At 46.1% G+C, this 60,948-nt stretch overlaps 1 protein-coding gene across 1 annotated transcript; it reads left to right on the forward strand.

The window, feature by feature from the left end:
• Nucleotides 1–22,044: 22,044 nt before the first annotated feature.
• LOC149359020 (cell adhesion molecule Dscam1-like) lies at nucleotides 22,045–60,627 on the forward strand. The gene is made up of 15 exons (XM_089571197.1): nucleotides 22,045–22,793; nucleotides 32,083–32,391; nucleotides 38,280–38,399; nucleotides 40,685–40,852; nucleotides 42,241–42,388; nucleotides 43,823–43,971; nucleotides 49,027–49,149; nucleotides 50,965–51,129; nucleotides 52,149–52,219; nucleotides 53,101–53,329; nucleotides 53,639–53,737; nucleotides 54,595–54,780; nucleotides 58,262–58,414; nucleotides 59,964–60,139; nucleotides 60,501–60,627. Exons 1-15 carry the CDS (start codon nucleotides 22,643–22,645, stop codon nucleotides 60,591–60,593), a joined length of 2,340 nt encoding a protein of 779 aa, XP_089427323.1. The 5' UTR covers nucleotides 22,045–22,642; the 3' UTR covers nucleotides 60,594–60,627.
• The last annotated feature ends 321 nt before the right edge of the window (nucleotides 60,628–60,948 follow it).

The raw sequence follows: 60,948 nt of genomic DNA on the forward strand, positions 1-60,948 counted from the left end.
CGTGATGGTCCTGAAAGGAATGAACAGCAAGCCGCGCGCTCCTCGTCTCTGCGATCGCTTGTTTACATAAAAAATAAAAACTACTCAAGATTGCCCATGAAGTCTGCATTATACAGTAAATCTGAACTTAAAACAGATGAAGGAAGTAAATCGCTAAAAGGAACTAGAGCCACCGCGGTGGCTCAGTGGTTATGGTGCTCGGCTGCTGACCCAAAAGACGCGGGTTCGATCCCGGCCGCGGCGGTTGAATTTCTTTGGAGGAGATATTCTAGAGGCCCGTGTGCTGTGCGATGTTAGTGCACGTTAAAGATCACCAGGTGGTCGAAATTTCCGGAGCCCTCCACTACGGCGTCTCTCATAGCCTTAGTCGCTTTGGGACGTTAAACCCCATAAATCAAACCATAAATCAAACCTAAAGGCAACTAGCGAGCATTTATTGTTTCCTGAGCACAGAGAAAAAAATATATACTGTAACAGTTGTGAAAACTTCAAATTTTGTGCCTTACATGCGCTATGACTCGACCAGAACACATACCTTTCCCGCGAATTACCCATACAGTTTATTCAGCGACAGTTTATTCACGCGCCGCCACAAATGTGAATTCCTGCGAAATCCCTTTCCCTCCCCCACTAATAAAAAAACAGAAAGAGTATACTTGGAGCCCACATCCTCATGAGTCGGCTGCATGCGAAAGAAGGCGAAACAAAATAGCCAACAAGCATTTTAGCTTGCGGTGTTTGGAAGCCCAAAGTAGAGCTACGGCTATGAAAATTGGAGCAAAAAAAACATTTCTACTACCCGCATCATTAAAATATAATTGATATCAAGGTTCTCTGAGAACAGGGAAGCGTAACACAAAAATTGGAGCAATATTCACTACTTCGACCGATCCTCTCGTCATTCATTTATAAGGGTTGTTCCCCACGCTGTCCGCTTTATTGTTCCCGTGGTCGTTGGGACAAAAAGCACCTAACGATAAAACCGAATAGCAACGCGATACATAAATCAGTTTGGTGCAAACCTACATAAAATGAAACATGTGTTATGTACAGTTAAGAAAGAACAAGTAATGGAACAAGTGGCGAGCTACCACAAATGGACAGTAGTAATTAGTAAGTCGCACTGCCGGTTGAGAAGCACTGCAGAAGTCATTCGCCATTACAAAGGCCTCATTACTTAACAAGGAAGTCATTACTGACTGTTCACGTCTAAAATCCTTGGAGCCAGATCTGAAGCTCCGGCTTCCATCAGGCCTACCACGACGTGAAGAAACTTTGCTGCGTCGCCTCTGGCTTGGTGTAGCTTTCACCAACCATTACTCTTTCTTAATTGGTATGACTGATAGCCCTGCATGTGCCATCTGCGGGTATGATGAAACTATAACCCACATTCTTTGTGACTGTCCTGCCTATAGCGCCGAAAGGCAATCCCTCAGCCGTGCACTGGACCGCCTAGATCCACGCCCACTGACTGAAATGAGGATTCTCGGCCACTGGCCGCTGCGATCGTCGGCGGTCAAAGCCTCCAAGGCACTGCTAAGCTTCTTGCGGACTTCTGGCCTGCACGATAGGTTGTGACTTCACCGAACGCTTACTTTTTAGAGTGACTTGAATTTTCTGTTACTCCCCTTTCTCTTTCATTTTTTTATCCCCTCACCCCCTTCCCCCCGTGTAGGGTAGCAAACCGATTATTATTCAGGTTAACCTTCCTGCCTTTCCTCTTCTACCTCCTCCTCCCATTACTGACTGACATCCAACCAAGCGCAATCCACAGCACTGCAAAGCAAACCTAGAGAGCTTCTGCAGAAACATCAGAATTTAAGAAAAAATTCGTCCAGGTCCGGGGATCAAACCCGGGACCATTGCCTCACCGGGGCAATCGCTTTACCAACTGAGCTAACCGGGACGGCTAGCGTATGCCAGGCGAGAGCGGATTTGTGAACAACTCGAAGTCGGAACGGTGTTGGTCCAATGTTTAGGGGAATCTTCCAAGGTGGAGCATATTTGTAATAATGGAGTGAATACTTTATAATCTACCCACGCGTAGCCATACAGCAAAAAGAAAGGAATGCAGCTTCCACAAAAACATCGTACTTGAAAAGTTCGTCATGGTACAGAGTTCAAACCTGAGACCACCGCCTTCAAATCACTTAAAGCAAATTGGTTGAGAGGGGCACAATAAGCGCTGGTATTATACGCAGCATTTGTTAGTGTGACATCTTTTCAGCACTGAAGTGGTCGCATAATTAAGGTCGGTCCGTCGGTCGGTCGGTCGGTCGGTCGGTCGGTCCGTCAGTCGGTCGGTCCGTCAGTCGGTCGGTCCGTCAGTCGGTCGGTCGGTCGGTCGGTCGGTCCGTAGGTCGGTCGGTCCGTCGGTCGGTCCGTAGGTCGGTCGGTCCATCGGTCCGTCGGTCCATTGGTCCGTCGGTCGGTCGGTCGGTCGGTCGGTCGGTCGGTCGGTCGGTCGGTCGGTCGGTCGGTCGGTCGGTCGGTCGGTCGGTCGGTCGGTCGGTCGGTCGGTCGGTCGGTCGGTCCGTCGGTCGGTCCGTCGGTCGGTCCGTCGGTCGGTTGGTCCGTCGGTCGGTTGGTCCGTCGGTCGGCCGGTTCGTCGGGCGGTCGGTCAACGGTCGGTCGGTCAACGGTCGGTCGGTCGGTCGGTCGGTTTATTTCTCTCGCCAAAAGCGTACATTCAGCGAAGCCATCTAAGCAATCTCATCTGAACTGCTGAGGTTATGATCCACAAGCCTGAATAGCATGGCTTGCTCTCACGAGATTCACATTGAGTGGCAGTAATTCACGAAGACATTGGAACGCGCTACAAAAACTGCATACAGAGAAAGGCTGTACTAAGGCTACCATCATGCTTGTAAGGAAATATGAAGAGGTTTTTTTAGCAATGCGGTGGCCGCTTTTGCTCTAACACGCAGAATTTAGCTTTCTCTTCATTTTTCCTTTTTTTGTTACAGCAGAGGCCGAAAGCAAGAAATAAATTAAATAAAGCATCATACTTAACTAACTATTCTATACTGTCCCAAGAGCATTAATGAAGGATAACTGGATAGAGTCGCGTCATGGAATAAGAACAAGTGAAACGCAAATGTTTAAATCCCCGCCTGTGCGTCGCTATAACAGCGCCTCCTATGTGCCGCTTCAAAGTCCCCTTAAGCGGCACCGATTACTCAGAACGTACGCAGAGCATCACCACCTCATTACCGGCTCTCCGCAACCAACAGCAATGCTCGCCTTGGCAAGAACACATGTAAAGTTTGCTTTTTTGCAGAATTACTCTTTTTGGGAGAAAGCACGCTTTACAGACACAAATGGTGGTTTATAGTCGGGCTGAGGAAAATTCGACTAGGTGAACACCGCGTTGAGTTTTTGCATTCACGTAAATACTACATACTGTGCCGCATGCACTTTGTTTTATTTTTTTCTTTACTATTATTTCGTTTTCTCATTCTTTCCTTGACAAAGCTGTTTGCTTTGTAACTGTAACGCCCCGACTTGCTTTGACGCTTGAATTTGTATAATTACTGTGCACTTTTTATGCAAACCTGCGTGATTTTTCGCGCTTTTTCTTTCCTTTTACTATGCTGCCTCATATATGAATTTCTTTATCTCCTTTTCAGTAAGAGATCCGCCTGACAGTGTAACGTCTGAACCTCCTTCTGTGCTCTATATTACCCATTTAAAAAGTATTTAATTGTAAATAAACCTTAAAGACAATACTTTCCGTGAAAACGCAGCTCCTTATAAGCGATCAAAGTAAAAATAAATAAATGCAAGGACCGCCATCACCAGCCGTTTTAACAAGAAAACTTCGCTGACGTCAGGACAGTTTTTCAGCGGTTCCCTGAGGCCAGCCCCTGTATCCACTTTCAAAGGCTGATCACGAAGCCTTCTCGGTCTTTCTGTGACGAGTTAGTCGATTGGCCGAAAAAAAAATGCTCGATTTTTAATTTCAATTTCCTCAGAAATAAAAGCGCTGTTTTCTGGCTAACGAACACGAGCATGTCGAGAAAGGATCACATAAATTACTTGTAGGAAAAAAAATGAACGACAATGACCTCAGTATCGCATTAAGCACAAGCTGATTCGGGCGTCTCTTATTTCGATGGCAACCAAACAATAAACAAAGGTGCCGATAGGATCCTAAGTAATGCTTTCAATCCCTTCATTATATTCCCAAACGCTATAATTTGAATATAATGTAAATGATTTTAGCCAGTCTGGTAGGACGTGAAAGATAGAAAACCTAGGCATGCATTGCTTTTTGGATTGGATTTGGGATTAGAAAACTTTTTATTATCGGCTTGACAGAGTGGATTAGTTGATCTTGCTAGGTGGCCGTCACTGGAGACGCGGCAACGTCTTGGGCTCTTGTCACGGCCTGTGCTTGTGTTTCCAAGTCGGAGTTGAGCAACAAGGTCTCCCACGGGCCCGGGTAATGGTGGAGGATTTGGCGATATTGGTGGAGGATCTGTCGAAAAGTTCCAGAAGATGTGGTCTACGCAGGCTGTGCTACCGCATTTGCTGCACTCCGGTTTAAGTCTATCCGTGTCCACATGACTTACGACTGAGGGATTAGGGAGAGCTTTCGTTTAAGTTGTCTCCACAGTACCTCCAGTTCTTTGATTAGGTTTTTATGTGGAGGTTGGAATATTATCCTTTTTTGAAGCCTGTAATGCTGCGTGATCTCGCGACCGGTATTAGGGTCGTCTCTTGTCATTCCGACGTCCGAGTTAGCATACACAGTTCGGCCGATAGATCCTCGAGCTTCATCGTGGGCTGCCTCATTCCCCGGGTTTGACGAGTGGGCCAGTACCAAGACCAATTCCCCGTCTTTCCTATTTTTTGGCTAATTCTCAAGAATTGCTTGTTGGAGAAAATTTCACTGCGACCGCATTGTAAAGCTCGCTAATTAATTTGAAAACACGTGGATTCGCCTATTACAAGGGCAGCTTTCACGATCTAACGAGCAGGAAAAAAAATTCCACCGGAAAAAAATTAGTTCGGATGGCCTGGTTTATGCATTTACACGGTGCAGTCATTCCTCATCTTCGTGTCGCCTTGAGCGCCTGCAAGGCGAGGAAGCCGCAGTGAAAGCGCAGTTCAGCCGACTTTGAGACCAATCAGGGTATGTACCAGCTGTTGTTAGGACAACAACAACAAATTTGAGACGTTTGCCTTAGCCCAACACCAATCTGTGGTCTTTGCTGTACGGACGGCCACTCCACATCTGACAATACGCTGAACAGATGAAAAATAAAAATGCATCTATAATACGCCATGCAGTAATTTCATATGCACTAAGAGCACATATAAAACCAAACTGCAATAATAATAATAATAATAATAATAATAATAATAATAATAATAATAATAATAATAATAATAATAATAATAATAATAATAATAATAATAATAATAATAATAATAATAATAATAATAATAATAATAATAATAATAATAATAATAATAATAATAATGTTTATTGCCACTTCGTAGATAATACAATATGGTTCAGGCCCGTCAAAGCCAACAAGAGGCTTGAGTGACTGGGCCCGGCAGTTAGGGCCAGGACTACAAAAAAGGCAATAGATGTAGCTACGCTTCTCGTTACACCCAAGCGAGAGCAAAAAAAAAAAAATGGAAAACACAGGTTAACAGCATAAGTATTCAGAAATTCAACTCTAAACCCAGAGTATACGTCAAAATAAAAAAAAATAATCACAAAATAAATGAAATAACGAATATTTTAAGCATAACTTCACTCTAACAGAAGAATACCAAGATTAACACAGGGCTTTCAGATGCATCTTCAGGTCACGCATAGAAGTTACAACAAAAATTTCATCCGGTAATTCATTAAAGATTTCAGGTACATAAGCACAGCGCCTTGCTTTCCCGTATCTAGTTACACTCCGCGGTACATAATAACGAAATTTTTTTCCTTAATTTCCGTTTAGGAGTATTAATAATTAAAAAGTCTGAATTCCAAAAATGCCGGTGAACAACTGTCTGCACAAAAAGAGAATGAAATAACGGAAGACCGAGGAACTGAAAGACGTCCGTGCCGGATGGCATGTGACAATTGTACACAATGCCCTTCAACATGTTTTTTAGTATACTATCAATACGGCAATGCCAGCGTGAAGGACATGGCGCAAATGCAGTTAAGCCGTATCTGAGAACACTACGCAAGTGCATGAATTATAGTTTTTTTCACTGACATCGGCGCCAAAGACTTCATATTGAAGAGTATATATGTAACCTTCCATAGCTTAGCACACAGATATGCCAAGTGGTCATGCCAAGATAAGCTGCTGTCAAAAACAACACCAAGATATTTGATCGAGTTTACATATTCTATTGGCTTGCAACAACAGGTAAGGGAATCATGATCATGCAAGAATACTTGTCTGTTTATAAGTAGCGTCTTTAAAGGATTTCTGAAACATATCATTTTGGTTTTGTTTATGTTCACCGAGATTCCATTCTCGGAAAACCATTTCATGACATAATTAATGTTTTCCTGCAACACATTCACTGCCGTCTCGTAGTTAATATGCTTCGTGAGCAGAACTGTGTCGTCCGCGTACTGAAAAATCAAGCACTTGGATGTTACTGAGCTGAGATCATTTGTGAATATATTAAAGAGCAATGGAGATAGAATAGATCCCTGTGGTACACCCGCTTTCACAGGGAGCTTTGCACTGTGCTCCATTTGGCTGTTAATTCTGACCACTTGTGAGCGTCCGCATAAGAAATTCTTTAGAATAGCATAGAAAGGACCTCGAAAACCCAGAAGGTACAGTTTTTCTAATAAAATAGCATGATTAACCGTATCGAACGCTTTCTTAACGTCTAGAAAAAGAGCACAGCTAAACGTGTTTTCATCGAAAGCAGCGTACAACTCATCAGCAAATTCCTCAAGCAATAAAGTAGTACCTCTTCTCTTAATGAACCCATATTGACGGTTTGAAATGACATCGAATTTATCTAAGAAGGAAGTCATACATTCAAATAGGAATTTCTCTAGAATCTGTGATAAAATTGGCAGGATAGAAATCGGTCTGTAGTTCTCGATAGCGTTCTTTTGTCTTCCCTTGAACAGCGGCTTTACGATAGCAGTCTTCAAATGATAACAATAATAATAATAATAATAATAATAATAATAATAATAATAATAATAATAATAATAATAATAATAATAATAATAATAATAATAATAATAATAATAATAATAATAATAATGTTTATTGCCACTTTGTAGATGATACAATATGGTTCAGGCCCGTCAAAGCCAACAAGAGGCTTGAGTGACTGGGCCCGGCAGTACAAAAAAGGCAATAGATATAGCAACGCTTCTCGTTACACCTAAGCGAGAGCAAAAAAAATATTGGAAAACACAAGTTAACAGCATAAGTATTCAGAAATTCAACTCTAAACCCAGAGTGTACGTCGATGATGATGATGATGATGATGATGATGATGATAATAATAATAATAATAATAATAATAATAATAATAATTTTATTGCCACAACACATGGTGATACATACAAACTCGGGCCTGTCAAAGCCAAGGGAGGCTTGCAGGACTAGGCCCGGCAAAATCGGCGAGCGAAATGTAAAGGCAATAAAATATCAGGGTTAGTTCACAAACACTGAAATACAAATACTAAGGAAGATACATTGTATAAAAGAGATGAAAAAAAAATCACATTGGAATTTGCATCAATTAAGAATTAAAACTTCACAGATTTAAGCATTTGCTTTACGGTGGCTTTGGATGTAGCCGTCAACACCTGATCAGGAAGCATATTGAAGATTGTAGGGACATATACACATCGTCTTGCTTTGCCATATCTGGTTGCGTATCTGGCGACCGTGTAGCGTTGACAATTCCGCAGTGCTCTAGCAGAAACTGCTCTCGTCTTGAAAGCAGGATTCCAAAAGTGCCGAAGAATAACAGTGATGATGATGATAATAATAATAATAATAATAATAATAATAATAATAATAATAATAATAATAATAATAATAATAATAATAATAATAATAATAATAATAATAATAATAATAATAATAATTGTTTTATTGCACATAATGATACATAGATCAAGGAGCGGGCCTGTCAAAGCCAGCAGTGGCTTGAGGGACTAGGCCCGGCTAAGTCAGCGGACGAGGGTGCAATAATTCAAATCAGCAAACAAAAAAAAAAGTGTTGAATGATGGTTAACAGTTGGGACGATTAATGTCAACATGTGGTGAACCGCACACACATATACAAAAAAAAAAACATCTAAACAGACAACGCGTACAGATTACAGAAATGAGAACATACACTTTACAAAGAACCAAGCATGCTTTTTAATGCATTTTTTGATGATACCGAAAATACATCATCTGGCAAATCATTCAAAATTTTCGGCACATAAGCACAACGCCTAGCTTCGCCGAATCTTGTTGAAGATCGCGGAACAACAAAGCGAACACTGTTACGAAGGTTTCGGGGGGCAGTGTAACTTATTTTAAATTCACTAAACCAGATATGCCGTAAAACCACAGTTTGGACGAACAGATTCCAGAAGCATGGAAGACGAAGTGCAGAAAAGATGTTAGGATTAGCGATTGCTGGAGTATTGTAGGCTATATTTCTTAATATGGCCTTTAACAAAGAATCAACACGGTTTTTCCATCGAGTGGAGCAAAAAGCAAAAACAGTGATCCCATATCTGAGAGTGCTGTAGACTAGAGCATGCGCAATAGTTTTTTTTATTTGAAACGGAACGATAGATTTAATGTGGAAAAATAACCAAGCAGCGCTCCTAAGCTTATTGCAGATATGCGATAGGTGATTGTGCCATGACATATCACTATCGAAGAATACTCCCAGGTATTTCACCGAGTTCGTGTAGGCGACCGGCGTGCATCGACAGGGATGACAGTTGTGGCTATGTAGAAAAACTGGTGCGTTTATTACTGTTAATTTTAGAGGGGATCTGAAGCAAACAAGTTGGGTTTTTGAGGCGTTAACCTTTAAACAGTTATCACTGAACCAGGTCATGGCTTTGTGGACACTATTCTGCAGATTAAGGATGGCCATGTCGTAGGAAAAATGTTTTGAGAGCAAGACAGTGTCATCGGCGTACTGAAATACTAGACATTTTGAGATTACGTGCGTAAAATCATTAATAAATATGTTGAAGAGTAAAGGTGATAGTATAGAGCCCTGAGGTACACCAGCCTTCACAGGAAGTTTACCACTTGCGTTTTTAATCTCGTCTAAAACAACCATTTGTGATCGCTCGGTGAGATAGTTCTTAAGGACATCGTAAAATGGACCCCTGAAACCATTAGAATAGAGTTTCTGTAGAAGAATTCCGTGATGAACTGTATCGAAGGCCTTAGATATGTCTAGAAACAAAGCAACGGAAAACAAATTTTGATCAAAAGCCGAATACAGTTCATCCGAGAATTCCTCCAGAAGGGCTACCGTACCACGACCAGTAACGAAACCGAACTGTCGAGTCGACAGAATCGAAAATTTTTCAACAAATGATGAAATGGTTTTCAAAAGAAATTTTTCGATAACATGGGAAAGTATGGGCAACATCGAAATGGGTCGATAGTTCTTCACGTCATCTTTTTGTCCCCCTTTGAAAAGCGGCCTAACTATCGCAGTTTTAAGCTCTTTCGGGATGCACGCGGTATCAAGAAAGCCGTTTAACATGAAGAGCAAAATATTGGATATCGCTGCAAAGTTCCTCTGTAGCAGACTAGCTGATAAACCGTCAATACCAGGAGGCTTATTGCGCTTAAAGCTGAAAATTATTTCATAAAGTTCATTTTCTGAAATTCTAGGAAGAAAAGCGGTTGCTGGGAGTGAATTTTCAAGCGTGGAATGGACGGCCTGGCACGAGGATGCGTTTTCGCAAGGAAGTGCAAACAAATGGTTGAATCTATTTGCGACCTCGACCGAATCGCCTGGAAAAAAGGAAAGCGGGGAAAGGTTTGCAGCGTTTTTTCCACGAAGGTGGTTTATTAGGGACCATGTTTTTGCGGCATTCCTCGACGACTGGCGAAACTTTTGAAAAAAGAATTGGCGCTTCTTGGACCTTATTAAGGCTACTACCCTATTTCTTGCAGCATTGTACTCTAGACGTAGGGTTTTATTTTTTGGGACATGTTTACATCGTTTCCAAAGCATGTCTCGGTATGAAATGGCATGCATTATGTCCGCAGTCAACCAGTTATAGTCCTTTCTACGTTTCTTAATTACGACACGCTTGGCACTGTCTTCGAACTTCTTTATTTGGTTACAGAAGATGGTATAGACTACTTGCGGGGAATTAGAATTAGTTAGGGTCATCCAATTAAAACTGCTAATTAGGTTATCCAAGACCTTCTGGTTGATTACAGTAAGGTAAATTAAGTTATTGGGTGTGGTGGTTCGCTGAGCATTTGGCAGAGGAAAAGATGGTGATGAACGGCAAACGGCAAGATAGTGGTCCGCAAAACGTTGCAAAATAACACAAGAAGCAAATGAGTAGTTGGGGGCTCGTAAGGCGATGTGGTCTAGACACGACGTTGTTAAATGGCCACCAGCTATTTCTTCACGGGTGGGAGCTGTTATCATATTTTCAACACCATACGATGACAGGAGGGACAAATAGTCGGATACGGAGCCCACTGCAGGACACAAGGTATTTATATTCAGGTCTCCTACTAAGCATAATTCTTCCACGGAATGCCATGACCGCAGCAATTCTTCGAGTTCCAACAGAAAACGGGTAACACTGTTGCAAGGTGGCCGATAAAAAGCTACGAAGCTCAGACATCGAGAGCCACAAGTTATCGTTAGCGCCAAGCATTCGGCATGAACAAAGTTCACGTCGATGGGTGCAATGTCAAACGTGTCTCTTACAAAGATAGCGATTCCGCCCCCTCGTCGACGAGGCCGCGTTACGAAACGGCACTGATAGCCTGGTACTGAAAACGTGTGCATGCAGGCATCTGTAGCATTAATTTCTGTCAGGACGAAAACGTCAACAAATCCGATTCCTGATGTGGCAGTTAGCTTAAATTCTTCCCAGTGTTTTCGGAGGCTTCTAACATTTGTGTTCACAATAGTAAATTCATTCTCAGAGCTGTGACCAAATTTATCCTTGAAAGACTGAAAGTTTGGGAGTTCGCAGCACGTACTGTCCATTGCAGTTAGACAATTCGATCCAAGTCGGCTGGTCTGATTATTCGGAGCAGAGACGAGTTTTCGGTCTTCTTCGCGAAGATCTTGCCACGTTTAACCCAGACAAATTTGTACTCATTTTGCTTAGCCCTGGTCCTTGCACGCCAGAACAGATCTCGGTTCAGTCTAGTCAAGTTCTCGTTAAAAAATATCGTTTGGGTCTTTCCAGGCTCGCAAAGATTTCCAAGCTTCCTGCGGGCTTCGAACAACGTTTCTCTCGAAGCAATAGAACTGAAGCGCACAAGAATCCTGGGGATAGAGTCACGCCTGCCCGGTAGACGATGAATTGCTTCAACCTCCGACAGAGAAAAATTTTGCACTCCTAATTTTTCAGCGATCTCCCCAAGCACTTCCTTCAGATTTTCGTCCGCTTCTTCTTTGAGGCCATGGATTTCCATGTTCATGTTGCGACTGTATTGTTCACTCTCATTTAGTTCCGCTTGTATTCGCTCCAGCTGTTCTGCTTGAGCCTGGACAGTTGTTCTCAGTGCGGATATTTCCTCATCTCGAGAAAGTGCTTGTTCCTTGGCTGCCTTCATTTCTGCGAGAACTGAATCGTACTGTTCCGACAGGAAGGTCACTGAGCTCTCCAATTCATGAACTGTTTTGGTTAATGTGACCACTTCGGTTCGCAAAAGCAATAATAATAATAATAATAATAATAATAATAATAATAATAATAATAATAATAATAATAATAATAATAATAATAATAATAATAATAATAATAATAATAATAATAATAAATAATGCTTGTTTCGGAAAAAAATTGGCATGATTTTACGATCGCGGTTGAAGCGAGAGAAACTTTCTCCGATTTCTCTGTTGCCTTTGCTAATGTGAAGCACAACACAATGAGTTTAAATGCTAAGCGGTCAAAAGGTGTAATAAAGCTTCTCTTACTCAACTATCATTGCTAAATTCATATTGCAGGTGGCGAATAACTGGTTGCAACGAACCAAACACATGCTGCCCACCACGCGAATGGGTCGTTTGCTATAACGTGGCGCTCTGCTTGCGGCATCAGAACTCGCTTAATTAAAACGGGAAGCTGTCGGTCGCCGGCGGCTCGCGCGATGGGGTCACTCAACCCTAACACCCGCGCCATCGCCTTTCGTCCGTGTTTCGAAATGATATGCGAGCAACCGAACCGACGTGCGAAGCCCGGAGCTGCCAAGGAAACAAACCGACAGAGCAGCTGCCGGGCACTTCCGCGATGCATTCAAATCATAACCGCGGCCGGCAACCGCGCATCCCGTTGGGAACGACGCAACACGGACTGCCGACCAGGCAGCGCCCCCTCCTTCCCTTCCGATGTGTTCCGCAAACATTTCAATAACGACAGCGCTGTCCCTAGTGTCCCTTCTATTCCCTTTTTTTTTGTTTCCCTGTTTCCTCTTCGTCCTTTCGCGCCATGTCCGGAGACCTCAGCCTCGTTTGCTTTGCTAATGATGCTATCGGAGGCGCCGAATTAAAGGGCGCCAATTAGGGCTCAGCTAGGGAGTTCGGAGTGGCGCAAAAGGGCGAGGCAGGGGAAGAGGAAGCAGTGTTTGCACGAGTTGGTAGCGGAAATCCCTAGCGCAAACGATGTGGCCTGGAAAGAAGGCAGATAAAAAGGAGTAACGCGGAAACATGAAAATGACTCCCGGATGGGGGTGGAGCGTGTATGTACACAGGAATAAAGGACCGCCTAGCGTTATGCATCGTATCAGGTGGCCCTAATTCTATTCTTTTTTTTTTTGTGTGGAACTGCATATCCCTTATTTGTTGAGCAAGGGATGGTGCTTTTTATTCCAAGGTGTCAAATTGCGCGAAGCAAATGTTTTGGAGGTGCATGCGTAATGATGAGCTGCCCGAGCTTTCGAAGTACGCGGTTTAATGAGGTAATAAAAAATTGGGCATGTTAGCTACAAATCAGTCGCACACGCTGCATTTCTGCTGTTCTGAATATAAAAATTCAAACAATAGAGACTCGACACTTTCGCTATACATAAAATTTTGTTTAATGTGCATGCATACCACTTTAAGCACTCCATTATATATCCCATAACGGCATGCGCAGTGGTGGCTCAGTGGTTATGAAGCTCGGCTGCTGACCCGAAAGGTATGGGTTCAATTCCTGCCACGGCGGTCCCATTTCGATGGATTGGTTTATAGTTTGTGGGGTTTTAACGTTCCAAAGCGACGCAGGCTATGAGGGAGCCATTCAGGCTCCGGAAATTTCAACCACCTCGGGTCCTTTAACGTACACTGACATCGCACAGTGCACGGATCTCTAGAATTTCTCCTTTATCGAAATTCGACCGCCGCGGCAGGGATCGAGACGAAATGCTAGAGGTCAGTGTACTGTTCGATGTCAGTGTACGTTAAAGAACCCCAGGAGGCTGAATTAATCCGAAACCCTCCCCTACAGCGTCCCTTGTAGCCCGAGTCGCTCTTTGTCATTAAACCCCATGAAACGAAAAGTATAATGTCGGAATAAAAAGAAGAAAAAAAAAGCAGGGTGAACAAGAGCGGTGCTGAATCCAATCGATCAGTAACGAATTAACTAATACATAATTAATTACCCTGTCGAAACGTTGCCTTCTGATCAAAGCTTCACAATAGAATTGACATACTGCACCTATTGTACGTAAAGTGAAATCTTATTAATTGAAATTTTCAAATATATTCAAACAATTATTCCTGTTATGAACAAATAAATATCCGCCAATTCATGTGCACCTTATAAGAATATGATATTGCTTCAACTTTCTGTAGAAAAAAAATTATTCCTAAAAAAGCGCTGAACAAAAACGCGAGTCGTTAAAGTATGACAAGAAAAATGCAGCGCGAAACTTTCAGTTCATGCTGACTTTTCCACCAAAACTTCCGAGGGCTGACACTCTATAACACAGCACACCGTAAGCATTTCGTCTCGCAAAATTTGTAAGTTCAAACACAGAAAATGAGCTTGTGTTCAAGAAGATTTAAGGGATAGTGAAGCGAAAAGGCAACTTTCCGTGAAATCGCTGATATTTTATTCAGGCAGCACTCTTACCTAAATTTGCAGCATTTATATCACGTATTTCCGGGTGGATGCCCTTATTTTCTAGGTTTTGAGTCCACGCGCACCCGTTAGCCTCCGAGCAGTCGGGAGTAGCACGTGACGTTAAGCGTCTAAGGGTGACCTGCTTCGCCTTCTCACATCCAACCACAGTGGCATTGGTTCAGCTGTCGCGCCCAGTAGTTCACAGTTGGCGGCATAAAAGAAATGCAAAAAAAAACACGCAAAAGTAGTAGGAGTGATGATTATCACGCAGATATCGAAACGACCAGAAACAAAAGATGATACGGCTACGACCTCACCGCCTCATCGAGTGACGTCGAAAACGAGCCGGGAGCACCTGACATTTCGCCCAGGCGTGCGCACCCTACAAAGTGATAGCTGTGCATACAATGGCCCAACTTGGTACGCCCCTGAAAAGTTTTCCTGGTCAGGCATTAACACATTTCCTTTGCCAAAGTAATTTCAAGACACCGCCTTCACTCGTCGCTCCACCCACCCCGGGAGCTCGTGGCATCGGGATAGGGAATGGCGACGGCGGTAGGAATGCGAGCTGGATTTGAAATAGGGCTCTACATAAAGTAATCAGCGCCAACAGTGGAGTTAGTGCTGGAAATCCAAAAGCAGAAAGCTCAATTGCATCGGTACTACGAAAAAAAATATGCTTACTGCACTGTCAGACTTGCGTGCACATCTCCCACGAATGAGATCTGGCATGCAATCTTCCTGGCATGGGCCTCGTTAGTACTGTTAATGTTTTTAAGCAGATAGTGCCGCCGATGTTACTTTCTGCACGTCTCGAGTGTTAGCGAAGAAGCTGTCGGCTCAGTTTTCTTTATATTTACTTATGCTGGCATGAAGACAAAAGTACCGCGATATAATTATTTTGCTGCCATTGCAAGTGTACATAGGTACCGCCTGCGAGCATTTTGTTTGCCGAATGCATCGCAGATTCGCAATACGGAAGACGAGTGTGTTTCCAATATCGTTCTGTTCCGCATCGCATCCGAAATGATTTTCTGTCGGAGGTTACGTGAACCAGAGTTTAGACAAAGATCGCTGAAATCACTGCGTGCCTGTTTAAGTGCTCACACGCTTTGCGTAGTTGGCCATAAAGCGTGCCTCCAGGCTTCCCACAACCCGGCGGGCAGGTTTCCACAGGCTCATTGGCAGGTGCTACACTTGCCAGAGGCTTCAGACAGTGAACGGCGAAGTCAGCGAAGGCGCACGTAAGTGCTAAGGCACTACACTAAAAAACGGACTGGAAGATTTCTCGAGAAGACTGCATCATTCGAATCTATATTCTTCGGAGCCTAGCACCCTTCGGGAAGGTCAATAATAAAGGTCAATAATTTAGGAGGGTAGATGTGTAGGCCAGTTTGTGAGACATCAGGAGGATATGCACCGCAGCAGACACGGGACAGAGGGAGGACCGCCTTGTGTGGTCACCTCCCTCTGTCCCGTGTCTGCTGCGGTGTATAGCCTCCTGATGCAAATAGTTTCAACTCTCCCGCCAACTCCCCCTGATTAGCGTTTTCTTAACCGTTATTTTGCAAGCATATAAACCATTTTTAGCCTCATTTAACAATTCAGCATATCAAGATTTAAACTTAATGACAAATTTAAAGCCCCTCTCCCCAGAAGATTCGGCTCATTAGGCATTTGTAATCCGTTCTATCACGAATGCCGCAACCATGTTCACCCTCATTACAGAATTCGGCAAATAACCATTTCTTTGTAGTCAGAAATTTAACGCCGCTTCTGAGTTGGCCTACAGCAGTCCTTTAAAATAAGAGTAAATGCTGATTAGCTCCCACCCATAGGTGCGTTATTTCAAGCGTAATCCTTGAACACATTACACTTTTACCAGACCTTTTTGAATCCATTATTTCACAAGCATCTAAACTCGAGTTACCTTGCTAGCAGAATTAAGCAGATGTATATTCATATTTAATGGCGAATTCAGAAGCTCTTCCATGAGCATCCCCTCATTAGCGGGAGACACTTCTTTCCGCCTCAGCCTCGGGTTGACCGTAGACGCACGGTCAACAGCACTCCTGCGGGGTCGAGGTGAGCGTACGTCCTTACGGGCTTAGCGTGGCGACCCAGCCGAGACGCCGAAAGTACACTTGATCTCGGAGGCTAACGAGGTCGCGCATCTGCGATACCGGTCTCGGGCTCAACGAGCCACCACGGCTCAGGCGAACGAGGTGGCAAGCGAGCAGTGCCCGCATCGCTGCCGTGTGCAGCTGCTGCGCTCAGATTGAGAGCGGCTTGGAAACGGAAAGCGCCTCCCCATTACGAACAGTGCGCCGTTCGTCTTGCGCGGAATGGTCGCCCCCCACGCCACTAGTTTTTCGCAACATTGCCGACCCGGGTCTCCGAAGCTGGCGGCGGCACCTTGTAGGAACATGTGCCCAAGATCAGTTGCCGCTTCGCAGCTGTTCTCGAAACGTGTGCACGCAAACTCGTGACCACCGCGCGAAGATTTCAGTGTATTGGTGTCATTTTTCTTTTTTTGCACTCTACGTCAACAACCGCTGTGTGGTTCTCAGCGGGTAGAGGGGTTTGTAACTTCTTGCTAAAGTTGGTTATGGGCGAGGCGAAGCAAAAGCATCATAAATGGGCACTTAATGTATTTTTAAAATCAATGTTCTCACAGATAGGTACGTTAATAAAGAGCCCCTTTAAGTGCGTACTGTATTATTGTTTCGTAATCCCAATATCATTCGAATATTTTCTGTGAATACATTGAAGAAAAGCCATTACAATTCCGACAGTTTTATATTCGCTGCTTTAATATTGCCTCTAAATTTTAACTCACTGCCAGAATAAATATCGCAGACGCACCTTCCGCTGACAGAAGCAGAGACGTCGTCTTCAGCTATTTACAAGCCAGTTAACAGATAGATGAATAATAATTATTTCTTTACATGCGGTGGTGACAGTAGTCACCAAGCTATAAATATATATTCTAACGTGGATTGGTTCAATTTATCATGCCAATTTCCTCCTTTGCCTTAATTAACGTAAATTGTCATTCACCTGGGCAAACAATGCATTTTCCTGTTACTTATTTTCATTTCCTGAATACTGACTACACGCCGTTTGTTTTGCAATTAAAAGGACGTTGTATGTTCTCAGCCCTCGTGCATTTAAGCTGCAGAGGTTTACGTACAATGCTTATATAATTAAGAACATGTTTTTCCCCTTAATTTGCATGCAACATGCAGCGTGTCGTAAAATTTATGTAGTTAGTATAACGCAATCAAACATCACTCCAATGTTTCGCTGAGTGGATTGAAGCGCTTCTTATAGAACTGCCTTCGTGTTCTTATAGAACACGATCTCCTAATTTTTAAACTTAGCATGCTTAACATTGATCCGAATGTACTAAACTGGATTAAAAGCTTTCTTTCTAATCGAACTCAGTACGTTTCTGCTAACGACTGTTCATCTTCTCACATTTCTGTAACATCGGGCGTACCCCAGGGATCGGTACTGGGACCTCTTCTCTTCCTTATCTACATTAACGACCTACCTAAATGCATTTCCCATTCATCTATCAGGCTTTTCGCAGATGATTGCGTCATTTATCGCACAATAACTGACCACACTGACTCTATTAAGCTTCAAGAAGACCTTACAAGCATATCTAACTGGTGCGATAAATGGCTCATGCAACTAAATGCTAGCAAATGTGAAACAATGCATGTATCGCATCGCACTAACATCACTGACAACACGCGCACTTACTTTCTTCGCGGCACTTCCCTTCAATCCGTCAAGTCATACAGATACCTAGGTATTCATATTTCACGTAACCTACAATGGCATATGCACGTTGAGCATGTCACTAATAACGCTAACCGGGTTCTTGGATATTTACGTCAAAATTTATCTGCTGCGCCTCTAGCAATAAAACTAACACTTTACAAAACATTAGTGCGGCCGAAGCTAGAATATGCTTGCGCAGTATGGGATCCCAGTCAAATCACATTAATCAACACACTTGAATCCATTCAAAATCGCGCAGCACGTTTCATCTTATCTAACTATTCCCGTCACGCCAGCATTACTTCCATGAAAAGCACCCTTACCCTGCCAGACCTTTCCTCACGCCGTAAATGTTTTCGACTCTGTCTTTTTCATAGAATGTATCATCACAACCCTGTATTAAAGGATCATCTTTTTGCTCGCCCATCATACATATCGTCCCGTTCTGACCGCATGTTTAAAGTTGCTGTTCCATTTTCCAGAACAAAAATGTGTCATAATTCACTCATTCCCAAAACGAGCGCAGACTGGAATGACCTTTCTCCCTCCATCGCTGCCATTTTTAACATCTGCAATTTCAAGACAACTGTATTTTCTGCCGTTTTGTAAATAATATTGTATAACATGCACTGTTCATTTTATGTATCTTACCACTCCTTTCTGTAATGCCTTCAGGCCTGGAAAGTATCCAAAATAAATAAATAAATAAAAGGTTTTCTGTTTATTTATTCAGCAGCAAGACGCTAGAGTCCCTTTTTTTCTGTTTCTCCGATGGATATTTTCTCAAAAGGGCATTTTCTGTTTCATGGTTACCCCACTACCATGTCACATCTCTTCACATTTGTGCTTGCTTGCGAGCGACCGAGTTCGAGCAAAGCTTCATACTAAACCCTAACCTTCATATGAGCGCCGATTGTACAGCTGACCCCTGTAGACTATGCCTCATTTCCTGTATGTTTGTCTAAGACAGAATTTAGACTTGCAGATTATATGCTGGGGATAGGTTATACAGCGTAAATTCCGGTATTTAAAACAATTCTTGGTTTTCTCTTCAATTGTTTCGTATGTCTTAATATTGGCTCACGCCGTCGAAGTGGAAGCCATTAAGTAATGGTGTGATTTTCTTTAATCAATCTGATTGTCGAGCAGATAATTCTTGCGCTTGGTGTCTTCATAGACAAAAACTGCGTGTTTATTTACAAAACACGGCTGAGATCAGTGTTTTCTTTACCTTTCACGTTTTGAAGATTCGATGAAGGCGCCCTATAAAAGAAAACACGTATTAAGTCAAAAATTGCGGCAGAACAAATGAAAGCTTTAAAATGTCATTTAAACTATAATAAAAAGATAAATACTGCGAAGTAGCAAAATCGGACCATGCGAAGTAGAGAGCACGGTCGCTCAGAGGTAGAAACCAGCCTCGCCTGTTTTCTTTATGATTGTAGTTTGAAAATGGAGGATCTGCCAAACACCGCACCCTCCGGCCCAACTCACTGATCGATGGATGAGCGCATTGCATCCTGATGCCCACAAATATGCAACATACCACGTCAGGCGAACTCAGAAAAAATTACAAAGCATAAGCAGGTATATAGTTCGAAACGAATTTATCCGCAGTCCTTTCCATGAGCTCCAGCAGATCCCTTTTCTTTCCCATATGTACAGAAAGCACTGCACCAACTCGGGCCTTCATTCCAAAAGGGAATAGACTCCGGTGACAGTGACGGTGACGCCCCTCGGTATATACCTTACGCGTCGCGAATCACTTCAATCACGCCCAGATCGATATGGACAGCCTTCGATGCGTGGAAAGGAGGCAGCATACAGCTCCGGTTCATCTACGCACAAAGCGAGAACTCCGAACGAACTGCGCGAGACAGATATCTCTTTGTCGTAGATCGAGAGAAAGGGAAAGTTTGCTCACTGTCACCGAGTGGCCTGCCCCGCTCTATCACTCACGCAAAGTAGATGGAGAGGAGGGAGGCGTTGAGAAAGAAGGAAATGGGAAGAGGAGAGGTGCCCCGATGCGCGACTGCGCTACGCCCAAGCGCACTTCCCGTCACGATATCGCCCTGACAGGTGCAGAGCGAAGAAATACGCTGTGTAGGAGGGTCGCGGCTTTGCGGATCTATACCGGAAGAGAGAGATGGCGAAGCGGAAGTTTCTTATCACCCCACGCCGCGGACCGTCATTCTTCCTAAATTCGAATCCTACGGGCGGAGAAAGGCTCACTCAGCAAGCCGAGCAAGTCTAGCGATAGCGGCAGGCTCTGGCCTCGTTACATTTTATGCGCATGCCTCTGTGGTGAGTTTCTTTCTTTACCGCTTCTGAAAATTTCTGAAAAGAGGCCGGAACTGCTCTCAAGCACGACGTCAGGAAACGTTAGGCGCGCGGAGACAACAAACAAAGTAACGTAAAAAAGCACTGCATCGTAAATTCATGGAGACCGTAAGTCGAGCGCCTGCACTTTGTCGGGATCTTTTCTATCTCGCTAAAAGCGCTCGGCTAGCGCGTGTTAACACAAACAGGCTTAATGGAGCAGAAAGATTTAATTTCCGAACCGGGGCTAAGAACAAGCACCGGAACTGAATTAAAAAAACCCAACAAAACATACTCACTGTACGCATTAGTCTACGCCCACGCTGTTTTCATTTCAAGGAGACGTGGAGCTATAAAGATAGAAAGAAGCACAAAGCGATACGAGAAACCAGAAACCTGAAAGTCACTCGGAAGAGCGGCGTGGAACATCTTGGCTGTCATATGCAGGCCCGACATGCAAGCGGCGCGCCCTAAAAAGATCGAGCGCACCGACTGTACTTGCAGGGTTTCTCCTCCTTCGAAATAAACAGGAAAACCGAAAGCAAGTGGGGCAGGGCTTCGGAAAAGCACGCTATGGACACGAACAAAAGGCTTCCGCGTTCGAATCCATTCGTCCGACAAAAGACGCTCGGCGCAGGGGCCTCGAGCGAAATCACAGGGCTCGAGCACGAGACCCGGCGAAAAACACTAAGCGCAATGATGATAAAGGAGAAAGGAAAGAAGCGGTGAAGGGGCCGGCAACCTTCTCCCATCCATATTTTTCGCGGCGCCCTGCAATTCGGGAAGCCTTTTTACTCCGCGGAGCCCGAAGGATCGGGCCGCCGGTGCTGCATCGCGTGTAGTGAGTGCGGCGAAGCGCGCGCTCCCATCGCCCCGAGACCTGCCGAGCAAAGCGCGCCCAGACACGCAGGAAGGCCTCAAACGGCTGAGGCCTTCCTGAGCAACACGCAAAAAGGGCGAAGGGGGGGGGGGGGGGTGCACTCACTAATGCAAGGTGGGGCTGGGAGGGGAACGCTGCTGAGTTCAGGCTTCTTTCGTGTTCTTCCGGGCAGTTTTCTTGGCGTCCGCATTCTCAAGTTTCTTTTTTAGTCTGCCCCCTGCCTTCACCCACTGTGCCCTCGTGATTTTCTTCCTCTTTCTTGATCCCGCTCTCTCACTATGCGAGGACAGCAACCAGCGCACGTTCCAAGGTGTATACGCCCCGCCAACATCGCGGCGAGCCGATGGAAATCTCTCCTGCGGCAGCAGCCAGCCGCCACCGTCGCCACACGCACGCGAACGCAGCCGCTGGACGACCAAGGCGCGCCGAACGCACGAACAGCCGCCGCCGCCGCCGCCGCCGCGCGATCCTCCCCATTAATATTCCTCCACCAAAAAAAAATAAATGAAACACCTCCTCTCCGCCGCCTTCACTCTCTTCCCGCTGTCTCCCCAACTTCCCAACGCGCACAAGCGCCCGCGCCTCAACTCCCTCCCTCTGCATCCCTTCGTCGTCGCTCCGCCGCATCTCCCCTCCCTCTCCGCCCGGCAGGCAGCTCTCCCACCCCCTCTCCTCCCGGCGGCGGCCAAGCGCGCAGCGCCGCCCCAGCCGTCCAGCGCCGTACAGCGCCGGATTCCCGCGCGTATACTTCCCCAGCCGCGAACCGTTCGCTCCGGTTCCGTCTCCCCACTACGGGACGACGACGGCGACGCCAGTTGCTCCTCCCGCGAGCGCGCAGTCGCCTGCTCTCCCAATCTAATTTCCGCCGTGTTTCTCCGACCCCGCGCTTGCCCCCGACCCTGTGAATTTCCACTCCTTTAACTTCATTTTTTTTTAGAAAGTATTAAGACCGAAGTGGAGGCACCTCGTCACTCCCTTTATTTTTTTTTACAACTTCCGCGTTCGTCGGTCCCAGGTAACTCTGGACGTTTCTTTTAATAGAGTTATCCCCATTTCTCTTCCACCTCTTTTAAGAGCATGGATAGGTTTTAAAGAAGCAAAGCAAAAACAGAATTCCCCTCAAGGAGAAAACGTAATAATAATCTGCGCGAGAAGATAAAACGGGACATAGGGAAGAGATGCAGGAATCGTCGCTAGCAGCGAGTGCCGTGTCGAGGGGCGAAGAGAACCGCGTGGCTGGCGGCAGTGACGGGATGTGAGGAGAGACTCCTGTCGCCGCTGGAGACATATCGCAGTGTCGACGACGACGTCCGCTAACATCACCACGAGCGTCCACAGACAGCTGAGGAGAAGAAGAGGCAGGAGTGATGCCCGACAACACGACGGCGGTGAGGAGAACCTTCCTCGCTCGCGCCGAAGCAACTGGTGGGGGAACGAGAACGGCAGGCAGCACCCCCACGCTACTCGGTGTCGGCTCCCTGCTGCTACTCGCTGTTGCTGCATTCGCCGCGGGATTGGGTAAGTGGCCCGCAGTGGCTTCTTTCCTCGCCGTCATCGGCTCCGTCATCCCCGTTATTATTCACTTATCCCCAACCGCCACCACTCAGCTCACTCGCGCACCAACCCGCCGTGCTCTGGATGCCCTGCGGCTTTGAGCTGGATTCATTATGTTAGCAGCTGCAGCGCAGTTTTCTCGCCAGACCTCCCCGCGGGTGCGTCGGTTGCTCGTTATCGGCCGTGCATAGACGGGCGCGTGTTTTGCATCACTCTATTGAATTTTAGTCGGTGGTGGCCAGCTACTGGATGTCTGGTCAGTGTTATGGTTGGCTTTTCAGCGCTGAAACGTATATCCTTCGCGTACTATGGGAACGATTTGTCTGCCACAGCCAAGCATACCAGAGAGGTCTGCATTGCCTGGATAAAAAGAGTACAGATTACCAAAAAAAGAAAGAGACTGTGGTGCTGAAACTTTCTCATGGAAAGCGTAGACTCGATAAGCGAACTAAATATTAATTTTGCACAGGACTTGCGTGGATATAGTTTCTTAAAAGAGCAAAGCCGCATTATAAGATTGAAGATTATAAGGCGGGTCTTACAGTGTAGGGTGGTAACCAAGGAGACAATTCTGGGCCATGTTTCGTTACTAACTTTCTGAAAATTTTCATCACTACATTACTTTTTTTAAATGCGTAAGAAAGAGAGATCCCATTTACTTTTATCTTAAGCTAAATTCTCCAGTTAGACCTATTTTTATGCTCTTCTATCACGCTTTCGTTTTGCCTTAAAGTGCGGCTGGCTGTGCGTACTGTTGAAGTAACGACAATTATTTATAAGACATTTACCGCACGCAAACCAGATGGCTAAAATAGTGTTAGCTAAAATATCATGCAGCTGTACATTTATGCAAGCGAAACTAGCACATTTTCTTAAAGCTGATGTCCCTGAGAAACTTTATTGAGTAATACGACAGATCAAGATCCTTCAAACACTGAGCCGACAGCCTACAACTGTCAGCAGTCATATTGAACTTTAGAAAGGGTGCACAAGCGGAAAAACATAGACGTGTACAAAATACAGACTTTCTCGATACCTCCGTCCTGTGTATACGTCTGTGTTTTCGCTCGTGCATCCTTTTCCAACTGGCCCAAGAGCTAATGTTTTCACAGTAGTCTCACGTTATCTAGGACACTTGGTAGTCACATATAGCAGCTAGCAATTGCATTAGCAGCCATCAAACGTTCCACAGATAAAAAAGAACATCGAATACACAACTAGCATGTATCCAAGCGTGCAAGACAAGAGCGCACCAACTTTAATAAACGAAGTACTATATTTTCTCGTTTTTTGCCGTTGTGTCTCCTCAAGGAAACAAGATAACAGAAAACAAGCTGGTGATTAGGAATTGACATCCTCGCTGCCCTCTTTAAAAAATGATAAAAATGCGGAGCTAAGTCGACAGTGCCCCGTGTGCAACTCCTGAAGTCAGACTAGTCGAGACATCTCTCTTTCGGTAAGAAGAAATAAGTTTGATGCTCGCCGACTTCAATAGATACTGCAGCATAGTAACATAGATGAATAGCTTCGTAGCGCAATGCTACAGACGTACTGTGCAAACATTCCGCGTTTAATACTTGCATGGAGATTATTTTGCATGCATGGGCTTCATTAAGAGCCGATTATGCACGAAAGGAATAAGATTACAATTCAAAGAAAAGGTTTGATTCACTAACAACAAAAAAAAATGTACACACATACTTTAAATGACAGCTAGTTACCCCACGCTCTCAGCGGTTTAATGAAATCGTTAACAAACAGATAAGCCATTAAGGGTTGGTTGGTTGGTTGGTTGGTTGGTTTGGTTGGTTGGTTTGTGGGGTTTAACGTCCCAAAGTGACTAAGGCTATGAGAGACGCCGTAGTGGAGGGCTCCGTAAATTTCGACCACCTGGGGTTCTTTAACTTGCACTGACATCGCACAGTACACGGGCCTCTAGAATTTCTCCTCCAAAGAAATTCAGCCGCCGCGGCCGGGATCGAACCGAGCCGCCAAGCAGCCGAGCACCATAACCACTGAGCCACCGCGGCGGCCATTAAGGGTGCATTTAGAAGAAGTTATAGCCTTGTTTGGATTTCGAAAAAATCTCGCTTGCATGTAAACTCAAAATTTCGAACCTATCGTATTTAAATTGGAAACAGGTTCCAGCCTTTTGCTGTAAATAATTCTATTCATTCTTTTTGTTACACGTTGCGACTGACTGGAAAGCTGATGTTACCATTACCAGTACTTTTCCCTTTCACACCAAATGGGGTCAAATATAAGCCATTTCATATAAGCCATTATTTTCAATTTCAATCAATATGCTTATCTAGGGAAGAAAAAATGGCTTAGTGGTTTCTGTGTTCAAAGCTGACCAATCAGCTTCAAACACAGAAACGAAATAAGTCTTAGCAATATGCAAAATCCCGCGAAGTGTTCTCTTCGTAAAACGTAGAATAGAAATTTGAAAACGCCAGAATACGTATATCTTCGGATGAATAAAAACACTACTTTCATTACAGAAAAAATTCAGGGGCCCATAGTTCTGGTGTTAATAACCACTACACATTTCACCGTTAGTGCAATACTAAAAATAATATTGAAAAAAATGAAGAGGGGGCAGGGAGGCTTCTAATCAGGATCATGCTTCCTCTTCCTGATTCCTCTCTAGCCAAACCTGTTGCCTATGACTGAATTTTTATCCCGCCCCTCGCGGCCGCGTTTGACGGCAAGTGTTAAAATTTCTTATCTACCCTATCTAAATAGTTCAGGCGTATTTTCAAGCTGTATAGGCTTCGTATAGACGCACTAACGCAGACCAATGGGAAGAAGTGTGCGTCGCTTATAGTTGAAGCTACTAGGTTCGCCCTTCTCCAAGAGCCTGGCCATCTTCGCCGCCGGTTGGAGGAGCTCCTTCCCGCGCGTCTTCCACTCTTCTTAAGCCTGCCCTATCACAGCCGCCAGGGCAAACTCTTGGGGCGCACACTCCGGCTCCTGACAGATTGACCTCTCACGCTGCGCAGACACGGCCGCAGCGGAGGCGGCTGGGGAAGAGAGCAGTGCTGAGGGGAGGGTACGGGAGGAGAGGCGAAAGCGCGGCTATACAAGAGGCGCGAACATCCTGCAGCCACCGGGACGCTGAAAGGACGTAATTATTTGGAACGACGACGTGCAAACACTTCCCTCATCACCGTGGCCGCGCCGCGCCGCGATGGCGTACGTGCCTCGGCGGAATTAAAGCCCCCTGGGAATTGGAAAGCGGGCTCCGGTGCACCGTGGCAGAGCGCGCGGCGAAGCCCAACACGTAGGAGTACACGTAGGAATACAAAGGCGCACCACTCGCTTCAGTAGTGTGGTTCACTCTGGCTGTAACTGGGTGACGCTGGAGAGCCTAGAGGGTGACATCGTTGGGCTACGAGTGAATAAAAAGAAACTGCGGCACGATCAGACATCTGATGCGAGAATTCTTCGGAAGCAGTTGGATTTACCTTGGATGATTACTTCGGTGCTACTGAATGTTTTTACTCTAAGCCGAGGCTTCACATACGTGAAAGAATTTTTGTGCAAGGTGAAGCTGGGCCGAAGGTGGCGGGGGAGGGGGGCGGGGGAGGGGGGGGAGGGGGGGCGCTGAGAGGAGGGGATAATGGTGGATGGTGTTTCTGGAGGGCAGATGGCTTTCTCTCTGTGTGCGCGCATTCGATTTTGCCATAATTTTTTCATTCCGATGCTATTTGGGCTTCTATAGGTGGAAGCATTGTGAATGGTCGAGGTAAGTAAATTGGTAATGGGTGGCGTTTCTAGTTTCTTAATAAAATAGAGATTTTTTCTCTTCTTCGTGAGGTAGTACATAGTAATAGAGCAATAATGAGCAATGGAACCCTGCTGTAGTAGAAAAGTGGAGACGTGTTCTCCTCTTTCAGCAGTAGACGGTCAGTTTCCTGAAACAGCCGACACTCCGATAGACTCATTACCGGCATGGCTTTTCAAAGCCACAACAGCGTGTCATGAAGAGCCTTCTTCTGTATTTTGCACTATAAAAGAAAAAAAAAGCATCATGTCTTCACGTGACCCATTTCCATAAACAATGGCTGCAGAAAGGCTACAAAACGTCTAAACAAGGCTTTAATTTGAGCTAGTTGGTGAATTTATTTATTTTTTTTATTTCATACTGCAGATCATCTTAGAGATCCAAGCAGAACAAATACATATTAGATAACACGGGCAACAAGGAAATAAAAAGAAAAACTTAAAACAAAAAGGCATACAGGATGACTATGCGCTTACATTTTATCGTGTCAGAGAATTCCACTCACTGATGGTACGCGGGAAAAAGGAAAATTTAAAAGTGTCAGTTCTAGCAAAGTACGGGGTAAGTGAACCGGGATAATGGTGACGTGTGATGCGTGTAGCTAAAAACGATACATCGTGAAAGGAATACAATGGCGCAATAAAGGAGGACCAGAGCTGATTCTCGTTTTCTTGCGCCATTGTATTTCTTTTACGATGTCTAAATAAGGAGGTGCTATTTTTTTTTATGTGAAAGCAAGTGCATTCAGTGCACGGTGTTTTTTCCTGGCGCACGCATCCAAGATTATACGTGACGTTCGTTCTGTAAAACTGAAAGCGACGATGATCAACGAACATGCAGTGAATTTTGCGAATTCTGTCGTCACAGCAAAAGCGTCTCCAATGAGCGTAGTCGAAAGCGTGGGTACCGTCCCTTGCCTTCTCAGGCCATCTTTTTGAGTGCACAACACTGCACGGTTTTCGCATACATAGCGTGTAAACAGGGGAGGGAAGTTTGGTGAGGGTGAAGAAGTGAGAGCGAGAAATGCGAAGGAGGGAATGGGCAATGTGCGTGTGCAAAAAGAGAGAGAGAGGGAAGACATTGTGCCATTGAAGCGTGCGTTATTGCCACCAGCTTATATGCGAACCAGTTCGTTCCTTTCCGCTTCATCCTTTCGCTTTCCGACCGCCTTTCGTCCAAAGGGTATGCGCGTGGTAGGTGTGCTCGACGCCCCGGCGCAGCTGGTCGCACAGTCCGTGATGCTGAAGAATTCGCGAAAGTGTTTGAAGTGGCCTCAACAATGGACGCATAGAAAACTGCCTCAACGATACCGCCTTCGCTTGCGTTGCCGGACGCCAATGCCAGAGTGTATGCATAGTTCTCCAAAATTGCCTGCTCCTCTCAAGGCCGGCAGTGGCGGCCACATTCGCCTCGCATCTTCCGGGCGCCGTCTAAGACGCTGGCGCCAGCTTGCGAGGAATTGTGATGGCCTCCGAAGGAGTCGGCCAACTTCGGTGCGTTTGAGAACACTACAAGCGGAATGCGTCGGGTCCGCCACATTCACTTGACAGCGAGTGCTGAGACAATAAGTGTTTGCCGTGGACATTTCGCACATCTGCGTCCCAAGCGATGACGTTTAGGCGTAATACTAGCACCACTTCTCTTATATAGGTCAGAATACGATAAAGTATCCTCGTGATCATATTTTCTGTGCACTATGTCGTATGTTGACACAAAATATCTCATTGCTCTTGATAATCTTCACTGGTTATTGTCATTATTACTTACCGGCACAGCCGTCATAGTCAATTGTATGTCAAGAAAAAGGGCGAAAAGTCGCATAGTTAATTTTTTTTCTCGAGTCACCGAAAGCGGCGGCTCATTAAATGCCTCCAGCGATGTACACCGACGGTGAGCAGCACAACGGAAAGCACCATGCTTTAAAAACACGCTGATTTTCTGTTTGCACCGCTAGCGATACAGATTTCTTTAATAAAGGCACCGATTGAAAAGGCTGACTTTTATCAAATGCCCTCATAACGTAACAGCTGGGTATAACGTATTCGAAAGAACTAGGTTCTCAGGAAATTTTCAAATTTTCAAAATGAGCTTTTCATATATTAGCTGCCATTTGCCCTTTGAGTCAATATCTGAACCAAATCAGGCATCAAATATTTATCTGAACTAGTATGCACTACATGTAAGAATGGGTGGTGTTGGTGCAAATGCAGAGGTGGCATTAGCCTTACAGTGGCCTGTCGGCAATCGCTACGCCTCGATCACTGATTTAGTGATTTTGTAGTTCCATAACGCCACTATCCACTAAAAACTTCAATATTGATCGCGACACTAATCGCCGCTCAGTTCGGGAGCCCTCAGGGTACACGATGCGTGAGGCGACATTCATGCGAACATTCAGTCTCCTCAGGTTCTCCGGGAGAGTCTCACGCTAGGTACAGATGTGCGGGCAGGATAAAACGATATCGTTCATATCACCCACAACATCACAGTGTGCACACATAGTGGAGGTGGCGTGGTGAATCTTGTGAACCATACCGGCGTATAGGCAGAGTTCGTACGCATTCGATACACGAGAGTGGCTCTGTCACGCGACAAGCCTCGCGTAACACAAGGAAGGTGCAAAGGTTGCCGTAGTGCAGAAAAGTGTTGCACCACTAGCTGCCTAGCTAGGTTCTCGTCCTTTGAGACATCCGCGGCAGATGGATAAGACCGGGCTTCTGAGGCAAGAAGGCCTGCTGCCGTGCTACCAGAGACTCAAACGTGAGATGATATCCATTGGAAGCAAACTGTAAATCCTTTGAACTGTAGCTTCCTCAAGCAGGTGAGGGACCAGAGGCAAAATTTATCAGCGAGTGTCCCTCATTGCAGGCGGTGTAGTGCAGACTTGGAGTCAGACAGAATGACGACTCTCAGTGGCCTGCAGAAAGAGAGTCAACGTGCCATGTGTATGTAATTAAAAGCTCCTATTTATTAAAGACTTGCCAGAAATTTTTAACATCTTATTCTAATAGTCGACAGCATGATCCCGGACTTTTGTCTTAACCGTTCGAAAGGATGCAAACGCGATGCAGACAAAAATGTATTCGTAAGTTTAGGTTAAGATCGTTAATGAAAACTTACCTGACAAAGAGAGACTCAAGGCTGTTAGGCAAGCTGCAGTGACTACGAATAACTACGAATGAATTTCGACCACATGAATTTCTTTAACTTGCATGTAAAACTCTATATACAAGGTTGATTTTTCATATATTTATAAAATTTAATTAATACTATCAGATATCGGCGTGTATTTCAGTTAAAAATATTATCACAAAATCTCGCTTCATTCTTTCGCCGAGTTGTAGCGAAACATCGCGCTCTATTTGCGCACAGTTTTTTTCGAGCCAAGACAACGCGATACAGTGACTACGACTACACAGTTACCCTACAAGCTACATCGTTCGCGAACCTCTTTCATCGTGTCACTGGAAACTGACTAATGACAAACAAATGTGAGCATCGCTGCGCACGAATATTAGCTGGTTCCCAGCGTAAAAGTTTCGGCGGTGATGCTGTGACAACAACTTTGTCAAGAAGACACGCTTGCGCTCGCGTTTCACGTCGACAACTTTTGAAGCGACGAGCGCGAGCGCTTGTCGGGTTCTCGCTTACACGCCTTTTCTGCGCCAAATGCATCTCTGTACCCTTACGCGGAGCGTATGCCTGCTCCGCAGCTCAGATACTTCTCAAAGCTGACGCCCAGCAGGCAGCTTTCTTTATTTTTATTTAGGGAACTCTGCTTTGAACGTGCTAAAACTTTCGACTTAAGCCGTTGTTCGTTGTTTTCTACAGGCAGCCGTGTTAGTTACCCCTAGTGCGCTCCTCCGCGTCGTTAGCTCGCAGCGCCAACGCGACGTGCAGCTCGGCTCAGATAGCGGAGGCGCAGATTAATTCTGGAACGCTAAATACAAAAGAAAGCTCTGCACGAACTATGTGTACTGCCATTAAAGTGCTTGATGCGGGGCGATGCGCTCGGCTATAATTAGGCTGTGAAGACAGCGGAACACGGCTTACACACCCTGAAAGCAAACAACAGCGTGAAGTCTGAGCTGAACAGACCATGCTTAACCATGCGACAGCAAATTCCAACAGCTCCCATCTTAAAACAAAAACAAAAACCTAGTGTTCACCTTCCGCGTCGTAAATATTTGGGATCCCTTGTGATTCACTATCAAGGTTGGGATCCCTCAGATGCAACCTCGGATGCAACGACCTTTGATGCAACGGATGCCTTTGAAATTACAATTGGGAAATGCGAAATGCCATTTCCTTTTCATATGCACATGTAGTTATAGTACAGCGTTGTGAATAATTTTGTTCTTATTTTTGTGTAGTTGTTGTTGCGGAGATGAACTGCTGACGCGATACTAATGCTGCACAGTAGGCACCCTCTGAGTTCTGATCAGGAAGACATGTTCCCTCCTTTTGTCATGCTTCAAGGGCAAGAACTGTGTATTACCTCAATAAACAAAACAATAGTGACAGGAAATGGCTCTTAAAGAAAATGGCTGACCAATCGCAGTCTCCTCCTTAGCCCCGGATAGAATAAATTTTCCTTACACGTTCTAATTGGGCAATATGCACGCAATCAGATTCTTCCGAGAAATTCAAGCTGACAAATTGAAAGAATATGTTAAAACGACCGAGGCCAAATCTTTTCATAAGCGAAAATTTTAAAAAAGGTGATGAATAAAGAATGCAAACCATGATCATGAAAATCTGTCCATTAAGAATGGAGACATATTTTTAGGCCTTATGCCTTTCGTCGCTTCTTCTTTATTTTTGTGTTTATGATGCTCTGCAAAAAGCATACAAAAGTACTATTATCTGTTCTTAAGCTCTTGCTTGTAAAGATTATTTTACTATTATTTTTCCTGATACTGTTATTCGGCAGGACATATTTTGAGGTATTGTTTTATACAGGATGATCTGTGATACGTTTTGGTTCTGTAGTGGTAAAATCTGATTATCGATTTGGTTTATTGAGGTTTAAGGTCCTAAAGCGACTCAGGCTATGAGGGACGCCGTAGTGAAGGGCTCCGGAGATTTCGACCACCTGGGGTTCTTTAACGTGCACTGACATCGCACAGTACACGGGCCTCTAGAATTTCCCCTCCATCAAAATTCGGCCTTCGCGGCCGGGATCGAACACGCGTCTTTCGAGTCAGCAGCCGAGCGCCGTAACCCCTGAGCCACCGCGGCGGGGCAAAATCTGACTATCGCTTTTGCTTTCCTCTAGACCCTTTCCTATTACTCAGATAATCGTTTGGAAATCTCAAACTAACCTTGCACCCACTGCTTCTTATGGTCTATTTCTTTTTTATTGGCAACAGTGAAGTGAACATTACGCAGAAATATTTCGCACTCCCATTCGCCTCGCAGCACTTTAGCAACGCTTTACTGCGTTGTTCTCACCGCCCCCAGAATCCCCCGAGGTGCATGTCCTGATACCGAGCAACCTGAGGCGAGGCGACACGGCAGAGATCTTCTGCTCGCTGCGGCGGGGTTCGCTGCCAGTCGCGTTCCAGTGGCTTCACAACGGCAGGCCCATCACGGCGGACCGGGCTCCGGGAGAGGCGGCGGGCGCCCAGGCGCTGTGGAAGGTGGACCACCGCGACCGGAGGTCCGAGCTGCTCATCGAGAACATCGGTGCGCGCCAGATTGGAAACTACACCTGCATAGCCAGCAACGCGGCAGGGAAGACCAGCTTCACGGCAAGCATGCTGGTCGAAGGTGAGGCAAGCGCTGACACAACTGTCCTATTCGTTCCCGTAGATAAAGGGAGAGAAATGAATGAATGAATGAATGAATGAATGAATGAATGAATGAATGAATGAATGAATGAATGAATGAATGAATGAATGAATGAATGAATGAATCTACAAGGGTGCTTTGGGCGCTTTCATAAAAGTTCGCAAGTATTGCTGCCAGTCTCTCCAAACCACTGAATTGTTAGATGAACGATGAGGACACTGTGAGTGAAAATGGAGCCGCTATAGCATTCAAACGCTCCGACGGTTGCTGCAGGCACAGGGCAGGGTTTAGTGTAGATCAGTGGAGACAGACCTTCGTCCTGCAGTGAACGTAACGGGAAAGATGATGATGATACTGACGACGACGACGACTATAATGCATGCTAATTTCGTTGATCCCGAGACCATAAATTCACGAAAAGAACGGAAAAGTAGCCTGTACTAGAAATTCGTTGGTAAGACAGAAGAGAGCCGTAACCCAGTGTTGTAAGGAAGACAGTACAGGGTATTAGTATATCTCACAACACTACGAGCAAAGAAAGAAATGCAATGGCTGTGAACGGTTGTAAGACCGGTTGTTCGTCCGAAGCAAACAAAAGAGCAGTTAAAGAAAAGCAGATTCACAAAACACAGCAAAAACTTTTCGGCACAAAGAAAGGTTCCTTAGACACAGCCTCCCTCAAAGTTACTTAGCTCCGTCCATATATTCTAAATCAATCTTTCAACTTTTCAGAACTCATTTTTACAACTTTTCCTAGCACTTTAGAAACATTTAGAGCTCGCCGCCACCCGTACGACGTCCTTTATCTAAAAGCACTTATCAATTCCGTGAACGCCTCACCACGTCCACGTGGTGAGGCGTTCACGGGAAGGTAAAAGAACTCAAGAGAAGGTAAAAGAGAATTGGGCGGATTCCAGAGTACAATAATTAAATTCCAGTAACTCGGGGCCACCTAGCCAGAGTGCATTTGGTATCGGTGAAGAATGCAGCTCGTTCGAAATTCCCTTGGAGAACCGAAGCATGCTCAGAATCTGCAACAAGACAGCCCGGAACATCGCCTCAACTGGGAGCATCTGCTTCAGCCCGCAACGCGATACAGTTTGGAAAGCTAAAGAGAACAGTAACGGAAACAAATCTGACAAGCTCCCAAGTTCTTGCACCTGCTTCAAGCTTTCAAACTTCTCAACGTCCGGCATCAGTTGAGAGCTACGAAGCAAGAAATACAAAAGTAAAGTTGGAGTTGCTTTTACAAAAACAACTAACTAAAATGCAAGGCAGCATCTGGCTGCGTCCACAAACCAGCAGGATGTGCCATGTCAGCCTAATTTTGTTTGTGCGTTAGATTTTTTTTCCCTCTCGTACGTTCATCGATAGAATGTACGCAATGAAAAGAAACCAACACGCGCATCGAATTCTTGAGCAGTGTTTCTTCTCAGGACTAGAAACGAAGAGGCTACACAGATAAGAAATAAAACGGAAGCAGACAAGAAAGGCCCCTTAGAATTGCATCGATTGTTCGCATCCCAACCATTCTTGGGGCCGCCTTCTTCCTCCGTCCCTTACCTGTGTCGTGCAAACTTGGCGCATTTTTGGCTTGTCTTTTTCTCCCCACTGAGCCGCGGGTTAAGTGAAAATCCATACATACAGCTGAACCGAGATCACAACACGTGGTAGCAAAAAGCCAAGCGATGAGATAAGCAAAACGACGACAACAGAAAGAAATTTGAAAGCAAAAAAAAAAAAACAAAAAGAAGGACGGTGGCTTCCCAAAGGAGCGCGGGTATTAGCCCCAGGGTTGGTATAAATTTAGCGCCGAGCCAGCAGCAGCGGCGAACCGAGCGAGGCGTAAAAAGGCGTCATTAGAATAAGCGCTGTAGCCCTCAGAGGCGATGATGTAGAAAGGACGGGTGGTATCAGCGGAGGAGCTCTACGAAGCGTGAGCGGAGAAGGAGCGCTTAGCTCCGTCCTTCCAATAGAAGGGGGCGGGTAAAGTGATGGGGGGAGGCTCCTATCGAATGTCTGCCGCCTGTGCACACGATGGGTGAGAGAGGAGGAAAGGGAGAGAGGCGTTCACCGTGCCACAGAACGTGCCTTTGATTCTGTTATTCTTCATTCAGCCCTTGTGTGCGGAAACGATTTAGCCCAGCATTTAGGTGGTGTATGAATGGTTCCAACCGATACGAGCCTATTGGTGATTGCCCTTGCTGCGGACAAGAGGTTCTTTTTTTTATGCAAGATTTTCTCGCAAACGGGGCAGAAAAATAGCGAAACGCCGGAATATTCAGCGTAGATTACTGCTTTGAATAACACATGCAGAATTCAGTTTTTAAGAGAAAAGAAGCCTTGCGCTAATTATTCTGAAGACGCTAAACCCACTTTTAATGCGATTTTAATCCAATGCGTTTAGACGAGCCTCATGGAAGCAATTAAACTTCTAAGTGATTAGTGATTTTAAAAATGCAGCTATCCTCTACCACTCGCTCATCAAGCGCATGCTAGCTCTCACTTGTAATTGTTTTCTTCTTGACGACGATCTTTTGTCAGTGGCACGGTGCCGTCTGATGTTACCATTTCAGTGTAGCCGTACGCATGCCCTATTTCAGTGAACTATGACGCATTCATGTCGATTAGCTCAGACGAAAATTTATTTATTTAGTTATTTATGAATACTGCAATCCCACAAGGTATTTTAGCAGGGTGGGTATATGAATACAAAAAAAAAGAATATTACAAGTACATGTGTCAAAAACTCAGGCAAAAAGTTCAGAGATAAAAGTCACAATAATGAACAATCACTCATCGGGAATAAACAGAAAATAATACGGAGCGCTGGTCTCAAAAGTGCAGGAAGAAAAGCTCAGACAAAAAAGCAACAGTATACACAACCGCTCATCAGCTGTATAGAAAGAAAATAATACGTAGTGCAACTATTACAACCAGTCAGTAACAAAAATATTTAAACATGATGAGTAAGTACAACGAAATGCAAAAACAAAGAAGAAGTTATGGAAAACTTAGACTTCTGGTAAATGATGCCACAGATTGCTGCCACAGATTGAAAACAAGAAGATTTTTTGACGCCTATGTTAAATGCGTCTGCTCTGACTGAAGCCACAGAAAACCTGGTTACTCGCTTTTTTCTTTTTATGTTTACAAAAACACCGATCGAAGTTACCACGAGCTCAAAATAGTTCCGGGAGAAGTGGGTCTCCATCCAAAAGTTCTGCTCCGTGAACACTGCTTGACGAAAACTCTTCCTAAGCGCTCATCGCGCGCAAGGTTGTGCGACTGCGTGCGAATTCGCGAATACTCCGCACTCTCTAAGTGAGATGGCATATGCGTCTCCCACTTACCCATACTCACAATGCAAAGAGCGATAAACATTTTCTTGTATATTTTTCTTCGGACCTTGCGCAATCAAAATTTCGGGAGCTGCATTTTCTCACTTCATAAAACGATTCAGACAGAAACGTAAATCAGGCGAAAAGAAAAACAATGAGTGCTCATCCCACAATAAGAAAAAAAAACACTCACATCAGGAGAGCATTGTGAACGCGCCGTTGGTTTCAGAACATTGCTTGTTCGCTGCACTTAAGGAGATGGGTTCCGGCCGGGGGAAGAAGACGTGAAAGAAAGCAGAACGACAAAAAAAAAAAGCTGGCATCCGAGTGCACGGCCTCGAAGGCCCGCGGCTGCAGCTAACACCGCAGCCTGCGCTTCCGTAAGCAAAGCGTGCGCTCGCGAGCAGCCGCAATCTCGGGGAAAACCCAGTAAACTGCGTTACTCCGCTCCCAGAGCCCCGCGGAGGAGGGGGGGGAAGAAGATGGGAAGGAGAAAACACGCGTTCTGCCCAACAAAGCCGAGAATCGCTGAACCATGTTTCAGGCTGCAAACAAAAATGCTAGCACGTCTATGCAGCCAATATCGTACATGTGCAACAGTGTGACGGCTATACGAACAAAGCTTTCTTTTCTGGCCATTCAAACATGCAGCGAACTTCTCTCTATATAAGAAAAAGTTTGGAGGTAATATTGCATTCATTCAGATTTATACTACTTCTTACAACCCGTCGGGTAGAGCAGTATAGTGCTTTTTTACAAGTGTTGTAGTTTGTTTCGTTGCTGTGTTTGTCGAAAGACACGGACGATGTTCGTGCATTCATGAGAGCCCAGCGGAATAGCCGCTTGGACAAAGCAACATCCTCCCCAAAAAACAAAAACAGAACAAAAAAAAAGGAATATACATGACCCGCATGTCCGACAAAAAAAATTGTTGTGGACAAACCAAGACCTCGGCAGGAAATAACATTATCAAAAAACATTGTTTCTGAATGCATTCTCACATCTCGCGTTTTTTCTCTAAACAATATATGGAGGAAGACACACAGCAGAAATATTGAAGAAAAATGACTGCCGACACATTTTGTGACGCTGCTTCAGAATCTGACATACAAATAATCTTTCCGCGTGACTGCAGAAAATAACAAAAAACTCACCAAGCATACTTGGCGTGCTGGTCGCAATGTTTTCTGGTTCAGGAATAGCAAGAAAAAATAACTATATCTAATACTTCTGTTTATTTACTATTTTCTTTCGAACTTTTGTTAGCTCTATTATTTTTGCGCACGGGAGTTCTCATGACAAAAACAAACAAAAATTATCAAACTAGGCCGAGCATTTTTTTTACCAGATATATTTCTGTGAACAACAACTATTTGTTCTGCGTCGCATCAACCATTTGCCCCTGATTTCGGAAAAGAAAAACACTCTGGTTCCATTCAAAGCAGAGATCGGCTTCATTTACATGCCTTCAAGGACGAAAGTGCAAAATATCATTCAACAATCCTTAACTCATATTCTTGTAAAAGTCTATGACATGCCGGATGAAAAGTAATGTTGGCAAAAAAATTAACATTTCCCTATCACACATCGCAGCGAGATATGGCTTGATGACTTAATGATTCGCATTATTAACATCTGACAGTTTCCACGCAATGGGTCGTCGCCCTACGTACAGTAACATGCTCAGCGTCCTGATCTTCCAAGTGTTACTAATGGCATTATGAAACTGTAGAAAAAATTACCTTACATTGCATCTACATCTATCATAAGGCGACCTCCGATTTCAGGTGGCCAGTGATTACTCGAACCGACCTTTCCGCTGGCAAAAACTCTTTCACCAGTAACCCGTTCCTTTTTTTTTATTTTGCTGTGTATTGGCTATACAAAAGGCCACAGATATGACTCACTGGCAGGCTCAGTGGCACGCCCACTGAGCCTGCCATTGAGTCACCTTTCCTGCTGCCATCCGTACCGCAGCGATTAATGAGCAATTTCATTTAAAAGAAAAAAAAATTCTTGGTTTCATCATTTCTGAAGGCGCAGAAACGTTCTGTACAAGATGCGATTGTCAACGTCAAACCACCAACACAAATCAATCCGCAAATGCAGCTGTCAGAATCGGTCAATGGCCCCACTTGTAAAATAAAAAATAAGGAAAAGAAAAGATTCTAAATGTGTTTCTTTTAAGCCTCCAGCGCCATTTTCTCTGTGAAGAAAAGGTAAAGAAGCCACGCCGTCAAGAAAAAATCGGGATCATTTCTACAACTTTTCAATATTTTCGTTTAGTTCCAGGGCTTTTCGCAGAACAACCAAACGTCAGGAGCGGGCAGATTCAATCTACCGCCCGTCTCGTTAACAAGCTGCCCTTCTCCTTTCTCCCTCCCCCCCCCCCCCCCTCCCCCTTCGTCTGTCTTTCTCTGGGCGCTACGAAAGAAAAGAAAGTGTGTCACTGTCTTACGGACTAATAACTACACATCGCTGCTCTACAAACACGAGTCTGCGCGCTCTCTATATTGGCGTTCGCAGTTCCGCCGACTTGGCTGCACATGCCCGGGGACCAGGCAGCTGTCGTCGGCAGCTCGCTGACCATCGACTGCGCCGCCCTGGGCCACCCAACGCCCGTGACCAAATGGACACGAAGCCAATGTAATTCCCCCTTCCCCTCGCACCATTCTTGGGTTCGTTGTCGCGTCGTTTCCCGCTGCTTTACTCTCTCTCTTCCTTCGTTCCTTCGCCGTGCCCCCGAGTCACATACCACCGGTCCCTTTCTCCGCTCGACCCTACTACACACGCGCTCCCAACGCAGCAGCAGGAGCAGCCGCGGGGAGTCCAGGCCCGCGGGTCCCAAACCCATGGCGCACTTGTTCCAATCTTCTCCGCGTCCCACGCTTCTTCTTCCCTGCGCGGCCCGCGTTGGTTGGACGACGACGAGTCTTTTGTGTTGTTCGAGTGTGCGTGCGCGTGTGTGTACCATTGCAAGATGGACCCTTCTTCCATGCTTTGTTTCCCGGATGTGTCCGGTCGTGCGTCCTTCTTTACACGCCTCCCCAGGCTGCCTCTCTTTTCCCTTTTCTTCCCTTTTCCCCTCGTCCTTCCCAGCGCTGCAGTGTACGCCTTCCGCAACTGTCTTTCCCTTTTGTGTCCCTGCATGGCTTTTATGGCTGTAACTTATTTTGCGCTTCCTCTCTTTGTAAGTGCGTGTCAGATGTCCAGTTGGTATGTGCGTGCATCTGTTCGTGCGTGAGCGCCTTCTCGTTGCCCGGCACTTCCTTCGTCTGTCAATGAGTGCGGTGTGTTTCTAATAGAGCGTGTTTGTACGTTTATGCTTTCGTGTCGCAACTCCCTTTCTAGCCGCTTATGCGCTCAGCTAGCGTGTGTGTTTGCGCATGTACTTCGGAAATGGCCTTCCGTGCATGAGCGGCCGTCGCACCGCTATGACGACAGGGGCGTGTGCTTCGTGTGTGCGTGTGTGCTTGGGTTTGTGTCCGCGCGAGCCGCCGCCTGCCTGTGTTCCCGGCAGTGTCGACACGCCAGTGGGAGGGGGTCCGGCTATATAAGCCTGTTTTATGACTTCATAGATGGCCGCTGGGAGCGCTCGGTAGCGCAGGAAAATGAGCGTCGTTCCTTCCAGCTGATGCACACGCCGGACTTGGGTCGGAGCCCCGCGTCGCTGTTGGCTCCAGCCGGAAGGCGCTGTGTGGATGCCTATTATTGATCCGCGCGCCACCCGTAAACGGTTCGATCTACGGCCTGCCGGCGTGCGTGTATGTACGCCTGAGCAAACTGCGATGCCGAGTTCGCCGAGCGACTTACGGCGCCTGTTTTTCTCTCCTCGGTGGCGAAGCCTGAAGGAAGCGGCCAGGGCGCGAGAAAACACGACGCGGCGTTACTGGTGCGACGGGTTGCTTTTTTTATTCCACCGGCATGCCAGCTAAGCAAAAATGTGTGCTCATGCGATGCAAAGGTCATTCACCTGAAAGTTACGATCTGACTTTGTTGTCCCTTCATTTTTCTTTCCGTTTCGTCCAGTTGTTGGTGGAGCAAGTCATGCGCACCGTTTGAAGCTGAGATCTTTGGGTGTGACACATCAGTCACCCCCGGCGTTCGTTTTAGACTTTAAAAGAGAGCGAGGACAACTCTATTCAGTTTTCGTTGTTAGTAAAAGATGGTTCAGTGGTTCTTTCGGGCTGCGTTGATTTTTGTCTAGCAGAAAATAGACGCATTTATTAATGAGAAAATAAAGTTTAAATATTTTCCTGCCACGCTAATAAAAGTTCTTATGTCTGCACAGAGAACAACTCCGTGGTCGCCATTTTAAAGATAATCGTGATGCGGCCTGACCTGTGAGATTTGCGTGAAAAAATTATTTCGACGCGCCGCAGTTTGCTTTCGAAATCGGCTGGTGATGGCGACGCCTGTTTTACACTTTTGAGGCATTTTCTAGAAAGTAGCAGCTTCTATTTCAGTAAAACTAGCGTCGTTGCCGCTAGAATGCGGTAATCTCTCGAAACAGGCCATCTACAATTTGTCCCCAATGTCCCTTTAAGGACTTATTAGTGGTATGTGCGCCCCATGACAAAGTTTCAGGAATTCCGCTCAACAGAAGAAGATACTAAAAACGAACAATAATAAAAACTGGTGTTAATTTTAACATGAATGCGTGTACGGGGCTATTCCTTATTGTAATCCAAAAACAGATTTTTTCTGAAAACTGTCGTGAGTTTATCCGAAAAACCATAAGAAAGTGACGGCTTCATATTTTCGTTTATGCTTTAATTAGCTTAAATGTATATATGGACTAGCAGCATATGCCAGGAGTGCTACCTTCGCACGAGTTCTTAAGAGGAAGTGCTACAATTTTGCGCATGTTTATGCGAAACCAGGCATGGGTGCATGCACTACCTAGACTGTGAACTGCCTCTGCGTTCCAGACCCTTCCGAAACGCTGCTAGGAAACAAAGACGACCACATAAGTGTCCTTGCCAACGGCAGTCTGGTCATCTCCGGCGTGAGATCCTCAGACTCCGGCCTGTACCGGTGTGACGTTGAGAACGGCGTCGGCACGCTGATAACGAAGACCATCAATCTCACAGTAAGTGGTAAGTTTGCTCCCCGCTTCGAACCAATCACTCTTGCCGCGCGAACTGTCTGGCGACCCTTTAGATTGGGCGACACATGTCAGCGCGCCCTTCCAACTCCGCTCATTAACGGCCGCAGGATGAGAGAGGGGGGGAGGAAGCACTTTGCTCGCCCTGGCACGTTCGTTTAAGTTTCTCCTCACTCTCTCAAGCTGCCGCTTCGAAGTGTCTTGTTGCAATGCATATTAAGAAAAGAATGCAGCCTAGACGTCCCGGCGTGTCCAATAACGTAGACGGTTTAACTGGCACGCATTTCTAAGAGGAGATGGGGTGTACACTTAGTGAGGAAAAGGATACAGGCACGCAGTGAAGTAGTTGTACTGCAATAAAAAAAAATTATCTTGGCAGGCATTGCCGATGCCAAGACTTGTCACACATTTGCATCTGTACAAGTTTAGCACCGATTATGAAGTTAATATGACCAAAACAAATTATCCTGGTTACATAGAAAATTCACTTCAGTGACATCGTGTTGAGCATGGAATTATCGACCATGTTCATGAGCCTCTGCCGACTTTTCCTTAACAGCGGTGTTAGAAGGCATGGATTAGTGTATGCTACCTAGAACGCTTAGTCGAGAATTGGGAAGTATTTAACTAATATAAACTACGTTTAACGTAGCTTTACGCGTTCATCGGCTGGTTTGTTCTCATCTTCTTTACTTTAAGAACTAGTAAAAACCGCAACGCCTAAATTCTTCTGCAGACCTCGCACATGTGGACACTCCAAAACATATATATTGAGCTTTTACAGAAAAATGAAAAATCATACATTGCCGAACTAAAGGCGGCGAAACCCTGATTCGATGTGATAGACTCCTTTCGTTAAGCTTTAAACTGTGCGAGTTAATTACCATGCAAGGCAACAAATTAAAGCAAGTGCTTAGGAACGTGTTTCAATTTAAAAGAGTCAAAGGCATGTAAGGCCTATCCATGAGTCATCAACCGTGGGTCTGCCCCTTTTTGTGTACGCGTTCCGGCCAGTAATAGTTTTTACAGGCGAGCAGCTTTTTTATTTTTCTGAATACTTTTGTAAACCACGACCTTGTCACTGCATTCTAGCTTATGTTTCGTGTTACCCTCATTTGCTCGCACTTGCCTTTTTTCTTTCTTTTTTTTTCAGAAGTCACACATTCTATATTTACACGCTAAAGGCCACTGTTCAGGCAATCTACCTGGCCACATATTTTGCCAAGAAACTACAACCCTTTCTTATTTCGTTACTGAAAGTTATCGCTCTTTCTGTTTCTCTCTTATCGAAAAAAAAAGCGAAGGGGTATTTGATGCTGTATTTCCGCGAAATTCTTTACGCGAGCTGATGTTTGCCTCAATGGAGTTCCTTCATTGCAGTGCCACCGTTAATACGAAAGCTACATGAAACCATCAAAGTACGCCTCGGAAACATTGTGACGCTTCACTGCGGAGCTTCAGGCGAAGAACCACTGCAAATAGCGTGGATGAAAGACAGCAAGTCAATCGAGAAGTCTCTCAAAGAGCGGTGAGTTCTGCGATGTTCCATTTGCAGCGCAGAGTAATGACAGAGCGGGCACTGTGAGACAAAGATAACACGGCTGCGAGTATCCTCGACAAAGGCGAGCCCATAAAACACACCAATCCCTGTCAGTCAGACAAGCCTAGACTTTTTTTATTTTTTCACTGCGAAGCTTTTTTGACAAAGCTAAATTTAATAGTAAACTCCTTTAGAGTCCCTGTAAATATCGACAGCGCTGACTTCCTCGAAAAGACAGGCAGAAGATATGAACTGAGATATAAACTATATAAACCGGTAGCGATAAATTGCTACAGCACTTAGTGCTTTACGTGGTAAATCCAATTACCGTATAAAAATTAAGAAAAAAACAGTAGGGAACAAACGGCCTCGAGAACACGCATAACTTCTCGCTATTAACCTAAACCAGGCGGCATCCACGTGGTACATGTCACTTAAATTTTGACGCAGGTCACGAGGTGTCCGTCAAGCATCTGCAATACACTAATAGTGCTAAATTCCTTTTCTTTTTTAAAATCTCACTTAATTCGCGGCCTTCATTCATATGACTTCGTACAGAGCTCATTTTTTATTTATTTACCTACTAACTCTGTGATCAACGTACTGAATACCGAATTTAGCGCGTTTGGGGTAAGATTATCTGCCTTGCTAGACCACTGTTCTTTTCATGCTCAAATGGCGCGCTCGGTGCACGGTTGAGAAAAATTACAACTCCGATCTTTGAATGTAGTTTATAATTTAATGACCAAGACGGTAAACAACACTTTGTGTTTCCAGGGCAAACTTCGAACCTTCGTTGTCCTCAGTCACTGACACTAAACGCGCATATCAGTTTCTTCAAGAAAACAGAAAAAAAGCAGATGCTATTGACATTGAAGAACCATTTTACTTCAGCTCCAAATTAAAAACGACTACCCAAAACAAGCACATCACTAAACTAAATATATTTTAAGCGTCACTAAGACGGTACAGCAGATGAGAGGAGATAATTAAGGTTGATTAATGTGCATTACACCTTAATGAACTACGCTCTAGGTTCTTCTTGGTGTCTACATTGCTTTCTTCGCTGTACTGCGTTGTGTCATCAATCACTTCGTTTTTTTGATCAATTTCATTAGACAACGATTAAGAGTTACCTTTTTGCGTGCAGCTGTCTAGATGCTCGGGATGGCTCGGCAGTGGCGTTGTCAAACTAAAAAAAAAAAAACTCCACTACGACCTATTTTTCACCTGCGTGACTAGTAATACCCAAACAAGAAACGCCTAATTTTGAAGGCAGCTACTTAAGCCAGAAAACCACAAAAGACAGAGATGTTTGTTGAAAGATCCTTACTTTAAAAAATAATAAAATGCCCTTCTTCCAAAAAGAAATAATACCCCAACACAAGGAAGCAACAACATGAGTCGCTCTGTCACGCCTAGGTACGACGTCATCGACCGCTCCTTTCCGGGAGGCATCGCTTCCGACCTGCTCATCCACAAGAGCACGCTAGACGACACCGGAGAATTTGCCTGTCACGTCACGAACAGGTTCGGCACCGCCGCTGCCATACGATCGCTTTTCGTACTCGGTGAGTAGAGCCATTACACGTTCTTCCCTACCTCCTCTCTTCCCCTCTCCTCTAGAGCCCGTCCTCATTACGTGCTGTTTTTCTATTGCTATTATCCGTACCGCGTTTCACTTCCAGCGCCCAGTGTTGCGCCCCATCCCCGGGCCAAATTGTTATAACCCTGCCCTCACCGTCGTAACGACTTGCTTCGGCGCCACGGCGACTGGGGAGCGCGAGTAATTTGGCGCCTTAACGTTATACGATCCCCGGAGGGTACGCGCTGCGCCAGCCGGGACACGAGGAATCTTGGCGTTAATCTTTGATGCCGCGGAGTTAGGCAAACGTCTCCTAATTATTAATGCTCTGCTATCAGTCTGGGACGCTGCTGTTAGTCTCCCCAGCGTCTTGGAAAGCGAGGAAGGAGAAAATGAGACGAAGAAAAATGCTGCGCAAGATAATTGCCTACGCTGGAATATGATAGGTGCAGTTACTGCCCGGCTGAAAGGTTCGTCGCGGCGTAGAAAGAACGGGCTCTCTGGCGCGACTCGTAACGTACGCCGTCATCATTATTTTTCATACCTTGTTTTAGTTTGAATTTCCGAGTCCATGTTTTTTCCACAAGATGACCGTACACTAAGTGATGTAAGGATAGTCTTTCTGAAGTGCATTGAATGTTGTCACGCAGCAGTTTGGGCAGGGAAACGAGAATTTTAACAGACGTGTCATAGATGGCAGGAGAACGCCAGCAGCACCACGAAGCGGCCAGAAAGGATCTTCAGCTCCTTCACCAAAATACCAGCGTCACCATCAGCAGAGACCCGAAGTCGTCCATGGTTTGCGCATGAATCCCTAATTTTAGTAAAGACACATTTAGCCGCTAAGTGCCGCTAACCATTTGCGTAGGTTTTTTTCTTGTCATTATTTCCTTGTCAACGCGTCGGATCGATGCTTTCACCGTGTAGCAGGGTAATGCCGCGTCTGAAGGAATAGCTGCTCGGCGGCTACCCGGCACGATTCTCGGGCGTCACGCTGGTCTTCAGTGAAGAAGCTGAAGATCCGCTCCGGCCGCTACTCGGCGCCTATTACAAATTCCATTTCACCAGCTGGGTCTGCCTGCGTCCACTGCGGTTGCTCTTTCCATTGACGCTTCTTTGCTTGAACGAAGCAACAGGAGTGTGCGCTCTGCTGTGCGAAATTTCCTTCTATAAAAGCAACGATTCCAAATCTTTTTTTTTTCTCTCAGTCAGTGCGACATGGAAACATTACATGTGTTGTATTGGAATTGGCACATAAAGCTATTGTCCGGTCTTCGATCTACCATTTAACAGGTCTCCTGTCGGTGCGTCGTCCAATCTACCAGCCTATAACCTATTACTACTCCTTTTCTCCCTCTACACGCTCCTGTTTCCAGTAGTTCACCGCCTGTGTCTTGGCTCGTGATCGCATTTGATGTAATGCTTAAAGTACATACCACACGTGGCGCCACCAAGCAGGCTGATATCACTGCCTCGTGCGGACAGTGGAGAAATGAAAGAATCGAGAGTTGAGAGGAAGAAAGAGCTCGGACGCGCGCCACAGCCACCTGCGCCTAAGCGACGACGACAGCTGCGGCACGCGGCCTAAGGCGTGTGTTACAAAACACCTCGTTTTGGAAAGACAAAATCGACAACTGGTTTTGAGAAAAGGAATGGGCGCAGTGTCTCTTTTCTCGAGTTTAGCCCGCAATCTTCAACCGCACTGTGTATGAGGGGCCGAAAGAGGGAGTGAAAGAAAGGAAGAGAGAAAGAGGTGCCGAAGTGGAGGGCGCCGAATAAGTTTCTACCCCCTGAAATTCTAAATATGCTGTGTGGTCGCTCACGCACGGTCATAATTCAGATAGCGCCTGGACACTCACGCGCTGGCCGCACAAACTTGGCCACCTTTTTTATATTTTTTAAATATTGTAAATAGTGTGTAAAGATCTCCTCTGTCCTTCCTAACGTGCACTGACATTGCATAGTACGCGGGCTTCTTGCCTTCCGGCTGTATCAAAACGAGGCCGCTGCGGACGTTCTGAAAAGCACCGCAGGTATCTGCCACGCACAGTCGGTGGGCACCAAGACCAACTGAACTACAGACCTGCACACTTGGCAGGGTCCTATGGAGCAGCGTGCGCCAACTTTCGTTAGCTTTTTGGCCGTTGAGGGCGCTCGGTTGACCTGTTCGTCTGCTATGATCATCATCATCGTATGCCATTTTGTGCACGCTATTTAATACTTTTGTTTTGTCTTTCTCTGCTATCTTGACATCAGCAATGAAAATAGCCATAATAACAACTTATTTCGATCTGGAAGAGTATAAAAAACATCTTCCATTTTGCCCGCTTTCTTTTTGTCGGCACCACCTTGCCTGGCATAGATAAATGGATGATAATGACTACGTGGACAAACGAAAAAACGGCCTTGTTTGAAGTGAAACAATGGAGGAGACCATTTTCTCAACAGGTGTATATTAGCCCCACGCCGCCCGTAATGTTTCTATCCTAGCGGCAAAAGGCATGAACTAGAACATGCGCGCGGGAGCAGGGCCACTTGTGCAGGTCTGTAGTTCAGTAGGTCTTGGTGGGCACAAGCAATGGCAGTGGCCCAGCTTATGCGCACCTGGCCACGTGGTATCGCATCGCACCACATCCGCGCACACCACTGATCTCCACTAGGTGGCTGGATGCCGCATTCCCGCTTTCCGAGACTAGCGCGAGTGAAGCCACCGGAAGTTGGACGGCTTGTCCCGGAAGTCGGGTGTCTGCTGTGTATTTTAATGCAAAAAGTCCCGTGTTTCGCCCTTTCATTATCAGCTTTTTGCGCTGGTCTCGTGTAATGTCTGCTGTTATATGAAAGGAGCAAGCAAGCTGAACGCGAGAAATGTGAGCATTGTGTGCAGAACCCTGTAATATCAGAGAAACCAAAGAAAACAGGCATGCAGGCCTCACCCTGCCGCGGCAAAGAAGTATGGCATTAAACACTATGTTCTTCTCTGGTTCTTGCCTTCCGAGCGTGAAGGAGAAGTAGTGGAATGACGATGAGGCTAGGTCATCTTAAACCGAATTTTCGTGTAGCAAAGAAAACGCACAGCGTGAGAGGAACGACTGACAAGAAAGACGAATGCTGCAGTGCGCATGAGAAGCGCAGTTAGAAGTCAACTCCACCAAGCACCACGAATTAAAGCCCCAATCAGGCTTAACTTGCTACAATACGAAACAGTAGATGACACGCTCCGTCGAAAAAGCAGTACCATACCTTTTGGAGGCGCTAATGTGAACCAACCGAACACCGTCAAAATCTCACCAGATAGTAGCCTAGCCCTCGCACCGGTTCTGTCTAAACATAATTCGGTAAAATGGTCACTGTAAAGTCAGCTGCCCGGTGAAGGTTTCTATCCTTTCTTAAATTTATCCCCCATTGATAGCATAACTTGGGCTTGAGCGCGGGAATGTGTATCACAGTAAAGGGAAGTGTTGGCGACGGCACGACGGGACGACACAGAGCTGGGCAGACGAGGTTCAATACTTACTGTGTGTAGCGACGTCCTGTCGTCTGCTAGTGTAGTCTCATTGCGACGCAATGGGCTCTTATTTTTTAAACGTCTTTCCCGAAGACTTCGCTGGTCTCCCCGCTAAGTTGACGGCGCAACAGGTAGGCATTGTCATGGAAAAAGACGAGAACGGCGAAAAGACAAAATGCTAAGTGAGAAAACAAAACTGGATCTGAAAAACCGTGCTGAGGTCCGATTTCGTGCACTGCCAAAGGCTGACTTCCGGGACAAGGCCGCTTACTTCCGGTGGCTTCACTTTCGGGCTCTCAATGCGCCATCCAGCCCCCTAGTGGAGATCAGTGGTGCACACTGCCGACACCTCTGCAGCCAATTCTCTAGCACTTGCGAAGCACCAGCGATGCTCATGTCTGCATGGCGTTATTCCCTTGTTCGGCTGTGCCACATGACAGACCGCACTAAATATTCAAGCGATATTTGCAAAGCAGTTACACTCACCATACAGTGCGGTTTTTCTGCATATTTCGATAAACAATTTCAGACTAGGTTTTTGCTAGACGACGGCATTCAGCTGTGTCTAAAGTGGTGTACTATTAGTTGCGGGATTTGTCTTGGCTTCAATAGAGGAATAATCACAGGATGAATTGCCTCTTCGTGAGCGAGGTGTCGCACCATTTGTAAGAATGCACGCTTCGTAGTGATACAGCTTGTGCTAGAATTAAAGGGCTATTTTACATCTTTGTTGACGCCTGTGCTGTACTGTGAGCTCTCCTTTCTATATTATCAATTATGTCACATTTCGGCTGAAATAGTATTAGCTAAAAAAATAATACCCATTTCCGAACGCTTGCTGTCAAGTACCTTTGCTCTGTCGCGGTTTTATGCATTTACTCCCCCGGCAAGGAGCAGGATATATATGTACTATTAACGACACATGAAGATTCAAATAACTAACGATACTGCACATTTCTGAGGCGAGCTAATCTGGTCCGTGCCGCTGCTGTATCTCGAACTACAAAAAAAAACACGCGAAGATAGTGAGCTCTATCACGTGGTCATTAAGAGAAACGCTCATGCTCTACGTCAGAGCAACTAGTTCACCTCTGGTCAATAGCCCGTATGATAGCTTATATGTTCCTGCAAGCGACCTAGGTAGACGAGTAGTAATAGCACAAGATTTGTACGCATTTCGATCAATCAACAAATTGCCTAATCAAGCGACTGACTCATTATTCACTTAAAATATTAGTTTTGCTCAAGGAGTAAAACCGCGAGAAATTAATTAATTCAACACTGCATTAAACAATTATTCATTGTACAAATGAAGATAAGGCTGTACTTCAGAAGCACGTTTAACAACATGGTGCGCCAAGTGTAGAGGGTCAGTTTTTCGAACGAGAGCTGCTTCCTTCACGGCGCACCTAGGCCCGCAAAAAGAAATGAAGAGGAGAGGGAGGTGAAAGAGGTACAAGAGGTCGAACGCCTAATGCAACTAACGTCGTCGTTATTTCTGCCGGCGCCAATAAAATAAAACACCCTCGGACGCAGAGCTCCCGTCGCCGCCCATCGGGGTCAAAGTGGACGACATCGGCAAGAGGTCGGTGCGGGTCTCGTGGAAAAAGCCATTCGCCGAGGTCACCCACTTCCTCCTGCGCTATTGGAGAGAGAACGGTGGGTGCTCTCCCTTCGGCCTCGGGGCCCAATGTGCCGCCATCTCTCTCTTGCTTCCTATCTGGCCCTCCCGACGCATATATTGCTTTTCCGATGCCAGTCAGAGAAGGTACATTTTCTGGAGCCCGTAACGGTCTTAGAAACCGTCGCCGGATTGCCGGTATCGTTAAAACAGAGAGAGATGTCATGATAGGCGTCGAGAGGAAATACTGGCACCGCCCACTCTTCTTTACGCCCTATGTGCGTTGGTGGTGTAAGTGTCTTGCGAGAAGCGTACGGCCTATCCCGACATTTGCGTTGCCTGATACCATCTAGTGTTCACATTACTGTTTCCTAGCATCGTGCATTAGCCGCATTTCAAAGACAACTTTGGAGTTATATCGCAAAGCTACATTCCGCCCAGGTTATTAAAGGAAGTTGATGAATGCTTACTCCGGAGGCAGAGTATGTCCTTGAAACCCATTGTTTACACAGCCGTTAAATTTGTCGCCCCCCCCCCCCCCTTCTTTTCCACTGAATAAACCGAGAATTTTACAAGAGGCACTTGTACCAGTTTTTCGCACTAGCTGAAACGCACGGCTTTCTCAAGTGTGCTGACGTTTTACTGTCCTCTTTTTGTGAATGAAAACGACTGATGGTTATTGCGAGGTACAACGGCGCGCGTTGCAGCATTGATAACTTTTTCGAGCAGAACACAAACATCTGAAATAAATAATATCAGTTCTTACTGCTGACAGCTCTGGTAAAATGGTCTCGTCAGGCTTGTATTCCAAGCTCTCTAGCACTCTTCTTGGCTTCACACTGCAATCGACTTAATATTGTAGCTGAAATTTTCGCTCAACATCTTGCGAAAAACACATACAGGCTTTTGGTCAAATTACTTGTTCGTTGAAATAGGACCATTCTTCTTTTTCCTTTGACCGTTTCAAACTAGAGCTTCTCCGTTCCGAACAAATCGGTTGTGAATTCTGCTTTGTCTGGTGGGTTCGCTGGCGGTGAATATATACGTCGGGCTTTCGCTTTGTCCGGTCTCCCCCAAAATCACGAACAATGAGCGATAAAGCGCTGCGATGGAAGAGTAGACCTTATGAGGGGAACATTAAACATGAAAGTTCGTCCAGTGAGGGAAGAGGGCTTCTTTCTCTGTCGAGGCGCTACTGGACGTTAGACTTCCATCATGAAAGTGCGATGGGTAGACATCATAAGTGCTAAACATTAATAGTCGAGTTAATTTATTTCCCCAAATATTTAATTTTTTGCACCGCACAGAGAACACCTCAGGACGGCTTGCGAACAGGCTTTTACAGTCAAACTACGTCACAGTAAGCACCACATTCCTCATCGCGTGCTCGTCGCCACCGAGAGTAAAAGCAAACAGAGACCCCAAAACCAATCGAGCGAGCCTGACGGTCCCTTCCCCAGGCCACGCATCCCTTTATTTGCTAGTCAAAGCTTAGTTCGTCTTTGTCTTTCCGCTTCTCACTTCCTATTCCGGGTCCTCCGGAGGCAACCGTATTCCACCCACGTTTAACCTTTGTGTGTCCCCACACTTCCCTTTTCCTTTCCTTTCCCTACCATCATCCTGTCCCTCGGCATTTATTCATCCCCTTCTTTCTTCCCGAACGGCCAAGATCAATCATCCACGAGACCATGTCCTCCGAACTTTTCCTCTTTCTTTTCTTCCCTTCTCCCATCACCTCTTGTCTGGCGAAGTTTCTGTGTTCTCGCGCGCGGAGCCTCCGCTCAGCTAGCCGCGTCCACAAAGGAGGCAGCTGCAGCGGTAAACGAATCAATTTCCCCTCTCTGCGGTGACAGGCAGGGGCCGGAAGCTGTCCAGCGCCACCGTTGCGGGCACCGAGACGTCCACGTACCTCCAGGACCTGCAGCCGGGCACCGAGTACTCGGGACACCTCGTCTCGCAGAACGACGTCGGCCTCAGCGGGCCGTCGGTGGCCATGCACTTCGTCACCAGCGAAGAAGGTGCGTGCGCAACCATTTCTCGCTTCTGTCTCGACCGCGGCGCCCCGCCCAAATGGTCGCCGCACAAGACACCCCCCCCCCCCCCCCCCTCCTTCCGCTGCCCACGAACAAAACAAAGTTGTCCCCCCCTCTGCAATCTCGGGTTTGCGCTGTGTGTGTTTGCTGGACTCGGAAATCGCCAGCGCAGCTCGAAAAAGATGGACGCGCCGCTACTGCGTGATAAAAGACGCATTTGTGTGTGCATGCCCGTTTCAGTATATTGCTGAGTGCGTGCGTTCTTCTCTTCTCCTCTTCCTTAGCACAATGTCTCAGGTTCCCACCCATCCCTTCGCTGTTTCCCCGGTAGCCTGAAGCCGTCCAGTGGTGCCACGAGTACCTGTTTTGCTCACTTTTTTTCCCTATCAGCCTTATTTCTAAATCACCGCCTGCAACCGCGCCCACTGTATTACCGTTTTCTTTCTCGCGGCAAAAAGCAAGCTATCCACTGTCTCTTTCAGACCCGGGGTTATGCTTTGCTCGCAAAAACTGCGCGAAATCAGGAGGAAAAGTTGTCTTGTTGGCATGCATTCATATTTGCAGCAGCGGCGCCAAATAACAAGACCAGGGGAGACTACATTAAACAAGGGCTCGTCGTGTGCCGCTTTTTCTGATAGTTGGTTATTTTACGCTGCTGTTACCGTTACGTACGTGAAATCATCTGCCATGCTCGACTATGTTTGCACTGATGCACTCCTGTTTGTTTGCTTTTTGTGGTTTTCTTTGCTTCTATTTCAATAATAAGTAGAGCGCGACCAAAAGCTGCAGCATCCCGTTTCTCAGAACCAATCTACGACAGAACCACTATGAAGATGAACTTATTAAACAAACTGCGAAACATTTCGTCAGATAATATAGCGCAGAAAAAATAACACAATATGTCCCCGAGCGGGATCGAAACTAGCTAGGGAAAAAGTTTCTCCAAATATTGTGGCTCACTATGAAGAAAATGTGCCTCGCTCACAGCCCTGCTTTCATTGCAGCTCCGTCAGCGCCACCGACAGATGTGCATTCGACTCCACTCGGAGAAAAAGAACTCATGGTGATGTGGAAGGTTTGTGCACCGTCTTTCTTCACCACCGTAAACTACATTTCCTGCCTTGTGAATACAGCTACTGGGAAATTTTGGCTTAGGCCTGCATCTATCTGTTTTAAATCGAAATAAAGTCTGCGAGTGATCCGAGGAAAAAGTTTTCTTTGTAAACACTTCAAGTTTTCTTTGAAAATTTGCTCTCCCTAACTAGTAGCAACCATCGCCCATATAAGGGTAAGCGCTTGAAAAACTCCGAACGCTGTGCATGAGCCTAGAGGACGAGCAAAGGTTGTAAACGACTATAGCTTCCAACGACAGGCGTTTTTTGCGAAGATTAAAAGCAGCCGTGTCGTACCAAACATAAGACTTAAAGTAGCTCCAATCTGCTCAAGGACACCAATTGTACATTGTATTTATTATCTTTTAACAGAAATATCTGTTAACAAAGACACTCTAGTCATAAGCTTCACTCGAATACACTTCGCTCGCTGGCGGGTTGAAATGAAATTGTCTTTCAGAAGAAGCAGATGGAGCGAAGCCTAAGACCATATTTAAATCGTTTTTTTTCTCCGCCACATCACGATAAATCAGAGTATAAATTAATAGAAAAATCGTAACGAGAAATCAGCGCTTTTCTTCACGATTGATGAATGAAGGCGAACAAAGGGCAGCTAATGGCATTACAGACGTGGCGTAATTACGAATCCATTCAACTAAGCGCTCGATCAATGAGGCCTTAATGAAACTGCTGCTGTGCTGTTCCCCCTCCCCTTAAACACATGCACATGCACGCAAACTTTTCCCTCCGCCTCTTCTCCATCTCTTCCCCTCATCGTCTCGGTTGGAAATCGCGTCCTGTTTCAACTTGCATCCCGCTCATTACTTTTACAAAAAAAAAAAAGGGACCTCCCGCCGAGCACCGGAACGGGAAGATCCAGGGCTACTACGTCGGCTACAAGGCGTACGACTCGAACCTGCCCTACAGTTACCAGACCGTCACGGGCGGCGCAGAGTCGGCGGTGCTCAAGGATCTCAAGCCCAGCACGGCTTACTCCATAATCGTGCAGGCCTTCAACAGAGCCGGACAAAGCCCCTCGTCGCACCAAATCGCGGTGCACCCCTTCGCGGCCGGTAAGCCCGCCGCTTCCCCGGTGCCTTCCTTTTAACTCGCGCTCGCATGCGGGGCCAATAATCCTTCCCGCTTGATCTCGGGTGCCCAGTCTTTCCACCTTTCTTCCTTCTTTCTCTCATTCCTGCATTTCCTTCTTTCGTTCTATTCCTCGCCGCGCTAACCCGTGTATGCGCGGCCCGGGGCAGCTGGAATCAAAGAACCCGGCTTCGTGTTTCCATAATTGAGTGGCGAGGGCGGGGCGCGCAGACACTGACTGAGCCCGTTCGTTTCTGTCCCTGTGCTCTGTCCCTGCCCCGTCGACCGGACAGGGATGCCGGGGCCGCCGAGTTTCTTCACCAGCGAGGTGACCTGCTGTTCGGTGCTGCTGACCGTCACATCCAAGCACAAGCCGACGGACGGTGTGACGCGTGAGTTTGAACGAGCTAAGCCTGGGGACGATCAATTTAGACCACAACGTTAGTTAAATAAGGGGTTGTCGTTGAAATCATAATAAAGATCTGGTTTAATTTCACAGTGTACATAATAATTTGCGATGCCTCAATATTTTCGTACTCTTGGCAGAAATATAATGAAGGCTCAAAATAAATGCAATTTCCAAAGTGCTTTGCGAAATGAGACTCTTTTTTTTTTCCTACATTTTCACATGACAGAACCTGCGTAGCTACGGTATTGCACGAATACTTGTGTTTGATGCTCCCATTCGTTACTGCAGCCCACTAATGTCCTAACCAAATTTCTAAAATTTGCCTATGGGGAAAAAAGACGCCACCTTCAATGCGAGTTCCCTAATTAAAGAGCTCTCCGTCTACCATGGAAACGCTGGGAAGTGCAAAGTTCGTATTTGGATGGGTTAGTGTTCGGTTCGAGAACGTTGGTTCCGCTTAGGAAGCATAGTAGCGCCCAGAATTCTCCGCCTTGTCCACAGAATAATTTTTAACGGCACATTTTTTCCTGCTGTATTAAAGTTATCGACGATGAGTTCTTGGCATTAGTCGCGTATGAAAATTACCGAAGCATTTATCTCGGAAGGAGGTTTCCCTCGAAAAAAAAAGGTGTATTCTGATGCCAACGAATCCTCGTCTTCGGCAATGCACCAGCCAAACGGCAATCAGACGGCACACGGTAGCATAGGCAAAGGTATGTCCCAAGACAGCGCATGCACTGTTAAAACAGTTACCCTCGTCGTAACGGGCTGAGTAGAGATTAGTCGCGCAGCGCCGCATCGCACGCTGACGGCTTCCCGTGGGCTGGTGGTGCGACGCAGAGTACCTGGTGATGTACAAGACCCCCGAGGGCACCTGGCGCTCGGTGTACTTTCCGCCGCACGCGCGTAGGATGCTTCTTCGCGGCCTTCAGAGGGACATGCAGTACGAGGTGCGCCTGGCCGCCTACAACCTCGAAGGGCGGGGGCAGCTCTCCGGGCCGGCCTCGTTCACCACGCTCGGACGCGGTGAGTCCCCGCCGCCCACTCGACGAGCACGAAACACCGCTTTCGACGACAGACTGTTTAAGCACACTCTTATTGTGCGAATGCTACGGCAAGCGCCAGCAGTAAAGTAACTGGCACCGCCAGTGCACTGGCGTGGTTTGTACCCGCCAGCGCCGATAAGAGTTGCAGCAGTGTGCGAGAGAAGAGTGCTTACAAACACATCGATTTCTGTTAGTTTTTACCCGAGCTAGTTGGTCTTGTTACACTGTATACGTAACAGGCTAGAAAATTTACCTTTTCTTCCAGAAACCAAGACAATGCAGCAATCGGGCTGCTTGTTTCTTTCCTTGGTCGCTGAAGAGAAGTGTTTGTTTACGTGGTGTTGCCGCCAGTCATTCACTTCAATTTCGACTGCTACCTCGATAGGTTTGAAGAATTCTTCAGCAAGGTAGCTATAGTAGAATCCTCTCTAACAATTATCTGACTTTCAGATTTCCAGCTGCTTAATGTCAGCACCATGTGACTGGGTAGCGGAGAGAGTAGAATTAAGCCACTGACGCACAGACAGTTTCAGTGAAGGCAGGGGACTTATTCGAGCTGACGCAGAAAGACAGTGGCCCCGAAGTATTGAAACGACCTTGATTCAAAATGGGCGAATTTGTCGCGGAACTGTTCGCTAGTACTCTTCACCACGGAAGCGTATATGTGCTCTTCCATGCGTCTGTGCACTTTCCGAAAGAGGAAACGAAAAAATTATTGATGCGCCAAGAGAGCTTGGAGGTCAGCCGCTGCTGGTCGGCTAAGACTCTTCAAATCGCGCACTTCAACAGAGCCTAAGTATTTTCGAAACTCCATGTTTCCAAGCGCACGAAATCCGCGAGCTAAGCCAATGACTTCTAGCCGGACGGCCCCAATCTGAAGCCGTCGGGATCCGGCTATGGACGCCGGTAATGAAGCCAGTATAAACATCCACAGCCCGCTAATATCCCATACCCTGGCTCTCATCTATCATGCTCTCTCTCTCTCTAACTCCGTCTTTTGTTTTCCGGATTTTTCCCTTTCTCTCGAAACCCCGTCGATGCGTGGCCGAAGCCAGGCCAAGCACCGAGCGAGCCTGGCTCCGCGTGGTTCAGATAGCGCTGCTGAATAACGCGTTGCTATGACGACGTATTCCTCTCGCGCATCAAGCCCGGAGAAGCAGTCTCGCCGAAACTAACCTTCCTATTCCCTCAGCCCTTCTGCCACCCCGTTGCTTTCATTTTGGACCTCTTTTTTTACACCCCCCCCCCCCCCCCCCCCCGTTCCCCACCTCCGTTTACTTCTTCCGGTAGCAGCTGCAGGTGTTCCTTCCCGGTCGCCAGGCTCGAACAATATTGACGTTCTGCGTGTGCGTTCTTCAAGGAACGTGCTGGCCTTTCTCTTGTTTTCTTGTATTTACGTTTCTGTTTATTCTCGAGTATCGAAGGATCACCCGTTTTGACGCCGTCTGAGTTTCCCGTTGCTTTTTTTCTTTCTCTCCTTGCTCTCGTTTCGAAGCTATCCTATCACGCGTGGCTTTTCACGAGAGTGCGTAAAATATGAGGCCGACTACGTAACACGCGGCCAGATTTCAATGGAACTGCCCCCGAGCGCTTGAGTTATTCTGTAGCGCGCCCGTTCCCTCGCCATCTGCGGAATCTTTCACCGGGCATCTGCTCTGAGTTTTCGTAAGCGCATTCGAGCTCCTTTGCAGCGGCCCAGCCAATGCAGCCTTTTCTCCCTTTACAGATCATGTTGCCCGGAGGCTGTTTGCGTGCACGTTGTTGGGGCGCCGTTCATTCATGATGCGGTCAGGATTCAAAGGAGCGCAGGGTGAAGACTGATTCTATTCGTGCGAGGCGCAGAAATGCCGCTACTTTCGTTGGGTTCACATTTCATTCGTGCGAGGCGCAGAAATGCCGCTACTTTCATTGGGTCCACATTTCCTCCCGCTTTTTGAAAGATAGAGCGCTTTGTACGTAAGTTTAATCTAATGCCGCCACATTCGCGCATCTCTGTACACGCTAGCGCATAGATGGACGGGCCTATGTCGTGTTTTTTCCCGGCCGTGTTCACTCATTTGTGCGTGAACATCTATTTTCTGCGCTGTTTTCTATGCTCCTCTTTGCGTGCGTGTCTCTAAGCGTGCTTGTGCATGAGTGAACACCCTGTGAAGCCCTGTTCGCGAATACATACTTAATGTGTTACGTATTTATGAGCTGAGAAGAGGTGTGCAGTCTTGGTAATCAAAGCACGCGAGAGTGAAAGATACCCACTCAAGAAGCCGTTGTTCGTTATTTCCCCTCCCCATTCTGCAGTGATCGCAGTGCTAAAACAGGAGCTCGATGGTTCTGCATATCCGCTGTCTTCGCGCTACTCTGTGCACTCTGCAACTTTGCGCGCTATTCTGTGCCAGAGCAGGGCTGTACACTACTCTGGCGCACGTGACGTACGAGACAAAATGGACTTTCGCACATGAAGTGCGATGAGTGCATGTCCGCTTTCTGTGTTGTCCGTCGTGTGTCAGATTAGCGCAGTGAACAGTAGTGAGTGGTCATTCGGAGAACAAGCGGTTTCAGGCGGTCATCTGATATTCATTTTGTTCTACACCTCTCTTGTACACCCTTAAGGTGACGCAAATCTTTGATACGTTCTTGGGTGATGACGTCGTGTTGGAAGGTCTTGCCCTCTGTGTTACGTCAATACCTGCACGTGTTTTCACGCGTAGACTTGAGAAAACTGAAAGCACAGTTAGCACCTTTTATTATTGGGTCAACTTACGACTTCATTTGCGATAATTTTGACAAAATAGACTGCTGGAATGGTTTACAACTAATATTAAATAACTCCCTGTCCCCTTATGAGTGGTTGCACACAGCAACATGATTTCCTTGGTTTTCTTATAGAGTCCATGGTATAGAGTGGTTGGTCAGATCGTTCTTGACAATCACAAAGTGAAAAAGTGAAGGAAAACCTCAGAGTGCCTGCCAATGTTTCGACAAGAGGACTTGCCGAAACATTGGCAAAAACCCTAAGGTTGTCCGTCCTTGTTCACTTTGTGATTGTTCTTTTTATGCCATACCACTTGTCATACGAATGCTTTGTTTGATTCGTATGCTTGTATAGTATTTCCTTGTTGTACGTTGTTAGTTTATAGTCTTAGCACGAAATATGGTGGACGGCTCAACTGTTCGGTTGCAGTGGGTTTATTTTGACCACTTGTACACCTGAGATTGTCTATATCTCGCTAACCTGCCTGTGTGCGATTGCTTCGGCTATAAACACTAGATTTATAGCCATGCCGATCGCTAGAAATCGCGCTCACAATCTCGCTTTCGTGAATCGAGGGCCTGGGGCAATAAGCGAGGGCTATAGATTGCGCTAGTTCACCAAAAAGGACAAGCGCAACGTGTTATGTAATCTGACTCTGACTGTACACGAACCGCAAGAGGATTAAGCTGAAGCGGTCGGCGCCCACCCGCAGGCTCGTGGGACGACGGAGAGGCGGTGGAAGCGGCGGAAGTGCCTTTCTACCTGCGCGCCCAAGTTCTGGTGCCCGTGGCGGTGTCGTTCGGCATCATCGTCATCTCGGTAGTCGCTGCGCTTGCCTACTACAGGCGGACGCTGGGCGGCCACGGTAAGCGCGAGCGTGCTCTCATTATATGCACACGCGCGGAAGAAACGTGCTCCGCTAAGACGCACTGGAAAAGATGTGTGTCGTCGAGTGCCTTGATTAGACTTAATCAGCGAGCGCCTTCCAACATGTCGTGTGCACTAATTTTCTTTCTTTATTGTTCATAACAAATAATAGTAAGTGCGAGGGGCACGGCAGCTGCCAAAAAGACTTTCAAGCTTTCTAAAAAGAAGTGCTAGCATGTTACCATTCTACTCATGCTGTGTTATAAATTGTTAAAAACACGCAGAAATAATCTTAGTTCCTGTTAGTGCTACTAATTACAAAAAAAAATCCTGTCAACCAAAGAGAATGCACCGAAAGCTTCAATAACAAAGTTGCAATGGCACCGATAAAAGCAGCAGTTAACAGTGTTTCGTACCACTAACCCGTGTGGAAAATTGTTTTCAGCACTTGGAAAAAAACGCGCAAAATCACTTGGTGCAGGAGTGTGTGCTTGACATACACCGCGCCTGACAGCGCTCATTCAGTGGCCCTTGATGCGACGATTTCAGGCTTGCGCAGCCACACTCCCTGTCAGATCGCTCCACCAACTGCAGTTTTGTCATCCTGCTCATCTGGGATTTCGCAGGCTTTGTTGAGAGCACCTTGGAATAAACATCAAAAATAAAACATTTAATTTTGCTATCTGTGGTTCCATTCAGTGAAGCTCAACTTTCTAATTGACATTGTTCGTGTATCTCTATAGCTTCAATAATTTTTCAGTTATTATGCGCTAATTACTAATACTGATCCGAAGTAAAAAAGCATGCCTGTTAGCTCTCGGAGGCTACCTACAAAACTGTTTCATTTTCACTGCTGCAGTTCCAGCGAACACTTTTTTGTAACCCTTGATTTAAATTACTTGGGACGCCCTGCATACAGTTGCTGTCCCCGATATGTCTGGCCTGGTCTGAAGTGCCACGTCATCTCGAGTTATGCGCTAATAACACAAAACGAGCGCAATCCCTAAAGTTATATTCTCTTCATATTGATGCGTGGTGGCAAGCCGAGGAACCGAACGACATGATGACCGATGAAATATGATTTTAATGGCTGCGGTCCTAGCGCGAGCGCTCCGTCCCGCGCCACAGCCCGCTTCTTCGTCATCTACTTCGTAACAATATGTTCAGCCGATCTAGCCACTTCCAGCATTGGTTGCCATGTCAATATATAGACTAATGCACTATAAACTATAAATTCGGATACTTTCACGTACTTTCACTTTGTTATTGTTGTTGTCGCCGTTGTTGTCACCGTTGTTGTTGCTGTTGTTGTCGCCGTCGCCGTCGTTATTGTCGTCGTCGTCTTTGTTGTAGTCGTTGTTGTTGTCGTTGTTGTCGTTGTTGTCGTTGTTGTCGTTGTTGTCGTTGTTGTCGTTGTTGTCGTTGTTGCCATTGTTGCCATTGTTGTCGTCGTTGTCGTTGTTGTCGTTGTTGTCGTTGTTGTCGTTGTTGTCGTTGTTGAATTCCATTCTCCTTCCTCTTCGTCGCCGTCACTCCCCTTCGCGCAGGGATCCACGTCAAGTACGAGAGTTGTGTGCAGAGCCGTAACAGCGGCCACTGGCAGGGCGTGGCCGGCGCCGCGTCGAGGTCGTCGTACGCGAGACGCAGTGTGGCCGAGTCCACCGTGTACGACACGCCGTGGGACGCACAGGCTGCGCTGGCCGCTGCCAACCAGACGGTGTCCGTAAGTGTGGCAACGTGTGCAGAGACGCACCAAGGCTCTCTGGTCCCACTCTTGCCCTGAAAGCTCCATTTAAGCCGGTCTTTTTTTTAGAAGTTTTATGTTAGCTGCTTGCGGAGAAAGAAGGCAAGATGCAAGATCTGTAATAAATCCTGAATGTAGTCCTGTGTACCACTACTGAGGATGCTTGGCGTACGCCAGAGTGCATTGCGTTTAGTTTCGTGCAGAAAACGGCAGTTGTCTGTTATGAGTGCTTAACTAAATAGCTTCTTCTTTAATCTGAACACATCCTCGGTCGTGCTGGAATTCAGTGAATGCTCTTTCGCGCTGATCGTACGACAACGATTCTGTCTTTCTCCCGCAGATATACGACGGCAACTACTCACGACTCAAGGGACGTGGTTCCAACTCTCACCTCGCTCTCGACGCGTCTTCCTCCACTGACAAAAATCAGTGACGCCATTTAGCGCGATGCCGTGATTTTATAACGTCGCACCTGTCTTCCTCTTTATAATATGCAGCGAGCGTTTGCGCATGTGAAAGTTAAAAAGAAGGAACGGGTTCCTTCAAGCTTATAAACGTGATGCCGCTGAGAGACTTTTTTTTAGCACATTGACGACCTCTTTCAACAAGTTTAGCGTCGCAAAACGTCCTTTTTTGAATCTGATACTTTGGTGTGCCTACTTAAGAGCAGGAATTTTTCGCCACTCCAGAAAACTAACTGGAACGAATTTCTCTGCTGGTTTACGCTCGTTTATATCTCGAAAGATTTTATTTCACTTTTTCGATGGTCTGATGCATGTTATATATAC

The sequence above is a fragment of the Amblyomma mixtum genome, chromosome 2 (genome assembly GCF_055824585.1).
Source record: "Amblyomma mixtum isolate Tamu chromosome 2, ASM5582458v1, whole genome shotgun sequence".
In the NCBI taxonomy this organism is placed as follows: Eukaryota; Metazoa; Arthropoda; class Arachnida; order Ixodida; family Ixodidae; genus Amblyomma; species Amblyomma mixtum.

What these genes read in the sequence shown, in the direction of transcription:
- LOC149359020 (XM_089571197.1), top strand. Translation starts at nt 22,643, where the DNA reads ATGCCCGACAACACGACGGCGGTGAGGAGAACCTTCCTCGCTCGCGCC. An exon ending in GTTCACCACGCTCGGACGCG is followed by an intron (nt 54,781 to 58,261) that starts GTGAGTCCCCGC and finishes GCCCACCCGCAG; the next exon opens with GCTCGTGGGACGACGGAGAG. An exon ending in CTGCCAACCAGACGGTGTCC is followed by an intron (nt 60,140 to 60,500) that starts GTAAGTGTGGCA and finishes TTTCTCCCGCAG; the next exon opens with ATATACGACGGCAACTACTC.